At 37.6% G+C, this 71,918-nt stretch overlaps 3 protein-coding genes across 5 annotated transcripts in view; 2 read left to right on the top strand and 1 right to left on the bottom strand.

The window, feature by feature from the left end:
* The window catches only part of IAPP (islet amyloid polypeptide), a 3,592-nt gene extending 901 nt beyond the window's left edge, over positions 1–2,691 (bottom strand). Inside the window, exons 1-3 of the mRNA XM_069849845.1 lie at positions 2,594–2,691; positions 2,098–2,194; positions 1,817–1,951 (exon numbers count right to left, since the gene is read on the bottom strand). Coding sequence (XP_069705946.1) covers positions 1,817–1,951; positions 2,098–2,177 — 215 coding nt within the window. The 5' untranslated portion in view covers positions 2,178–2,194; positions 2,594–2,691. The remainder of the gene's footprint in view (positions 1–1,816; positions 1,952–2,097; positions 2,195–2,593) is intronic.
* Positions 2,692–17,267: 14,576 nt separating this feature from the next.
* LOC138723270 (solute carrier organic anion transporter family member 1A2-like) lies at positions 17,268–37,632 on the top strand. Its single transcript, XM_069862212.1, has 15 exons — positions 17,268–17,321; positions 20,921–21,019; positions 22,137–22,278; positions 24,629–24,761; positions 25,408–25,514; positions 27,226–27,372; positions 27,707–27,805; positions 28,292–28,525; positions 30,712–30,876; positions 32,284–32,479; positions 33,256–33,421; positions 34,488–34,672; positions 35,228–35,292; positions 35,850–35,967; positions 36,859–37,632. The coding sequence occupies exons 1-15, from the start codon at positions 17,283–17,285 to the stop codon at positions 37,010–37,012; spliced, it is 2,049 nt and encodes a 682-aa protein (XP_069718313.1). The 5' UTR covers positions 17,268–17,282; the 3' UTR covers positions 37,013–37,632.
* Positions 37,633–47,396: 9,764 nt separating this feature from the next.
* On the top strand, positions 47,397–70,193 carry LOC138723251 (solute carrier organic anion transporter family member 1C1-like). Of its 3 annotated transcripts, none has more exons than XM_069862190.1 (15): positions 47,397–47,657; positions 52,568–52,713; positions 53,342–53,483; positions 53,592–53,724; positions 55,167–55,297; positions 55,516–55,662; positions 58,907–59,005; positions 59,817–60,053; positions 61,216–61,380; positions 62,758–62,953; positions 64,428–64,593; positions 66,151–66,332; positions 67,721–67,785; positions 68,939–69,056; positions 69,848–70,193. In XM_069862190.1, exons 2-15 carry the CDS (start codon positions 52,603–52,605, stop codon positions 70,068–70,070), a joined length of 2,115 nt encoding a protein of 704 aa, XP_069718291.1. In that variant the 5' UTR covers positions 47,397–47,657; positions 52,568–52,602; the 3' UTR covers positions 70,071–70,193. The 3 variants fall into 3 exon arrangements, with proteins under 3 accessions (XP_069718291.1, XP_069718285.1, XP_069718300.1); XM_069862184.1 differs by lacking the exon at positions 47,397–47,657 and adding an exon at positions 50,072–50,213; XM_069862199.1 differs by lacking the exon at positions 47,397–47,657 and having other exon boundaries at positions 52,588–52,713; positions 53,382–53,483.
* Positions 70,194–71,918: the final 1,725 nt, after the last annotated feature.

Genomic DNA, 71,918 nt, shown 5'->3' with positions numbered 1-71,918 from the left:
TCAATGGAAGAATACATATCTAAAAAGAAAATTTTACAATCTGAAACAACAACTCTGTGTGGAACTTATATAGCATTATTTATTTAGTTTTCAATAACATTAGAACAGTTAGCTTGAGAGAACTTGGGTTTTCAAACATGTTTCTTAGACCATTGTGTTGTTCCATCAGACAGAAATACTTGCTTGCTGAGATTGCCTCTTGACTTATTGCTAATTTTCTCCAGTTTCTTCATGTATGTGGCATGAGGCAGACAACAGTTCACAGCAAAAATTTACTGTGAAGAGTGACAATTTCCCAGTTTCAAAGTCTGAGCAGTTAATATTGACTACATTTTTCTATTCATTGACTAAATCTGTTATCTAAAATATTTCCTGTTGTTTTGGAGTAACTTGCATTAATCTAAGAATTCAAATGGAATGCCAACTGTCATAAAAGTGTCTGTATTATACTGGTTCTTCATCAGCAAATTGGTAGCAATTTCTAAGCAATATTTTAAATATGTAATTGTATTTAAAGAAAATGGGTAGATGGGTCTTGATATAGCTTCTTTTATGTTTCTGTAGGTATTTCTATTGATTTAAAAAGAATCTAATCAAGCCCTTAATATATAAGGTTCAAACAGCAACAGGTTCTCATGGAAATCATAATTTGTTTGTGGAGACAGAATTCTCTTTTTTTGTTAAAGGTACAAAATCAAGCCCAGACACTCTAAATTTAAAAATCCAGTCCTTATGGGAGGCTGGTAGATTTCCAGCTGATGTCTAGCCTGATTGAACCCACTATACCTGTTAGCTCTCTGATCTGTAGCTTCTAATTGAATATGTGCTTCAATGAGAGAGTTCACCCAGTAAGAAATTACAAACCAATGCCCCAGAAAAGGAGATAAAGCATTCCACACTCATAAAGATGATACTCTGTACTTGAGTATTACAATTATTATTTTATATTTTTATAAAAGTAGTAGCTGTAAAAGTGAGGGTACCTAGTCTCTAACATATTTTGGAAGATAACCAAATTTTCATATGATTATTTTTTTTTAAATAAATTCAGAAAGGAACAGATGACTATACAGACACATGTATTTACTGAATCTATTTACAAATATATTTTATACATATCTAACAGAATTGTCATTGAAAGAAATTCATTCAAAAGCCTGATGAACAGTTAGAATGTATCAGTGCTTTTAATCTTTTACCACATATTGCAAATAATTCTATGAAATGCTTTTTTATTCATTAAAAAGTTACTTAAAATTGGATTTATGGCTTTATAAACATGAATGCTTTTCAGACTAGTTAAATTCTATCAGAACCAGTTGCTACTTTTTCTTCCTCCTTTGATTAAATTGCTATTTAACTCTGTAATGAAATATTACTTACTTACAAGAAATAGTTTGTGATAATATAGTATAATTCCATTCTGGCAAAACATTAGCGTTATTAAGAAGGGTATGCATTTTTTTTTTCCCTTTAGGCTTGGCAATGTGACAAACTTACATAAGAAAGACCTTTCAAAGAAACCCCACCTTTCTTCTCAAGGTAGTGCAGTATTTGTAGCCTTTATCAGTTATGAAATCATTATAATTGTGAAGTGGTTAAATGATCTGCAAGTTTTGTCTGTATATTTCATTTTCTACCCTGAATGCTTTGATCTTTATGGTTAAAGAATGGCTCTATTTGTAAGAAGGTTATTTTAAGCCCTTTTTGAGAATAAACAACAGGCTCAAAGAATCCCAAGTAACAGAAAATCACTGACACAAAGTTTATTTCATAATTTAATCCTAATTGATATGACAAAAAAAAAAATCAATACCTTTTTGTCTTTGCTGCTGGTTGTTCTGATATTTCTTCACCAAGTCCTGAGAGTGTATTCTGTGACATTACCGGCAATATCCACCCTTGTCTCTTGGAAGCACCATCAGGGAGATCATCGGCCATAGACAGTAATCTTTAAACAATAATCAAATACCCTGTGAAATGGGATTGCTCTATTTTTGTTCATACTATTTGTTATATGAAAGCAAAACCAATACATGCAATAATCTGAACACTTTTTCCCCTAAAAAGAAATAAATATGATTATTTATTACTCACTTCTCAATAGGTGTAGCTTTCAAACAGCTCAGGGTGACAGAAAGTGCAATGAAGAGAACCGACAGCTTTAGGTTGCACATCTTTGCTTCCAAATATTCTGAAAAGAATGATTCAAAACTGAAAGCAAACCCAAATACTCTTCGGAATATCCTATTACTGATGCCTGATCTGTCCTAAATCAATAGTAGCTAGTCTTTTCACAGGTGAGAGTGAAAAAAGTGATCCCCCTAAGTTAGCGACACAATGCAGTTTCAGACAGATAGCTCTCAACAGTAAACGTTCATTTTCCATCTAGTAGTTTCAATCTTTTCCCTTATCTCTAGTTTACATTTCCTGACATGTCCCAGTGTCAAATTCTGGTTCCAGATGCAATTTATCTTGAAGTTATCTTCTTTTTTTCCTGAAAAATTCTATTGATTAATAATGAGAAACATTGTCCTTCCTGAGCAACATCTGTTGCTCTGCCTCTTAAGTAAAAAAACCAGAAATTGTTTACCTTTTACTGCTCAGGGATCTAACAGAAGAAGCACGCCTGTGTCAGCAAGAAGGGTGCATGTAACAATTCCACGCTTGCATCTAGCTCTGGAGTATCCCTTTTCCCCTTCCTTGCTGACAAGTAATACAGCTCTTATATATCCTTCACACCTTTCTCAGCTCTGACATCAGGCAGCACAGAAAGACTGTCATTAATCCCCATCCCTACAGATAGAAAGTACCCCAGAGAGAGTCAGAGGCAGATAGGTCATTATTACATTAGCACATCAGTAAATATTAACCTGGTATATGCAGGATGCCCTCGTGAAGATGCTGTAATAACATATTGCACATCAGACTGTAGCCTCAATTTTACCGTTCTGATAAGACGCTGAGGTAATATTCCCTGTGGGTGTATTCAAGGGCTAAATAAGGTAACAAAAGTTATAAAGAAAGCCAGAGTAGAGGAAATGCCAGATCATCAACTGAAATATAAGAAAATATAAGAAAACAGGTACTTTAGAAAAGATAGAATAGTTAGAGTCGTGGAGGTTTGTTATAGATGTAAATAATGATCAAAACAGAAAAAATGTTCGAAGGAATAAAAGCTGTAGGAGGAATAAGAAGAGAGTGTAAATAATTAAATTGCTAGGGTGATCAATCAAGATAACAAGGTAGAAATCATATGCACTTTTCAGTGAAGTATAAATAAGAATGAAAATTCTATCACTATTAATGTAAAATCTTATGTTTTCTAACATTGGTAGAATATTTATGCCATGTATGAAAATTGTGCCAATTAACATTCTTAGAGAAGGCAAAGAGTAGTATTAAAAAGCTAGGAAGTGCCAAAATAAAGGCTATCTGTGCACATTTACTTCTCTAGTGTGCACAGAGTGGGGTTCAGGGGAAAATATACAGCTTTTAAATGACTAAATCCAGTGTCAGTGAATTACCTCACTGCAGATTTCCAAGAATACAGGTTAGAACAATTTTTTTCCTGATTTCAGTGGGAATTAGGCAAAGTAGGTTTTTTGAGTTTTTTTTTCCTGTCTCATTAGTTTCCTTTAGTTACCCAAATACCTTTGGAAAACAGATCTTTCAGTTATTTATGGAAGTTAACATGCTGATACAAAAGCTTAGGCAAAGTTTTCTGAGATAAGAAGTTATCAGTCATATTCATCTTCCATATCCCCACAGAACATTTATTGATTCATAACTGCTTCAAAAAGTAGTACACCCAACCACATTGAAGTACATTGCCTTAACTGAAAGCCTCCTTCTTTGCCAGTTTAATCTATAACACCAGATTTTCACTTAAATAGATAAAATGCCAGTGCTGGCTCTCTTCAGACATCTGTGTTATTTGATTTGAAAACAGAAGAAATATTTAGCTGGGATACTAGCCTCTGATACAACAGCTAGTCTGTCAGTAGAATTCTAGCAAATGACAAAGTCTGTGAGTTTTTTCTGTTTTGTTTTTTTTTCTTGTTTGATTTGGTCTTGGGTTTTTTTTGTTGTTGAATTTTGGGGTTATTTTGGGTTTTGGGTTTTTTTGTGCTTTTTTTTTCTTTTTAAATGGGATTCTGCTTCTTTTGCAATCTGTATTTAATGATATGATTATATATTTCATTTCCCCTGGTTCCAGTCATGCTTCCCTGGACGGATAGTCCCAGTGTGAGATAAGTAAGTATAGTGTTATTTATATTTACCACGATGATATGTTCTGTGCAACACCTGTAACAAGTTCATCTTTTCAAAGAATCTTGTTATTTTCAATGTACTATTTAAGTATAATGAAAAAACCCTCACGTGTTATTTTCCCTGCAGCAATTTCAGTCCCCGCAAATGGAGGCATGATTAGATCATTTTACAGAGATAGAATTGTGCTAAAAAACAATTATGCAAATAATATGGATGGTGATTGACACCAGCTAATATTCACAGCTTGGATATTGAACTTCAATGCCTTGGTGCACTTCTTCCAGGGTGGGAAGAGATCCAGATCATGCTGACACTTAGTAGAGATCTGTGTGCTCAGCTCTTGTGAAAAGGCAAGCTCCATGCAGGTAGAATTATTCAATGAAACAGTTAGAAACTTTTTTTAGCACTGACAAAGTTCCTTGACCTTGGTCTTAGAAAAATTCCCTTAGTAGTTTTGCATAACAAGTTTTATCAGTCTGAGAAAGAAATGAAGTATTCTCTGTGAAGAAACCCATGACTGATTCTATCCTGAGCAGTTACATGGCAATTTTACTTGTTTCAACTGATTTTTAAGTCCGTATGAAAAGATTTGTCTAAAGTATTGTGCCTATAGGAGGGTTAGGGGACATCAGAGCTAGAGGTTTACAATGAACCCAGAAGATATGATATGCAAGTACACCAGTTCCTTCTGGAAACCACCTGTGTAAATGTCTTGACTTGCCAGATGATGAACTTGCTCTGTACTGGCAGCAGAGGAACAGGGAACCAGTCTTATCTCAAGTGTCTGCTGCTGTTGTGTACTCGGGGGGACTTAATGTGAGATGAATACAGAGACCATTCTAGTCTATGTAGAATATAGAATTCTAAAATAGCTCAGATGATTTGGATTTGTGCTTCTTTCCCCCTTTTGACTATAAAAACAGTCTTTGGTGATTCACTTAGATACAAATATTTACACGACAGGAGTCTAAATGCATGTGAAGTGGATTCTATCAGGGGTGCCTTAACTCTTTTATGTGCTCAATTCTTAACATTTAAGGTTGTCTCCCTCTCTTTCCCATAGGATCACAGAATAGTTTGGATTGGAAGGGACCTTAAAGATCATCTAGTTTCATATTTACGTTAATCTCAGGGTATTCTTGACACCTGCTGGACCCACTTTTAATAGCTGCTTTTCACTTTCTGATTTTCACATTTGCTTAATAACATTAATGACACACATTAAGACTTTTGGTAATGGATGTCTCTTTCCCATTTGTGAAAGTGACAAAAAGTCACGTTACTTCTTGAATGCTTTTCAACAGATGCTATTCTGCTGTGTAAGGTAGATGTCTCCAGTAAATTACACTGTTGCTCAGTTACCAGGAACTGTAAGTGCATGACTAATTCATGGTTCATTTTTTTTGTTGTATCAAAACAGAAAAGGAAAAGCATCCAGCAGTAGCCTGAAATGAGCTTGTTTCAATTTCTTTAGTATACCAGAGATCATAACAGCAGCATTAATATGTGTTTGTGTAAATATTACCGGTAGTGAAACAGAATGGTGCATATGTCACTACTTGTAGTTGTTAGGTGAGTTAACTACAATGTTTCATGAGATCTGACAAAATTGTTGCATTTTTATAACAATTTTATCAGCTTTTGATTCCTTATAAATAAGTTCGAATCAAGGTTTGAAACCAAAAGTTATTAAAAACAGGTTTCTTCAATAGTGTCAGCACCTCTGAAAGTCTAAGGGAAATGTGTTCAAATGGCCAAATCTGAAATTGGAGGAGTAAATCAGGTGTCTAAACATAGTTTTCTGCTATCATTTTCGATGTCCTAGGATGCTCAGGACTGATGTCCATGAACCTAGCTAGTCGGACACTGTAGCAGTAACTGCAGACTAGATGGAACATCACAGGGTGTCTAAAATTACACTAAACACCTATGATTAGGTACCTAGGTTGTTTCCTAAATTTGATAGTTAACAATATCTCAAATCTAACTTCTATGATGTATTCTGCTACTCAGCTTGTACAATTGACAGAACAATGATGTAGCCTCAAAGAGCAATTGATAATGATTGCTCTGAGAATGCTCTCAGCAGAGTTTGTACTGAATCAGTTCCTTTAGCTGGGAATCTCCCAAGCAAGAGGAATAAACCACTTGTTTAGATCAGAAAAGTCAGAATTGACAATACAGTGATTAATGAGTTACAGTTCCTAATACAACTCTTACTTGCAGTTTATAGTATTTTATTTGCATAGCTGGCTTGCATCCAGGAATTTACCTTTGAATACAACAGAACGTTTAAAATCTTGATTTTCTTTTCACATGTCTCTTCTGCAACCTGCTTCCAGAAGTATAAGCAAAAGCAGACCTCTCCTTTATTATCAATGTCACTATTCTTGTTTGAGCTAAAGCAGAATCAGTTTTCTAACTTTTCATCTAAGCCTCGTTCAAGTAACTTCATTTTCTGAAAGCTGGCTGCGTGTTTTTCAGGCAGCGTTTGTAGAAGTGATAACACAGGATATTGGTATGCAGAAAAGTCATTGCTTATACTTATTCCTACAGAAACCAAGGCCATCCTTGAGCTGGTGGAATGCCTGTAAGTGAAAGGGGTGAAAAATTGTTGCACCTGCAGTGAGGGATGGACAGGACAGATGATCCAAAATTGACCAACAGAGTGTTCCATTCCATTCCATTCCATTCCATTCCATTCCATTCCATTCCATTCCATCCTATATATGTCATACCCAGTTTAAAACTGAGAGATTACAATAGTCAAGCTCTCTCCTTCGATGGCCAGCATCCAGTACAGAGCTTATCTCTCTTTTTGCTCTGATCCCGGGTGCATGTGTTCCTGAATCCAGTTCCTGAGTCCAGCTCCCTCCTGCCACTGAGTCCAGCCTAGGACCTTTTCCCGTGCATACTCTGTAGCATCTGTGGTGATAATGTCATTGGGGGGGGCTTTTTATATTTGTACATAGATTATTATTTTCTTATGAATAATATTTTCCTTATTATTTTTGTTTCATTAAAGCTGTTTTAATTTTCAATCAATAAGTCTTTTTTATCTCATTTCCCTTTCCTAGTTTCCTGGGGTGGGTGGAAAGGAATTCGGATCACAACTGCTCACATTAATCTTCCAGTCAAGCCAGGCTGGGTCTATACTATGACAGTGACCTACAAGAGATTTAGATAGTGCTAATGTATATAAGTAATATGAAATAGTACTACTAGTCTTCCCTTCTGTTAACCTCAGCTATCCATTACTTTCTCCTATGATAATTCTCTAAAGTCACTGACTGTAAGAATTAATCTATAAAAACATATTCAGCTCTCAAATGTATTTCTGTAATGTATGCATAACACTACTACATTAATATATACAGTCCTATAAAATGTGGATGCAGGTGTACTTCAAAACAGAAAACAAAATTTTGATGAAAGGTAGGCTGTGATTCTTACTTGGAGTATCTCCTTGCGTCCTGGCTCACTGTGTGGGTCTCTGCTTACTGAAGAGTCTAAAGTGACCATATTGCCTCTGAATGTGCAGAATGAGGTCTCTCTGAATGCTCCTGTAAGGGCAAAGAGAGATAAAGGAATTAGGTATTTGTAGAAGTGCTGTTTCTGATTTACTAAGTGTAACTGTGAGAACTTGCCACCCCCTCATCCCCATCCCAGCATCTTATGAAGAGCATAGGCATCTGTAGAAGATACAGTGAAACTGGGAACCACCCTCCATGCTCCCCAGACTGATTTCAGTGGAGGTGAATTGCTAGTAAGTACAGAGCAAGTGGAACCATTCAGCAACAAAAGAAACTGCTGCTTTTCAAAACAAATATGCACAAAATTGTGTCAGCCTTCCTACCTGATCCAGTGCATAAGTTTTAACTAAGTTTTCTTTTAAACTATCTCACTTTCAATAATCAGACTTTTTCTTTCCCTCTGCAAACTGCAGCAAGAGAATGCCAATCTGACTTTGTCTTGAAACACTCTTAGTCTTTCAGATGATGCTGTCTTGACAGCTCTGCTATTAATAGTGGAATTTTCTCTGCTGTTTAAAAAGCAGTGTGCTGAACCAAGAATCAGTCATGTTAGTAATATTTTTTCACTAAGGGCAAATGCAGTGTACTAGCTTATGTAGGAGGATTTACGGTGACAATACCATGAAACATAAATTAATTTGTTTATGGTCTGTCAGCACATGTGGCTACAAAAAATAAGACAGCCCTTCTTCAAAGGAAAGTGCAGTAAGGCTGCATTTATTGTATGCTTGGATTATTCTATATGTGAGCACAAGACCTGACCTTTTCATTCTACTTGAAGATGAAAAAAGATTTGGATAAGCACAGGGAATGTGAATCAGTACATGAAATTGTCTCTCTACTGTAAGAAGTCATTAAAAATTCATTAGGAGTTCAGCATATATATCTGGAAACCTTGGTGGATTTTTGTTCTGTTATGGTACCAGTGGAAAATTGAAGGCACCGTATTATTGCTAGATGAAAAACTTCACGCTCTGGAAAGATTCTGTCATTAACATTTTAAAATATTTTCATATTAACACATATTGTGCCAATTAGTGCTACAGTTTTAATGGAACGAGGCTGAAAAAGCTTCTTATCATAGCAGGTGTTTCAGGAAAAAACCTTGTGGAGAGCAGCAGAGAAGCACATATTACAGGACAAATGTCTTTAAAATCTTTGGGTGTTGAGCATGTACTAAATGTTTATTTAGAATCTTAAGCTCTGCTTTTGGATTCAGAGTCTTTTCTATTGCATAAACTATCACCTAGATTGATGGTCTTTTGTTTCCTTGATTTACCGGATTCCTACACATTCGCAAGCGGAAGGGTAGACCTCTGGCTAGTGACTATGATTCTAGTAACTCTTGGCTTTATTTTGTTACTCTTCACACAAGCGCTATACCCCTTCCTGATACACTCCCATTGCCTGTAAATGGCTAGTTTCATTTTAGAGAACTGCCAAAATGCCACACTCTTTATACTTATCGGCATCGTGCTTAAAAATGAAGAATGTGGACAATGTCATGTATAATTTTACATCAACATATATTTCTTATGATTTCACATCAAAGAAGGGTTAATACATTTTTAATTATTTTATAAACAGTTGTCATAGGCTGTCATAATCTTCTCCATGGTGTTATAGATCATAACAGCCCACTGCTCTAGGTCATATATCATCCTGTTGCCTTTATACTTGTAATAGTCTTATACTTGTACATAGTATACTTGTAATAGTCTGTAGCAGATGAATAAACAACTATTCAAAGAACCATAAAAAATTCGCCATAGAGGTAAGGTATTTTTCATTAAAAAGTCTTAAAGGTACACTGTTATTTCAATTCAGTATTTAATTTCTGTTTTCAAAAGAGGATGGATATTTCACACAACTTAAACATTTCTGAGCAAGAATACCTGTTTTGAGGGATACTATGAAAATTTCCTATATTTTAATGAAGTGTTTATAGCTAGAAAGCTGTGCTGGCAGATAGACGTCTAGCTACGTGCCTGATTCCCTGAAGTTTGCCCATGTTCCCAGAGCTTGCAATCTGAGATTTCACACCCTCTAGGACTGAGCTGTCTTAGAAGGGGTGCGTATGTAAAGTGTACCTAGAAAGGCCAGGAGAATAACCTTTAAGCATTTTCTAGTAACCAGTATCTAGCCTGATGATACCTCTGCACATGAAATGTATTATTGCACATCAAAAAACTTGAGGAATTGATGGATAGTGAAAGTGAAATGCTATCAGGTTACATAAACCACTGATCAATGATTCATAGTTAATGTCATTTTTTTTAGAGGAAAAGACTCTAGAGAGACTTTGAAGCCTTCGAACTGCCAGTCAACCTACAGTGCACTTGTTCCTTTGACTTTTCCTAAAGTATGTTCATGAGACAATATGCCTTGTTAGTGGAAAGCTGGTGACTTGAACACACAACAAATCCCATTGTACTTTAAAAAGGAGGTACTGCCCAAAAGTACATAATTAGGTTTTCAACTTTTTTTTTTTTTGCATACGTAATTTATTCTCAATAGATCTTTTGACAATTGGAACATATAGGTTTTCTAACATTTAAAATAGAAATTTGTGTAAGAGAATGTCTTTCAGCCTTGTGGCGAATAAAGAATTTTATGTCTTCATAAAGTTTGTCACAAGGATGAAAGACAAGAACATGTTTTGCTAAAACAAAAGTAAAATCCTCAAATCCATACCAGTGGAAATAACTGCTTTCTTAAGAGGGAAACTTTCGTGACAGCCTCACTAGTTTAAATAAATAAATAGTTATGAAAACAGACAACATTTAATGTTTTGCACATAGACAGAATGATTTCCAGTGTATGGATCTGAATTCCTGCTACACAAGTCTATTTACTGTTCTTGTGTTGCAGGTGAAAAAATTGAGACGATGCTGAGTTAGGGGGGATGCACAGAGTTGATGGCAAGATTGAGAGTGGAAGTCAGATCTGAATCTTTGTCTAGTCAGTAGTTGACATGCACCCTGTTGAGGTGAGAGGAAAGGAAGTTTTACTGGATAGTCAAACTAAATTTGAATTCAGGCTCAAAATGGGCTGAAGGTCTTGTGCCTCTCTGTGTTGCTGCATGTACAGGGATAAACATCATCCCTCGTTCTTTGTTAAATGCAGGTGGGTGCTTCTCTGCTTGACCTAAGTAGATAAAGCTCTTACCTATCAGTCTCTTCACTGGCCAGTACAAACAGACTTTGTAACTCTCCGCAATTTATCTCAGTCTAGTATAAGCACTGCCAGAATAAATACATTTTTGATTACATTATATTTTCACTATTTTGCATCCTTCCTCTCTGTCTTCTGAGAGAGTAGGTTCTTAAAATGGTTGTTTTTCAGAGAATCATAGAATCACTTGGTTGGAAAAGACCTTTGAGATCATCAAGCCCAATCGTACCTGTCCACTACTAAACCGTATCGCTGAGCACCTTGTCTACCCATTTTTTAAATACCTCCAGGGATGGTGACTCAACCATCTCCCTGGGCAGTCTGTTCCAGTACCTGATAACCTTTTTGGTGAAGACATTTTTCTTGATGTCTAATCTGAACCTCCCATAGTGCAACTTGAGGCCATTTCCTCTCATCCTATCACCTGACACTTGGGAGGAGAGACCAACACCCACCCCTCTATGACATCCTTTCAGGTAGTTGTAAACAGTGATAAGGTCTCTCCTAGGCTTCCTGTTCTCTAACCTAACCAACCCCAGTTCCCTCAGCTGCAACTTGTAAGGAGAGAAAGTGTTGTGAAAGAACCTCTCCTGTGACGTTTCCAGACTCAGTTTTGCTGGTTTATTGAAAGGTTTAACTTTGCAGTGAAGCTTTTGGAGTGTATGTGCAGTCTAGGGCACAATGCTGAGAAGAAAATTCTGTGTTTTCCTCGCTAGAAATTCTCTCTGTTAACCTTCATTTTACTGAAAACTGCACGGTTATTCAACTGTCACAGCTTTGCACAGCCAGTGTCCTTATCAGTACTAGTGAGGGGCAAAATTTTAAGCTCCCTTGTGTCTCCTGATAAGCCTCCAGTAGGGAAGAAGACCTCAGAAGATACAACTGAGAAAAAAAAAATGGCTTAGAATATTGTTTGGATTGTGATCCAGCTCTGAACTGATAGGGGAAAGGACAGTGAACCTAATCTGTGTCATGATATCGTTGCCTGGGTTACCATACTATGTCCTATGGGATGTGCAACCCGTGAATGCTGTAGTGCTCGCTTCTGTGGAGACATGGGCCCTATTTGCAGCTTTTCCTGCATAAGTTACATTCATGGTTGTATAGAATGGCAGTGCTGGGAAAGAGCCACTTAGTCCTCAATGTTTCCCAAACCACGTATAGTGTTTGGAGTGCAGCAAGAAGTGATTTCTGTATTTTTTGTAGGTAGGTCATCAATACGCATAACACTTAAACTAGGAACAATAATTGTATGTCAACTCTGCATTTTCTTTTACTGAGATCTTTTACTGATTTCCGTAAGAACACCTTTTACCCATTTGAATTTCCCATGAGCCTGCATAAGCACTTGTAAAGGTGTCCTGACCTTAGACTGGGAGCTGCTGGCTCACAGGCTTTTTAGTTCCTGGGCCAAGATGAGTAGATTTAGAATGATATAAGGAGAGGTAACGAGGGCAGGTGTCATCTGCCTTGATTTTTATCTGTCTAAAAGTTGGTTATCTAGACTAAACTAGATCTCTAGACTTTCAAATCAAAGGGAAGAAAGAAGCACCTCCAGAGACTGTTTCCTCCCACTTATTTTAAATAGCTGTTTGAAGATTGGATGAATTACTGTCTGGAAACATCTGACTCTGCCTAATACTTGTTGTGAGACTCTAGATAGGGACTCTCATTAGAATGAACAGAACACCCTTCAAAAAAAAAAAAAAAGTAATTCTATCCAGACAGAAAAAGCACACATAGTGCCAGTTTCCCAAGCAGTGACAATGCAGAAAGCTGTGAACTTGGTGCAAAACATGGCCTCTAGGAGAAATCCCACGAAGAAGACAGGAATTTGATATGCTAAGGCATCATGACTCTCTAGAATGCTTTATTATATGTGAATTATTCATAACAGAGAAATATACTGTGTTCCATGCAGAACTTTACACAAATTTACTGAGTATTAATCTGTGCATTTGTGAACATATGTTAATTTGATATATCTACTCCTATTTTTTGGGGAGATATTTAATTTGCGTGTGTTGCTGAACACTGGCAAATGGCTGGGAGTGACTCCTTTCTTCAGTACCTCAGTGCCACTGGTGGAGGTGGTGTGCTGAAAGAGAAGTAGGTTATAAAGGTCAAGATCAGCACAGTAGGTGCTTCCCAGCATCACCAAAACACATCCAAACACTGAAAAGTCACAGAAGTCACTAAAGTGCTCAGGTATAGGCCTTACAGGTGTATTCCTTTAGACACTTCTTTATGCACACAGACCACAAAAGTAGCCTACAATTACCTACTTTAAGACTGAGAACACACACTTAGTCTATAAATATTCCTCCAACATCTTTCAGCTTCCAATAAGCCTGAAAATACAGAAAAGTTCACCAGTGCTCTCAAGCATCTAAAAATTGAAATAAACCTGTTTTCAGACTAACATTTTTTTTTCTAGGAGAATATTATTTTCATATAAATAATTTTATTCATTATCCCTATACAAAACCATTTTCCTTCTTCCAGAACTGCAGAGCCAAATGTTCATTCGTAAGCAGAAGCTTCTAAGACACTTTATCCATGAAGCAAAGATTGATGTAATTCCAATGAAACTTCCTTTCTCATGGCATTACATAAGAATAGAATATCAGAGAGGTTTCAGTGCAGTCAATCCTTGGGAAAACTCTTGTTAGTGTGAGTGTGTTTTCTGCGCTTGCATGCAGGTATGCAAAGGAACATGCCCTTGAAACATCTATTTCTTCATTTTGCCTTTAAAGATAAGCTCAGTTCATACTTAGGCACAGCAGTAGGTGAAATTCTTTTGACTTCTGTGTTCAGCACACAGGTTCCTACTTTAAGCACTTTGCAAATATGCTAATGTGAATTGGCCGAAATGGAGTGTTAAATGTAAGAGTAAATCTTTTATACTGGGCAAAGTGAATCTTTGGAAAAAGGCATTCAAACCTCAGAAGTCAGTTGAGATAAGCCAATGCAGTAATTAAAGCCATCACTCTGAAGAAGTACTTCAATTTTTATACAGATAATATATTTTTTTCTTCTTCTTTCCCCTTTATTATCTTCTCTCTTCAAGAGGAAAGAGGGTGCTTCCTTGTCTTCAGTTTCAAAAGTTGACACTATTTACGATGAATTCTAAGAAATTATGAAAATACAGTTCTCTAAAGCAGTGATAGAATGTTGTATGATAGCAGGCACAAACTTATAAATCCATTAAACTGCCACCTGGGTTGTTTTTTTCTGAAAGAGATAAGAATTTAAAGCAAATTTTTAAGTGAATTCTATGTATAAGCAGGTGTTTATTTGACTGGAAATTTTGGGTTCCTTCTTTTGTAATTCCTTTGCTGGATCTGAATCCTCAACCTTACTCACCCTGAGTAGAAGTTATTTTTGAACATAGTAATCCTACTGAAAATGTAGAATTGCATCCTGCATGTGATGGTACTATGACTTTCTACCTCATAAAAGATTATATAATGGTTATTTATTCAATAGTTAATTAAAAGCCCAGACAATGGCTTTTATTTCACTGGTTTTCTTATTTCCTGTAGATGCTGAAAATATTTGCAGGCATATCAGAAGCTCACTTTTAAATAATGATGATGAGTAGGGAGATTTGAAAACAGAGATCACTGTAAACAAAATCATGGTGTTTCCTCCCTCCAAACAGGGATGGATTAAAATATGAAATACATATATATAATACATTCTACAAACAATTAGGGGATGAAATATTAAAAAAATAGATGAACTGAGAGAGAAATAAGAAAGGACTGCTAATCCTTGTAATAGCTAAAGGCAGAGTAAAACCCAACTAACCCGAGATCTACTAAACTGAGAATGGTTGGACTCGATGATCCAGTGGGTCCTTTCCAACCTAGTGATTCTATGATTCTATGATCTTTCTAGTTCCTAATCAATTAAGACAAATATCATGTATCAAATTCCCTTTGTGTTCTCCTAGCCAAGTCTCTTTATTAGGTGCTTGCAGTCAGATTTCTATAGCTAACTATCACAACTAGAATACTGACATTAAGATATTTTTAATGCAAAAGCAAGAGTAATGCTCTAATAACAATGAGACCTCTCTCCTACACAGAACAAGGCTTAGTCATAGACAAAGTGCTCTTGCAAATTGTACTGGTACAGAAGAGAAGTCACTTTACATCTGAATGAATATTACATTGCTGCTGACATACACGGTTAAACAATTGCCACTTTGGTGGGCAGTATCCTCTTCCCTCACCACCTTTAGCTCTTTTTATTTAAGGAAAGCAAGGATGCCACATGGAGTTAAGGCAGTTTTATACTCAGCCATTTTCTGCCTCTGTTCACTATTGCTTTTTCATTTTACTGTCTTCCGTGGGCACAAAGCAGTATGTAGCAGAACTTTGATCACCGTCTTTACACTTTCCTCTTGCATTGTCAGAGGATTTTTTAATTTTTCAAAGGCAGCAATGGGTAAATGGAGAAAATATAAAATGAAAGAAAACTTTCAAAATATCTTATTGGGAAATAAGACTTCACATTCAATTTTAGCTAAAATAAATCAAAGATGGAGACAGAATTTCTATTTCTACTTAAACTGGTTGAGCAAAATCCCAGTACAGACAGCCATCAGGTGTGACTTAGAGACCATCATGAAGGAAGAATATAAAGTAGCACTCTAGCTCTTATGAAATGCATATTTTCTGAGGGAGAATGAAGCTTTTCACATATTGGAAGCACATTAATAGATTTTTACTTGAGAAATTTTTTAGTATGCAAGAACTGAGAAAATATGCTCTCATAAATTTGCAATTGTGAAGTTTTACTCTGTGAAATAACAGGAGAAAATGCCTTAGCTTATACTTACATACAGCACTGAGCAGGCTGGAACCCTCAGCCACCAGTGGTCTGTAAGGCATCAGCAAACATCCTAGAAAATGTTTTTCAGTACAGTAGCATATTTGTACAATTTGAGACAAAATCACAGTGTAACTAAAATGCCAAATCTCTTGCAGGTGTGTTATTTCTCCCTCCTAGCAGCAAAACCACACAGAGTAAGTGGTAGTCCAGGGAGATTCTTCAGGATGACTGAGTGCTCCCTCAGTAAACTGAGAAAGACTGCCCTGGAGGCCATGCTCAGAGCCAGGCTTTCATTAACCCCAGATTGCACTCTCACCACACTTTTTAGACCTAGCATTTAGGTGTTTTGTGTGCCTTGTGAGTTATTTCTGTGATGGAGATGAACACAAGTGTTATCAAAAGACTTGAGGTCACAGATGAAACCTGCTTCAGCATCAGTACTTGAAGGTACATCTACAGATTCCTAGATCCAATGTCTACCCAATTTGATCAAAGTCACATAATCTCTTCTTATCACATCAGATGGAACTATTTACTCATGGTCAAAGTATTCTGATTTCATAATGTCCAGTAATCAGTAACTAGCAGTATCCAGTCCGTAGTGCAACTACAGAGATTTTGTGACTATGGGTGTCTTTATCTTTCATTTTTGCATGGTGAACTGTCATAGTTCAATGAAGGTCCCAAAGGAAAGGGTGCTCCTAGTGAATGTTACATTAGGATCTTTGCACTCTTATAGAATTAATTACCTACAGGTTATATAGTAGGTAGATGAACTTGGATGCTTTGACAAGAAATCCATAAAGGCTGTTAATCTGAGAAGAAATACCACAGATCAGCAGCTGAGGATGTTGAAAAGAGCAGTATTATGCTGATGGACTTCAGGGGTTGAGGTAATTTTCTCCACTTTAAGTTCAGACCCACTTCTGCTTTACATCTGAGCCTCCAAGTGCTTTATATCAACTAGGAAGGGCTACATTTTCTTCCAAATCATTCCAAGACAGCAAAAAGAGGCCAATGAGCAGCACATTCCTTTGTTGCTTTCCATCCACAAACGCAAGGCTTAAACACTGTGTTAAAACATGAGAAACACAAACTCATTCCCCTCTTCTAGCCTGACCTTGTCTCACCCTTTCTAGGACACTGTCTAGTCTGTAAATCTACACAGTTCTGTGAATTCATAAAGTTCCTTTCTTGCTTGTGAACACTCTCTAGTTGTCTTCAGTAGGCAGGAGTGTCAGAACTTCATCCTCAGAAACCTGACACAGCTGTAGCTCTTGCCCTGTTTGGGGTAGACTGGCTTAACTTTTATGTAAGGAAGAGCTCATCCCTTGTCTTTCACATCTAAGTGAAGTCTAAAATGCACAGATGAAACCACTTGGCAAAAATACAAATTCTGCAGGGAGTAAACTTTGGTTAATTTTCAACAATTTAGGATCAAAGTGGAAGTTTAAGCATATGATATCAGTCACTTCTCCTGAAAAGCTTTCCAAAACTGTAAGTACACAATTGTTTTGCCGTAAGAATATTTTCGTTTGTGTCAGTGTAACACTAATACAATTGCAATTGAGTAGCAGTTTGAACTTTGCCTAGTAAAACAAGATTTCAGAATGCTTTTTTTGCAACCATAATAATAAATTAGTTTAAAAATGGCCCCTTAGTTGGTTACCTCATGATTTTTAATTTTGTAAACAAAACAAGGACTTATCATTTTATCCATATGACTAAACTGAGTCCAAATGGAAGAAAAGTTTTACATTGGAAACAAGACATCCCCTTAGTACTCAGGCAAGGAGACTTGCAAAATATTGCTTTCTAGACATTCAGGTCAAGATGTTTATATGATTTTCTTCTCCTTTGTGTTGTTTAACTAAAGTGAAGTGTGCTTTAAAACTAGAAGAGGTATTTACAGGTTTGTGCAGGACAAATGTGTCCAAACCCATGTCTCTCAATGCTAGCCTGCCTGCTCTTGTCAGCTACGCTGAATAAGCCTGCTTTGACCCACACAGGGTGCATCTGCTTTGTTCTAAGGTCAGCCTTGTTCTGCCCATGTTACATAAGATTACTTCGAGCATCTGCTTTATAACTGTAGCCTGTACTGAAACTGTCCATACTGTGCACTCTAGTTCTTTGTGCGTTATGTGAAGTGGGTGTCTTCTGGAGACAAGTCTTCTGATTACTTGCCTGTTTTTCTGTTAGCCTGTGGAAATTTAGTCCAGTAGTGGAGATAACTGGACAAGGCAGTTGCAGTGTTACCACTAACCAGTTTCATGGCCTGCCATAAATATGTTCCAAACTCAGTGCAGAAGTGGAATGAGTAAGATCCTGTGAAGGGGGATTATACTGACCTCTTCCCTGATATTTCAGTAGACGTTGTAGGCTTATGAGTAGGACTTAAGTGTAGGTGTTTACATGATAGCTGGTAGGTCAGTCAGAACCCAAGGGCAAACTTACATAAATACGTAGACCGACCTGGCCTGCACAAATTCCTGAAGTGCTTTGTTTAAATCCTAGCCGCATAAGCTACTCTTCCTTTTACTGATGTTCACTGAAGGAGTTAATCCACCTACAGCTGTGCTGGTCCTAGGAGGCCAGCTGTGTTCAGGGCTGGCCAGCTTAGGTTAAGGCTCGAGAGTGTGGTTGCACAAATATTTGAGGGGATATAACACATCACTGATGGGCAGGATTCACTCTCAATCATTTTGTGCTCTGCTTTCACCCCCACTTCCTCCTCTCTTCTTGTGTTCTTGGCTCCACTTTGCTGCTCTTTTGCTTATGTGGATCTGACACTTGTTGAACCATTCTGTGGGCCAGATCAGCTCACTGCCTGCAAAGCGATCTTTTTCCTGCGCTAAATTTTTGCTTGTTTAATGAGTTAAAGAGGTTTGCAGAAGAGTTGGGAGAGCCCAAGAGTGGAAGCAAGGTGAACAACAGGAACATACTGTGTAGAGCAGGGAGATGGAAGAAGGCAGTGGGAACACTATTGGTTCACCGTTAGGCACAGAAATAGTTGTCTGAATTCTGACTTGGATTTAAAGTGTGGAGCATATGCACTTGAGCTGAGAGAGTCATGCACCTACATCTCGCTGATAATCTGGGCTGTTAGTCTGTGTTGGCTTCAGTTTCATCTAACCAAATCTGATCACAAAAATATCTTTAGCTGGGGGAAGCAAACTCAGGAACATAGCTGGAAATAATAATTCTGTCTCTTTTGTTATTAAATTAATAATCTCAATAACCTTCACAGTAAAAAGTAGGTTGAAATGCATTTTTTTTCTACCATAATTTATACTTTGAGGGAAGATAATAATAAGCAAAGGCAAACATTGCCTTTTTGTCAGCTGTAATTGTGTGAGGGACAGTGCAGTGTTTCTGATGCTCCAAGAGAAACTTGGGCAGAGGTTACTGGCTGGTTTCCTTTAGCATGAGAAGAGAAATCCTGTAATTAGCCAGGTGATGTTCCCTGTGTATATTAGTGAAACTCAGGGATTGGTCAAGTAAGGGACAGAATCCTCTTTGCTAGCTCCCAGGAGCAGAGAAGGACAGTCTTAGGGGAGTGCTATTTTTGTTCTACTGGTCACCTCTTGATATCACAGGTGGGCTACAGTCTGAGTAAAACAGAATGTTTATAAACCATAGTTAGTTGTCTTGTCTTACTCATCACATACACTTAATTGTAAAGCAAGTATTTCCAGGAATGCTATTATAATGCATTACACTTTTAGAGACTGAAAATGAGGATGTAGCCATAGAAAGAGTTAACACTCATGAATTTGCTTGGAATCAAGTCAGTTAAGAAACACATTTGAGAGGATTAACATTGTTGTAGAAATTAGTGGTTGAAGAGATTGACATGAGGGGGTGCAGAGTTGAAGAATGTGAAAGGCAATTCAGTCTGATTGGTGGGCTTGTCTAGGACAGCTTGCTTCCCAGCTGTGGCTCCATGAAGTGGGAAACAGATAAGGGCAGGTGCTGCAAGACTGTACATGGAAATTGTATTTGAGACGAAAAAGAGGAAATTAACCTATATCCATCCTAACTCTAAGGTAGGGCTCTAGCTTGCCCTGGTTTTCTTCAGCTTACCTGATCAGGCAGCAGGGAACTGTATTGAATAACTTGATTTAATTAAGCTTTTGTCGCAGTCCTTAGAAAAAAATTTTCTTTAAACTGGTGTTCTCCCTGTTTAACTCACTGTGTTAACCCTCAGATATGTAGGGGCTTTTACAGGCAAGTATATTATAAGTCCCTGTAATTAATTACTCTTTCTTTCAACACATTTTTTTTAAATATGTAAAATGTGTAAGAAAGCAGGTAGCTTAGTGCTACCAGAAGCTCTAAGCATCAAGTCAAGATGGAAGCAACTTAAAGACAAATAAAGAGAGATGTTTTTGCAAATCTTGGGAGAGGTAGAAGAATGGAGTCTGATTTGTTTCTGTTTAGAACAGAAACTGCTCTGGTGGTTTTAATTTTATATTGTTTTTTCTCCTTCTAATTTTAATGCCAAGAGATTAATCTCCAGCAGAGTTTCTATTAAAATTAACAGAGCTACATGGATGCCAGTGGAAGAGGGGGTGACTGAACAGAAGAGGCAGAGCAGAACTCTCTGTCCTTTTTATGCTAGCAAGAACAGGCATATTAAATAAAGACCATAGAGACAGGTATATATCAGTCTAACACGTAGATCATCATAGTTCTGTTTCCCACAGTGGTCAGTAGCAAATACCTGTGAAGGGGACTATATTACAGACAAACTATATTGCAAGGCTGTATTACAGACAAACTAGCTTGCCCTCGGTACATCTGTTTCCTCTGTTCTTTGTTTACTGGTTGTATGCTTATGACAGCATTCAGTATCTGACAAGAAATAGCTAGCTGTTACATTATTGACATTAGAATAAAGTGTTTAGGCTTGTAGCTTTTGTTGGAATCTAGTTTTGTTGGAATTTAGTTTTGTTCAAATTCAGTTTGCAATTATTTAATGAAGATGTTCAAACATCAAATATCTTAGAAGGAACCTGATTTTTTTTCAAGCATGGGATAAAAGTATTTCTTTTTCCTTTTGTCTCTTTCAATGCTGTAATGGGATCATTGGATAGACTCAGAAACAAACATCAGGTTCAATTAAAAAAGGCAACATGAAAGAAGCTGGGAAGGCACGCACAAAGGACAAATTCTGCTGCATTGCCAAGCTGAAGGTACAGAAATATTTTAACAATTACACACAACTGTAATTGCTTGTACTTACAGTTGTTTCATGGAAGTTACGGTCAAGACTAAATGACTGAACAAGCTCTGTTTCTTTCCTTATCCTTAATGCCTTGATCAATGTAAAGCAAGTTGGTAAGAAATCCTGTGTTTCTATTTATGTCCATGACGTGTGGAAGGTACTACTTTACACCCTATGACGTGTGGAAGGTACTGTTGGTCGACCCTTTGAAGGTCCACCTCTGAGTTTGTGCAATCTCCCGAGTCTTATATGTTTATCATTCCTTCTTAAACCCATGACATTGGCTGTTGATGTACCCTAGATTATCCAAGTTGTCAAGAAGCTCTATAAAAGGTTGAAAAATTGCTATTTTTATTGGTAATTCAAAGTCCAAATATGTAACTTATGCTTTTTTAGCATTTTCAGCATATGTATTTAAAGGTACTATTGATTTTATTGCATAAACTGTTTATTAAGAACACCAGAGTTAAAAGGTTTTTAATATTACTGCATATATGTATATTTTTTTTTCACTGTTAATTGCCACTAGATTCTTGTAAAAAGCACACATTATTTACTCCTCCTGTTTGAAATGACTTGTTCTGGGCTCATGACCTCTGCTGAGATGGGAGAACAAGCATTCAAGCAAAGGAAACTATCTTAGTTCTGCAAGTAATTTATCACTCAGATGAGAAAGGCTGTGAAGGTCTTTGCACCCTGCTCTGGCTGCAGACGTTTTGCAGTCCTGCAGATGGCAATCTTGCAGCAGACACACGGTGGGACAGGCTGTGCTGCACCTCCCTTGGCTGGGGAAGTGGGGCTTCAGGTTTCTGAAGACATTCTTGACGGGATCAGTTGAAGAACAAACTCTTTCCTTTTTTTCTCTATTCTTTTTTTTCCTCTTTTCTTTTTTGGTTTAGTGAAGCCATAACCCTGTGGGAAAGCATAGATGATGGGATTTGAACTTGTATTTTTACACACATCAGTGGAACAAAATTATCCACTTTTTTTATACAGAAGCACATCTTTGGTGGGGAAAATAACCATGGAATATTCCTAAATATCTAATTTTGAATTCTTTATGCATTCTCCTCTTTCCTTCTTAGGTATTCCTGATGGCACTATCACTTGCATATATTGGTAAAACAATGTCTGGTGCTTACATGAACAGCATGTACACACAGATAGAGAAACAATTTAATATTCCAGCGTCTTTAGCGGGGATCATTAATGGAAGCTTTGAACTTGGTAATCACTCATTTTAATATTTCTTATTCTTTGAAAATATAATATGTTGACTGATTGTGTATTAGTGACTCTTACGTCCATTAGTGACTCTTATGTCCATAGCAGTCTGTTGATTACTTCATTCGGCAATTGTGACCAACTCTATCCTACCATTTCAGCTGGTACATATATATTTAGTGTCTTGGTATCTAACAAGAGAACTTGCATAAGGAAGTTAAGGATTAAATGCTGGTTCAGCTAGTTTCTGCTCTACTGTAAGATATACCAGAACAACTAATAAAAGAGAACTACTTTGAGCTTCATATTGAATTTTTCTGAACAATCCAGAAAGATTTTATAAACTCCATTTGAATTTAAGCTCATATTTAGCATTTTACAGTTATTTTAATCAGTGACCTTGAAATTGTTTGGAGTGAATTGTCTCCTTATTCAAACTCTACTTCAAGATTTAATATCAAAGGAAGTTTCCAGTTCTACTTTTAGTGACCCTTACTTTGCCTATCAGTGAGTTTTATTGCTCAGTGACTGGCTTATGTCTTGTGATTGCCACAAAAGCCAAACAAAAGGCCTGATAGTTTCAAAGCCATCTAAAGGATGATCAGAGGGCTGGAGCACCTCCCATACAAGAACAGGCTGAGAGAGTTGGGTTTGTTCAGCTTAGAGAAGAGAAGGCTCTGGGGAGATCTTACAGTGACCTTCCAGTACCTGAAGGGGGCTACAAGAAAGCTGGGGAGGGACTTTTTACAAAGGCATTTAGTGATAGGACTAGGTGAAATGGATATAAACTGGAGAGGGGTAGATTTAGACTAGACATAATGAAGAATTTCTTCATGATGAGAGTGGGAGATGGGACACGGGAACAGGTTGCCCAGGGGAGTTGTGGCTGCCCCATCCCTGGAAGTGTTCAAGGCCGGGTTGGATGGGGCCTTGGGCAGCCTGATCTAGTGGAAGGTGTCCCTGCCTATGGCAGGGGGGTTGGAACTAGATGATCTTTAAGATCCCTTCCAACCCAAACTATTCTATGATTCTAAATAGAGTTCTTCAGAGGATGTGTTTTATACCCTTAGAGTCACAATATGGATCTTTATTATCTTTGGATCAGCTGAGGAAGTTGTCTGCACAGGTTCTTATACACTGGTGGGGATAAGACGCAAGACTCCTTCCCCTGCTTTTTCTGGTCTCCTATATCTGCACATGCAAGAAGAAACTGTTGATAACACCACGCTGCTGCCTGCAAAGCAGCCTGATGGAGCAGCTCAAAGTTATAATAGAGAAAGAATACCCAAAATATTCTTGCTTTTGATAAGGAGAAGTCTTTAAAGAACACTAAATGAATGAAGTGTTGTGTAAAAGTCTTATTACTTTAAATAAATTAAACTTTCTTATGCACTTTCCTATAACAAGTTGTGGTATTCTTATCTCCAAGGATGTAAAATAACTGTAAATAATCATATTAATATTTGAAATGATTCAGTGTATGTGGCAGACATAGGTAACTTATTAAGGACTGTGTAAGTGTACAACTATTAAGTGTCACTGATTTAATACATTCTGTCTAGCCATCATATATAAAAAAATGTTATCTTCTTTCAGAGCATGATGTTCATCACTCACTGACATGGTTTTGTTCTTTTGACAAAAAGATCACAAAATTACTATGTATATGATTACTGAATTGATATTTTTATGGGGCCTGATTAATAACATGAGATTCGACTATTTTTGTAGTTGCATAGAGATAAATGAAGAGTAGAGAAATGAACTGGTTCTGAAATGAAAGTGGTAGAGAAGACAAAGAAGATTTTTAGTATGTTTATATTTTTAAATGGTACTAGTTGCAAAATTTTTTTTCCTCTCAAAATATCAATGAAATTAATATTAAATTTTAATTCATCTTTCTCCATATGTCATTGTGCATTTATTATTTTTAGTACAAAACCACTTGCATATTTACTTCTGTATTTTCCCACACTTTGCAAAATAAAGTATAGAAGAATAACTTCCTAAAACAGCTATTATTCTGCAGCCCCTGGTCTAGTCTTTATGTAAAGTAGTGGGATTTTTTTTCTTTACATAGATACAGTCAAAAATATCTTTTACCATGGTCTCTCTTCTGTTCTGCCTTCTCTTCTCATGTTCTTTCCATGGGGTATAACTCTCCCAGATAAAAGATCACAGATAGGAGGGAATTACTGCATCACTTAGGCAGTTCCCTTTCCAGTTACAGTTTTTTATAAGACAAGCGAAATACCAGATGTCAAGCTAACAATATATATTGAAATTTGTGTTGTGCTTTATATCTTTTAAAGGATGTCTTGCTTAGTAAATAATAACCAGGTTCTTTCTGCAGGCAACTTGCTGCTGATAGCATTTGTGAGTTACTTTGGAGCAAAGCTTCACAGACCCAGAATAATTGCTTTGGGCTGCACAGTTCAGGCATTTGGATGTCTTTTAATATCACTTCCTCATTTCCTATTTGGAAGGTGAGTATTGTGCTTCGGTCACAGAAGCTTCTCTGTTACTTACCTGCTTTAATCCCCAGAAATTGGATTGCTTGTTGAGAGAGACATCACTAAACATGAGTATGGTATAATAAGTGTAGAGCCACTTAATTTTGTTTTGTTTCTGAGATGGTTTCAAAAGTCAGTCATCATCACTTCCTGAAAAGTCACTCCTCTGCTGGGAACCTTGCCTTGCCTTGCCTTCCTCCTTGTGCTGCCTCTTACATGGTCCCTCTAAAGAAACAGTGGCCTATAATACTGTTACATGACACTCCTAGCTCTTATCTGCTTGGACGGGCAATACAAGATTAGTTTTAAAGATGTCTTTGGTGTGGAGCCTGCATGACAGATAATACTTGATAGTTGTGTCGGCAAGGTCTTATAGAGACTATAACGATTCTTTAACCACTTTTTCACTGTTTTTGCTTGGCTTAACAAAATAATCATTTAGGCTTGTCTACATTTTAATCAGTGAGATATATCTTGAGAAAAGAAGATACTGTGATGTTGGTTTCCTTCCTGCATCTACATTTTCTTATAGGTAGCCTCATTACTGAAGTACAGATTTATGAGGTGGTTCTGCTGTATTTCTTCTTAACCTATACATGCTTTCCTTTGATTCAAACAGATATCATATTGAAAGCAGTATTTCACCACAAGAGAATTTTTCGGTCATGCCTCTGTGCCTTGTTAATCAAAGCTTATTCTCTCTACCTACAGATGAACCATCAACAGGTATGATTCTTCCTGTATCTGCTAATACTTTTTCCTCAGTTTTTATACTTTTAAGTAAATAGGATTTTAATTTTTTTTAGCAATTATTTCAGGGTCTTGCTTTTAATCAGTCCTTTTTACAGGCTTAGAAACTAGAGGTCAGGAAGTTTCCTTCTTGTTGTAGTCTGTGTCTCCGTAGCTGTAGCTTTTTTTCATACAGTTTTCATAGAATTTGAACAGCTTCATTAACATCCCTATCACTCCACTTTGGGGAATTATAACACTGACTGTTCTCACAACTGTTCCTCTTTTTGACTTGATGTTATGATACTGTGAGGAGATGGGAAACTGATTTGGACAACCAGTAAATGGCTTCAGGATGCTTTTTCATTGCACTACACAAGAAATAAGAGCATGATAAGTAGAGGCAGAGCAAAGAAGTAGACCTCACTTCATTTTAGAGGAGAGAGAAAATAGTTTAAATTATCTGAAGAAAGAGATTTTTGACTGAAATTTATCTGGAAGACTGAAATGTGTATGTGCACTAGCAATATGCATATAAAGTAACTACTATGAAGTCAAAAGGTTCAGATAGAACTGAGCATGAGGGAAAACTTCTTTAATTTGAGGGTGACAAAGAACTGGAACAGGCTGCCCAGAGGTGCTGTGGAGTCTCATTCACTGGACATATTCAAAACCTGCCTGGACTTGTTCCTGTGCAACCTGCTGTACGTGAACCTGTATGAAAACGCTATGATCTCCAGAATTCCCTCCCAATCCCAACCATCCTGTGATTCGGTAATTAAGTGGTTGCACATAAAATCTTCACATTGAGGATAGGATTAATTTCCTGGGTCTTCAACTACCTTAAAGTGAGGCCTTTAGTCTGAACCATCTTTTTATACTCCCTTGATAGCTGGTCAAAGAAGAATGCAGAAGTCTTGCAAAGTGTCTCCTTTGCTGTAAGGACATTCATGATGTTTATGTTAGGATGGGTCAGATTACCTCCTGGAGATTCAGGCTTGATCTCTGAACAGTAATGCCTTCATTTAGAAAGTCATCAGTTGTTGCTGACAAAACTGGTTTCTATTTGTTAACGAATTGACACTGAGAAGCTTCAGCATGACAAAGTGGACCATACAGTGGAACAGTGGAATCTGAAGCAGCCTGTATAGGATGACAAAGTGAGAGTTGAGGGGGAGAAAGTAAGTACTAAATGTCATATAGTTGCTGATATAAATGTCCTACTGTGGGGCAAACAGGATTCTGCTGCAGCATGGTATTCTTCTGCTGAGTTATGTAGGAAGACACACGAATAAATGAGTGTTAGATCCCCAGACAGATTCAACAGACTGGCCAGATTGTTTCTTATTGATCTTGATTTTGATTAAGGGTTGAATACTCAAATAAATATATCAGGACAGATTACATTTCTGGAGAGGGAGGTCATTGATATGTAGTGCAAAACAGAGCTTTGAGGTCAGGGTCTAGGCTGTGGTTTCAGGATTGAGAGACATGTATGACATGGAGAGGGAAGGGATTTAAACCCTACACACGGAAATGCAAGAGCTTTTTCTCAAGTTCTGGAGCCTTTCAAGTATTGTGACTACTTATTTCCCTGTTTTACAGGACAGAACTACCCATCAAAGTTTAAGCTGTTAGTCAATTTTTGGTCTCTGGAATTAATTGTTAGAAATAAAACATTAATTCTGGCTTCTTATTTTATTTACAGAATGTGAAAGAAAGCCTAGATCCTTGCTGTGGATATTTGTGATGATTGGAAACATAGTACGAGGAATGGGTGAAACTCCCATCATGCCTTTAGGTGTTTCATATTTGGAGGATTTTGCCAAACCAGAGAATTCACCTTTCTACCTAGGTATATATACCCTATCGTGATAACTCCTGTCTTCCAAATACACACACACACATATAAACAAAAGCAAAAGAGAGGGTTATTATGACTCCTTTCCATCCAATAAAGGAAGAGAGAAGACAGACATTTCTGTTTTATCAAAATAATAATAATATAGAACTTGCAATTTAACTTGTAATTTAACTAGAGATGAACTTGTTGAAATAAGGCCAGGTGCAAATAGGCTAGGTACAAATATCTATTCAGTAGAGCTCTCTTATACCTATGTAACAATTCAAAGAAAATAATTATGCACAGGTTCTAAATTAGTATGTTTTCTCTTTTTTTCATACTTTAGGATGTTTACATACAGCAACTATAATGGGACCCTTCCTTGGTTTCTTGTTGGCATCGCACTGTGCAAAACTGTTTGTTGATGTGGGATCAGTGGATGCAGGTAATGGATGAAAACATAAAATCTTAAATCTAAATCACTATGCACGGTGGTGTATTTATTAGCACGATGGTGTATTTATTAGCACTAAGAGACTTTTTGTTGCTAATGGGAGGTGTCTTTATTTTATCTGAGTCTCCTGGTACATCTTTTAGAATGGAAGATCTGTGTGTAATATTCAATTCAATAAGAAGTCTGAATTCACACATACACAAACAAATTTGCATATAAATTATTTGATGAATAATTGTGTCATCTGGCTTAACATAGGAAAGGACTAGAATTAATGAGTACAAAACACTGAAGTTTGTCAGAAAATTGGCAACTTATAAAACTAGAGAATATCTTATTCCATCAGCCTCATTTTAAGAAACTTTAAAATGCCAGAGGTGACTAGGAAAACACAGAGTGACAGCAAAGAATGTTTCTGAACTAATAGAAGATGTGTGGGTTGGATTTTTATTTTTATTTTTATTTTTTTTTCAATAGAGGACATAACTATAACAGCTACTGATTCCCGCTGGGTTGGAGCATGGTGGCTGGGCATTTTGATTTGTGCATCACTGAATCTTCTTGTGGGAATACCTTTTTGCTTCTTGCCCAAGTCACTTGTGAAGGAAGGAGAAACCAAAGATCCTGAGGAGACGAGTAAAAACAGTGTAGAACTATTGCATGAAAAAGATAAAAACGAAGGCAAACAGACCATGCGCGAAATGGCTAAAGGCAAGTTATACTGTGTTTTATTTCCTTTTTAATTTATTCCTTAAGGTGTGAACTCTATGTGTGTTTTTGTAGGTAAAGATGGGTCTAAGGTATGAGATGCATACTCCATTTTTTCATCTCTCTGTAGTACAAAGGATATGCACAGGGATTTATACTGTATCGTCACAGAGGAAGAATGATAATTTAATAGATCCAGGATACAAAATCACTCCTTTCTCCCTCCTGCATTTCAGGTGTATGTATATTTGGGTCTTTTCTTCCTGGTAGAGGATTAATGAACTGAAGTCTGGTTAAGAATATCACAACTCAGTGAGCTGTGGACAAGTTATGGACATTGGTTGCTTGTACCCCATATTCACTGTGCAGAGAAGCAGAAAACCAGCACAGGTCTTTTGCATTTTTTGAGTCCAAGTTAAAGACATAAAAGTGACAGGTGCTTAAGTGTCTCATAAATGCTTCATGGCCACTGAACCAAGGTCTATTTGACTTAGATTTATTCATGTTACTGTTGACAGCTTTCACATCTGTGGTCTTTCAGGTCTATATATCTGTAGGAAGTTATTTTTTTCTTCCAGTTTTTGTGGTATTTGGAAATGTAAGTGAATATAATACATAAAGGACTTGGAAATGTAAGTGAATATAATAGGCCACTATCTTCAAAGTAGTCTCATGATTTTATATACTCAGCTTAGGGCCCCCTGACAGGATCTTAATTTTCAGAAACTAAGTGCCAAGTGCCAGCTACCTCTCCATGGTCTTTTAAGCTGAGTCCCGAAAATTCACCATTCTCGGAGTACTCAGATCTTGGCTAATATTGCAATTTCATTTTGATAAACATGACATCTTTCTCTGCAGTCATATAGCCTTAAATGAATCCACAAATAAAGTACTACTCTGATTAAGAAGGGTTTCTAACTTAGACTGTGGATCTTAGTACTGCAAAGGCCCTTCAGAGCTTATGTTTTCTTCATCATTCCTTCCCTGCCTTGGTGTGACTGTCCTTGAATATCCTGAATTAAGAATCTTTTCACTTCACAGAAAGGTTAAAGTTGGAAGTGACCTCTGGAGGCCACCTGGTCCAAGCCCCTGCTCAATCAGGGCCACTTATAGACAGATTAGACCTGTTCAGACAGCTATTTAATTGCCTGGGATTTCAAGTTGAAAATAGACATATTTATAAAGTTAACATCTTCCTCAGAAAGCTCTGTTTATGTATATGTAAATAATATATATAATATATAAAAATAATACAGTCTGGTTTGGATATTTTTGAGTCATTTTTGCATGATTTGCATACAGATCCTCTCGTAATAGCTTACCTCTGAAAGATATCTCTCTCTCTCTCTATATATATATATATATTTATCTATATGTATCTGCCCTATATAGTGCCCAGTTTCAATGAATCATGGTCATTGTTTTAGAGATGCTTTTCTGCAGTTTCTTGGCAGTAGCTGAGCACAATAATAGGGAATGTTAGACAAAGAGGAATTCTGGGTTTTTTACTGGTTCAGATCCTGACTTACTAGGCATTATACAGAAAGAAGACCTGTGTAAATTAGTTTCTTAGATGGTTACTTCACTGAAGACTGGCGGATCCAGATTTTGTGAGTACGATGGGAATAACTGCACTCATGTGCCTCTTCTGCCCCATCACTTGGGAGCAGCAATAACCAATTAATCGTAGCAATAACCAAGATCATTGACTAGGTGTCTGGGGACAGGTTGTCACAGCTATCTATCAAGGGTGTTTCCACGCCTTTGCCCTTGTATTCCGTTTTCATGCCAGCTACAGGAAAGGGGTTTTGGTGAATGCTCTGAAGTCATGGAATGAGAAAAAAAGGATTAGGAATGGTGGAGGAGTAGCTTCTGCTGAAAATCTGTGGGTGCAAAGTCGAGTCACTGCACATCTAAAAAGTTTCAGGCAACTTTTACAATAAGGTTATTAATGTGGTTGTTTTATAAGCAGCAGCATGCATTAGTGTGTGTGTGAGGCTATCTTTGTGTAGAGGAGACATGTTGAGGTAGCCTAGGCTAAGCAAGTAATCTTTGGCATGTGATGTCTGAATTAGCCTGATCCAGTTAAGAACCATTTCTGTTTCCCCCTTTCGCCCTCAGCCACACTGAGCAATGGGTGATTCGTTTCATAAAACATCACACTGACTTGTTACATTATTTCATTCCAGATTTCATCCCATACCTCAAGGCTCTGTTTCGCAATCCAGTTTATATGTTATTTATATTAATAACTGTGTTACAATTCAGCGCCTTCAATGGCTTAATGACCTTCATGCCCAAATATCTGGAACAGCAGTTTGGAAAATCTGCATCAGATGCCATCTTTTTAATTGGTATGTTTGCATTTTGCTTTATTCTGTTCTACTACTATTTGTCTTTATACAAATTCTCTCTATTTATACACACATGCGTTCATATGTTAATGTATACATATACATACCGGGGTCAAATGCTTCTACAGATGAGAGATTCCACACCACAAAACATTTCTAAATAATCATACATTTTCTGCTAAATATCTCCTAATTTTCTGTGCAGAATTTTATAATCTAGTTCCCACCTTTTGAATTGGCCCAGAAAGCTTGATTTATATGAAACTTGCACTACTGATCTCAAAGATGTTATGCTAATTTACATCAAGAGGGCATGGGTCCAATGTTTCTATTATCTCGATTGAAAAGTAAACTATAAAGTAAAGGGTAGATTTCATATGCATGAAAAAGACATCACTAGCAATCTAAAGACAAATGGCTTGAACGTATGCACAGCTAAAAATGCCAGTGATCTGCCACACCTTCCATCATCTCCATTCATAAAATTTTTGTCTTGGGTCTTCTGAAAGCCTCAGATGCTTTTGCATATGCAGAAATCTATGAAAGGAAAACACTGACCAACTTGTTGCCTTTTTTATAACTCTCCTTTATTAGTTATTTTTTAAATCCTGAAACTACAGGAGCCTTTCTATGGTTTCATTTTATCATGTTTTAGATTCTCAGGTCCCTTGTTTATGTGAAGAATTAAGATGTTTCTTCATTGTAGTAGAAACATCTTAAAATACATCTAGCCACATTTCTGTCCCTCATTGCTCCTTTTTCACAATACCTGTACCATTTTCTTTAAAACCTGTCATGCAGAACATCCCAGACATTATGAGTATTATGGATGCCCTCTGTTGCCAGTGTTTTGAAGCTGTGCATCCAAAGGCATGTAACTATAATACGTCTTGTGTTGCATTGACATCGCGCTGCTGGGTTATTTTTCAGACAGCTACTTCTAAATGTCTTTCAGTTATTCTTTGCTTCATTGATGCACCAAACAGCAAAAAGGATTGATTTCATATCAGACCCAAAAGTCTGTTCCTCCTTTCTGTGATGTTCAGTGTGCAACAAGATGTGTTCCACAAGGTGATCTTCCTGTTGAGTTTCTCTCTCAGCTAGGGAGGCTATATTTTTTTTTTTCTCTGTGTGTTGGAAGTAGATCGCAACTCTAAATTGCAATTTTCCAATGAATCATTTCTGTCTTAGCCTCTAGTTCAGTCTCCGAGGATTTCCCAGCTGCTGTTGACTTCAGGAGATGTTTTTGTTGTGCAAGAGAGCCTGTAGAAACCTATTTTTGACTGTAGTGAAATTATTCAGTCACAGACACTATATGAGTCTTCACCAAACACAGCCTTCCCCTTGCGAGTAACTTTGATGGTCTCTTTCTTTATATTAACATGGAATTCTCACTTGTTTAAACAGGTGTTTACAACTTACCAGTAGTATGTGTTGGCTATTTTTTTGGAGGCTTCTTCATGAAGAAATTCAAGATAAATATCTATCAAGCTGCAAACGTAGCATTTTGGCTCTCTTTTCTGGTATACCTTTTCTACTTCAGTACCTATTGGACAATCTGTGATACTCCCCCAGTTGCTGGCCTAACAGTTTCCTATGAAGGGTATGTTCTTTAAGACACAAGATGGCTTAAATCTTAAGGCACTGGAATGATTTTTCTTGTCAAGAATAATTCAGAGACTTCATAATTTTGCAACATTTTAATTTGATGATCTAAATACTCAAGGCTTTTTACTTGCATGAGACAGTAAGTCTCTGCTCTGTTATCTCTGTTTTAAATGATAAAGTGTATTAAAAAGAGAACTACATTAAGACTCATTTGCACGAAATTGCATGTTCATATTAATTCTTTTACTAACATAATTATACATTCAAGTCATGCAATTGCAGGTAAAAATAAGAAATTGTTGATAAAATTAGGCATATAAGAATGTAATTTCAGAATTAGAGAGGAACAAAATCCTTTCTTTACTTATGCTGGTTTACTGGAATTTGATTGCTACTGAGTTCTTAGAGAATATTTTATCTGCAGTTTCTTGATTTAAAGCCTGTCGTTAGTCATTGTGAGGGGTTGTGTATCTGTAAAATGCACATGTAGGTACAAGTAACACAGACAATCAAGAACATATATGCCATACATTAGAAAAATGCTATGGAGTATGCATATCTAGTTGTGAACTGATAATATTAATGTAATGTATTGTAATACAATAAAATATGACATCCTGTATTAAAAAATAGGCAAGACTCCAAGATAGGAACACATAGAATACTGCCCTAGATCAACATTTAAGCTAGAATAGAATCTTAACCAGTATAAAGTGTTACTGTGGGTGTTTAATTACTGAAATATTTATTCGTCTTCTAAATGTATTTCAGAATAAAGCAAGTGTCATATGCAGAAAATACTCTGCTTGCTGCCTGCAACAACGATTGTGATTGTCCACTTAAAATATGGGACCCTGTTTGTGGGGACAATGGAATCACGTATGTGTCACCTTGCCTAGCTGGTTGTAAAGCCTCGAGAGGAACTGGGAAAAGTACGGTAAAGCATAACTTTTATTGGGCTGGAACTATGAAACACTGTAGGTGAGAAATATCCATACTAATAGAGGGTGAGAAATATATATACATAAGCCTTTAATTGGATGTATGAAATGATAAATAGAGCTGAACAAATTAATTAAGTGGCAACTGAAATTCCAAACGGAATATGAAAATCAGTTTAAATTCAAATTAGAAAATACAATGAAAGAGTCTAATTTTCTCCTAATAATTGAGGGACTCTTAAATGCACAAAAATGGAGTGAGAAATTCTTCTCAAGGTATTGCCAGCTGGAAATTTAAGTACACAAGAACATTTCAGCCAAAATGAAATTCTGTGCATGGACTCAATAATCTCTTCTACTCTGTAGATTTCAATTAATAACCAGGTATTAAAAAACTTCGATTATCTTAGTTAATAACATGCTTCCAATTATGAAAAAAAAGTTCTTTATAGACTGAAAAAAAATTAATGAGTTCAATAAAAACCTTAATCATACAGATTTTAGAAAGCCACTGTACCTTATAAATAGTGTAGAGAATTATTAGGTGATAGTAAGGACCAGACATTGGTGCCCTTGCTCACCTTGGCTAACAGTCAGGGCCCTTATTCTGGCAATAGCCTCAATGATTTCACTAGAAACAAGTGTTTTAGTGAGAATATTGCAGCCCAGTCTCAGTCAAACATTTCTGGTTTCTTTTCTGGCATATAAAAGGTCACACACTAAGTTATGAAAAAAAGAGGGTCAGATCTATCAGCAGTGGAACAACCACATAACTAGGCTGTGCTGGAAAATTTTAGAGGTCTCTTGATGATGGCCTTCTTGAAGAAGCGTGGCCTTAGCTGCATAAGAGCTGCATAGCTCCCTCCCGCTCTCTGACCCCATCCATCACATATGGATAATGGTTGGACCTGTGCCTTGCAGACCTGGACGGAGGGCACAGTGCAGAGCTGCACATGTATAACATAAATGCAGGAGAGAGTGAACTAGGTACCAATTGCACAAGTTTCGCAGTTGATATGTGAATTTTGACAAGTCTATGTGATTAAAATACTCTTTCGGCAGGTATTTGAAAACTGCACCTGTGTTGCAGACTCAGGGTTTTCATCTCAAAATGTCTCTGCAATTCTGGGCCAATGTGATGGAGGAGAAAACTGCGAGAAGATGCTTCATTATTATTTAGTAATTTCATTAGTCGGCAGCTTCATTTTTTCCTTAGCAGCCATGCCTGGGTACATGGTCTTAATAAGGTACAGTGAAATGTCCTTAAGAAACCTATTAGACTTTTTATTCCAAGGTCAAATACCCTCAGGAATTAGAAGTGTGTTAGTTTGTGTATGGAAGGAGGGAGAATAAAAAGACCTTTTGTCATTTCTGTGCCGTATTAAGGTTTAGTTCATGCCAGCTTTATAACCTGTTGTTATTTCTAGCTGTCAGCCGTATCCTGAATTAATGTAGAAACACTGAGTTAGTGCACTGAGATGTTGAGATGTATGTGATAACCATGTGTTTATTGATCACATCAACATGATATTGATTAAGGCACAATTGTCTCGCACTTTGCGCTGGCCTCAATCTAGTCGGATGATACTAGAACAATAGCTTTTCCTTTTTTTATTTGGCAGTCCTAGTTAAGGAGCTTCGGTAAACATCACCAAATGAGGATAATAAACTCTTTCAACCAGTGCTCTAATTAGAATGGTTTGGGCCTAATGTGATGAAGAAGTTGAGTGAAAATAACAGAGGTAAATATTTCTTATTAATCTCAGCTCTAATAACTAGTGTACAATATCATTATCATACAGGTCTCTAAAGCCTGAAGAAAAGTCATTTGGAGTGGGTATCCATGGACTAGCTTCAAGAGTATTTGGTAAGAAAAGTTCTAACACACTTCAAATGCACAATAAAGTCTGATCTAGAGTTATGTAAGGAGCACATTAGGGCTACGGGTGTGGCACAGGAGTCAACTTCTATGGAGTGCTGTTGATCAAGAAGAATTTGAGGTATTTTTACAGATCTAGGCAGCACAAAAAATGAGAACAATTTCAGTTTTCATTCATTTATACTGGGTAATAGACTGATAATATCTATTGCCCATCCAAAAATCCTTTTACATTCCTTCACTCTTGTTATATATTTATGGAAAATAAGACGCTCACTGATGAGAGGAAATTATGAGTTTTGAATAGGACTCACTGTCCCTATTGTAGCACGTATACATTGTTAAACAGGCAACAGGAAATAAAACCTTTGGTTGAGGGTAGTTGGATATGGAAGAAGAGAGAACACAAGAAATACAGAGAACATGGTTCATGCTGCAAGAGGACAGGACATATGGAGTATGTGAGAAACAGCATAGGTCCTATCTGTATCTACTAATCAGGAGAAATATGTTATTCACAAAAACATTATTATTGTTATTTTTAGCTGGAATTCCATCTCCTATATATTTTGGAGCTTTGATAGATAGCACTTGCTTGAAGTGGGGTACTACGACTTGTGGTGGAGAAGGAGCATGTAGGATGTACGATGTTGTGAAATACAGGTATATTTTCTACTTTATTTTAAGTTCTGATTCTTAATGAATTATTGCATGCATAGAGATATAATTTTATGCTCTTTATCATTTCCTAGTAGACAGACTGCTCCTGTGTAAGAGATGTTGCACAAAACTTTTCTTTGGCATTGGATTTATTTGTCAAGTGCAACCTTTGCTACAGATATTGGAACACTCTTTGAACAGAAAAGTTCTGGTGCCATAATTACATTCACTAATGACCTTTCATGAGAACAGATCTTAAAAAATTGAATTCTGATAAAAATTCTGAAAGCAGTAAGCCCTTGTGGGAAAACTGTCAGATGTTTAATGGCTGGGTATGCAATATATTTGAACAGAAAATTGTTGAAATAGGACTTGAAATAAAATAGAGGAGAAATGTATAGAGAGGATATGGTTACTCAAGTTGGAAATTGGCCCAGAATACTATGGTGCATGTTTTCATAGACCTTTGAGAGGCACTGAGAGAATTTTGAAAAAAAGTCTTGGGCTAATGGCCAATAAATTCCTTATATTACTGTGTTGAGGCTGATTGGGAAGAAGAATGCCAGCTCATGAGTACCCAGTAGTTTTTTCAGGTTGTTGGAGTTGCAGTTTTCAGAACTCACTCTTTTCCCTTTGGAGAAAGCCATAAGAGTACCAGGTGGCTAACTTCTCTGGGTAAATCAGTTGCCTGAAGGCTGGGTGATGTAAATAGCCATTTCACTGACACTGACAAATTCTCTGTTCTCATATTGATTTATATTCTTTGCTATCCAAAAGGATCAGCACACAAGTTTTAAAGCAACTGGGCAATTGTTGCAAAATAATGTTTGCTGAATAGTTTTGCTATTCTTTTCACAAATGCATGTATTTAATGCAGATCATCCCTTATTTCAGGTGGATCTATCTTGGCTTGCCAGCAGCATTACGTGGAGTGTCCTACATCCCATGTGCTATAATTGTCCTTATTTTAAGGAAGAAAATTAAATCTGAAAGCCAAGTCATATTAAATGCACCAGTAGAAATGCAGGATAAAGCACAAGAACCATGAAGCATTGGAACTGCAAAAAAACCCACTTGGTCTAAATTTTGGATTATATCTTTGTGAAAGATTTACTTTAACTAGGCAATACTTAGAAAAGTTTAATAATATTACACATAGCTGTTTCCTAATTGTATTATAAAAGTATCAGTTCATAAAAAGAATTTAGAGGAAAAATGTTTTTGGTGCAAAAGAACAAGGAACAGGAATAAGAAAACTTATGAAATGCAAGGTTTGAGTTGTATGAGAAAAGGGCTATGAAGCAGAAACCTGTGTTTTCAGTTCTAATTTCACTGAAGATAATTAGGATTTTTGCAACTGACTCCAGTGATACAAGATTTCATCCTGAGATTCACCAGTGGCTTCTGCCACAGCCTCTGTCATTGACTGTAGGTAGGATTTGTAGCTTCTTTGGGCCCAAGATTTCCATAAATTTATTTAATTATGCTGTTAGTCCTTTCAGGCAGGAATTGTTTGGTGTTCTGCATAGTGTAGGTGGTCAATATATTGGGAACTTGGTTTCTGGCATGGCCTACATTCTTCAATAATAATAACAAATAAAGAAAAAGATGTTTTTTAAAAAAAATTATTGTTATGGTGGTGTTTTAAGATTTGCATAGGGGATGGACTAGGAAAAGTTCTCAAGATTTATTTTTTCAGTTATGTTCATTCTAGAGAAGATTAACTTGTACATTAATCATAGAATCATAGAATCATAGGATCACCAGGTTGGAAGAGACCTACTGGATCACCAAGTCCAACCATTCCTATCAATCACTAAACCATGCCCCTCAGCACCTAATCCACCCGTGCCTTAAACACCTCCAGGGAAGGTGAATGATAATTGTGAGCATTTTGTCCATCATATTGCTGTCTTCTAAATCCTCTACCTTCTCATGTCTTGCCAAATTATTCTTTGAATAGTGCATAACCACAGTCATCCATGCGCTCTTCCTGGTCTTAGTCCAATTTTTATTTCTCTTGGATGCAGTGCTGTAATGAATATATTATCCATTTTGGGTTCACTGAGAGTGAGCTCTTGCCCTGTATGTTCTTAAATATCTCAGGAAAAGACCATGAATGTCTCAGGAAGCAAAACATAGAGAAAACCTTACCGATACGGTGTATGTCATACTAGGTCTGTCTTTGGCCGAGTATAGTGCATCCATGTTTAGCTTCTAGATTGGCCGCATATTTGTCTCCAGTGCAGAAGACCCTTAGGTCTCTCTGCAGATGGCCATATAATAACTTCTCAAGCCCTTTCATTACAGATGTTGGAAATATAAAATTTTTTTCTGATTATTATTCCCTACTGCAAAAAGTATGGATGGAGCTTCTGGAACTTCACCATAGACCAATGTGCTAACACTTGCCCATGTTTCCTACCTATTTAATCTATATGACACCAACTTACTCCCGTTTTATCTATCTGGGACCTTCTACAGACAAAGGATAATGGGAAGGATATTTCTCCAAAGTATTTACGTTACTTAAGTTGCATTCTGTTTTACTTTAAGGTGTCTTCTTAACACCATATGTGTGAGTGCTTAGAATTTCGTCCTGCTCTTGTGTAATTAATGACAAAAGATTAATTTCTTCCCACAGAGTAGGAAATCAGCTCTAGAACTTAAAGTTTCTTCAAGTACAGGAGATTCTTAAAAGTAATTATTTTGAAAAGATATGTCACAGCCCCTTACACCCTTTGCATGAAATGTTAGAGCTGAATATGTATAACGTGAGGAAGCAGGATAGAAGGAAAGACGCAGTCTGTAACAAAGTGCAGCAGAAAGTCCAGTTCTCTAGTAAGCCAGAGATATTCTAGAAACATTGTGAAGATTTGAAGCACAGCCAATTTTCAGCATTTTTCTTGCTACTGCAGGGCACTTACCAAAAGCCATCATTCTTCCTTGGGGATATTATATTCCTCCAAAGCTAGAGTTAAAAAATCTTTCACTGAAATGTAGTCACAGTTTGGGGCCAAGGTAACCTGGGAAAAGTGAAAAGTTACAGTGCACCGTAATTTCTCAGCTGTAGAAAACAAAAGGGCTTTGTTAGGTAGGCAAATCTGTGCCACTTTAATGGACAACTGCCAAAGAATCAGGCGTAGTTAACTCACTCTGTTTTGAAATGGAAGAAAGCAGATAGAAAAGTTTCCAGCTTTAAATTTAACATTTTACTGGATACATTAACTGTCTTTTTCATTGTTCCATTTCATCTGCTTGAGAATGTAGTGAAACAGGCCACCTTCACCAGACGCTTTGAAGTCATTAGCTACTCAGTCTATTTATCAGCTTTGTCCTGGCTGAATAGCTGATTGGGTGATGGCACAGTAAAGAGGCTTCTTGGCAGAAGCCTACAGGAGGAACACTACTTCCCCAGAGCAAACCCAGGAAATAGAGTGTGCAAGTCACTCCAAAATAACTGTCATAAAACCTTTATGATACATGGATACATATATGGTATAACAGACAATCCTAGGATTAGGTTGGGAGGCTAGAAATATACTCTTGGAACTATTCCTTCAAATCTAAAGCCAAACTTTAGACTTGATCATTTCAAATTTTGAGTGTGCTGACCTTGATTCAGTAGAGCATTTAAGCACGTGCTTAACTTGAAAATGAGTGGCTTTATTGATGTTTACTGTTCAAGAAGCTGATGTTGGACATTTCAAGACTGAGTGGGTTACAGCAAGTAGCCTCATTATCTACGTACTTAGATGATATTCACCATGCTTGAAAGTTTGGGCTGACCCTGGTCTGGTGTATCAAGCACCAGGACTTGCATCAGCGCTGTGGCTAGCACAAGCCATGAATACAAATAATGCCAATAAAAGTAACAATAGGTGTAAAAAGCAGAGGCATATGAATATTCAAGTTTATTAAGTCCAATATGAAATCAATAAAAATGGTAGGTTTATTTTTTGAGTGCCTGAGAGCTAAGCAGATGGCTTTCACAGCAGAATCAGCATTGGAACAGGTCGCTCAGAGAAGCCATGGATGTCTCATCCCTGGAAATTTTCAAGGCTAGGTTGGATGGGATAAGGCTTTGAGCAACCTGGTCTAATGGAAGGCGTCCCTGACAGTGGCAGGGGGTTTGGAACAGAATGGTCTTTAAGGTTCCTTACAACCCAAACTGTTCTATGATTCTTGATTATTGTTCTTACACTATAATTTGGCTGAAGGCATGACTGTCTGATTTATGATATGCATACTCTATTTGTGTTTGTGATACAAACATACTATGCTAAGATGTATAGCTGCTGAATACATGAGCATTACAGTTCTGGGCAAGTAGTATTGTCAGTTCAAATTCACTTTATTTTTCAGTCATTTCAATTACAGTGAACAGTAGGCTGTTTCTGTATTCTTTCTGTCTCAAGCTGAATTTTAGCAGATAACACCTCCATACAGACTCTTCTCGTCTAAGCCTCATAGTACCACAGCTAATTCAACCTGTGGATGCAGAGGGTGGAACACACTGGGCATATCTGGGATGGGCTTTGGCATGCAAAAAACCCCAAACCACTTATTAGTTTATGTAAGTTTGATCATGCAATAAAAGCTGGCTATATCCAGCAAGAAGTTCTTGGCTACTACTGCTTATTTTACAGAATTGTTGTTAGTCTTTTCCTTCTTAATAAGGCATAAAGTGTTCCCAGTTATGCAGGTTGGGATTTTGAACTTTCATTGTTTAGGACTTTCTCTGAGAATGTGGAAAATTACTAGGTAATTGCCCCTCTCTTGCTTTGTTTGGGGAGTGAAAGCCATAGATTTCTTAAATCACAGGAGACTTAAATCACAGGACAAAAAGTAGCAGATACCTTTAGAGGTAAAATCTTAGATATCACAATGCTTAACATTCCTTTAAGAAGAGACTATTCAGTAGCTCTTTGCCCGAAGCCTGATATATGCCTGTTAAATTCCAACAGAGAATACAAACAGCATTTGTTCAGGGCAGACACAGGTGACTGTAGGTGGCAGCTTGCCGGAGGATCCTTATAGCATGAGGAGTGTTTGAGGAAGGTCGTACCTAAGGGGCAGAAAGCTCTTTACAAGTGGGAAGAGTGATGTGAAATAAAAAGTTCATTACAAAGGTTTTGCTTCTTAAAAGTCCTTGATCCCCTGTTTTGTTTAAAGGCTGCCTAGCTTTCTAATGTTATCATTTAAGTGGTTCCAAAACAGGCTTTGTTAAAACCAAACATCTCATTCAAAGTTAATGAACACAAAGTCGTCCAGTTCATACTGTACCTGTGCTGTTACTATTGTTTCAAGGCAGCTCTCTGGAAGGCTGAAGTACAGGCAACTGCAGGCTGTCTGGCACACGAGGATTTTTTTTCTTCTGTAGGTAGTAAACCAATCTCAGGAAAAATTTCTGGTATAAAAACAGAATCATATATAAGACAAGCTTATGTTTCTACAGAAATTTTCAGAATTTAAAAAAAAATTCAGAAGCCATGAGCCTTTCTTTATTTTTCTTCCCCCCCCGAGTTTTCTACCTCATACTTCATTTTAACTCAGAAGGTTCTTCCTGGTGAATCTGAATAATAGGATGCCAGGTGTTGCAACATCACTGCCATGGCTTTGTGACTTACTTCTACTTATTACCAGGAACCTACAAAAGGTGTGTATGTATATATATATATGTATACATATATATATATATGTATGCAAGCGCACGGACACAGAGACATACAACTTGTATTGTTTATAAACTCATTTTTCAGGCATCACAATATAACAGACAGAGTCGACTAAGGGACTTCTCTTTTCATTTTAATTCTTTTTTGTGTAGGATTCAGGCTTCTGAAATCCTGTCCTAGGTGCTAGAGTAGTTACTTCTAAGCTCAAATATGCTAAACACAAAACCATTCACTCTTTTCATCTTTCTCTGTTAATTTATCTTGCTATGCTTTCTGGTCAAACGAGGCCTGAGCAATAGAGGTGGTATATAATTACGAACTTAACTCATGATCAGAGATGTTTAGGTCCAGGTTGGTTTTATCCTCTATTAATTAGCAAAAGCGGTAGTATGTAGAGAAAAGCTTAGATTTCTCCAAATCTTATTTCTGTATGAACACTGTTAACATGCTAGTACACCCCTCCATGGCAGCAGACAGCGAATTATAACTTAAGTAAATGCCTGGAGAGATGAAGAGTGTGGTAGGTGTCAGGGAGCTGTTTTGCTTCAGTACTAGAGGGCTCATAAATCCAGGAGAAATCCATATCACACAGAAACCCGTCCGCTATGTATTTAGGTGGCTTTAATATTGAAGGTGTGCTACTGCAGTCATTCAGTGGAGCTGGTATAGTCAGTATATTTTTTCCCCATCCTTTTCTGATATATGTGTTTTCACAGTATGTGTAATACCAAGTAAAGAGGAGTCTACAACAGACTGCATTTTAGTCAGTGTTCCAGATGCAGAGATGGCTAATAGAGAAATACTCTGAGAATTTCAAAGGCCCAGATGCCCCAAAATGACAGCTGAGCATTAAATGCTCATTTGCATGTTTCTTGCCACAAATTCATTAAACATTATCATATTTAAAGAAAGTGACAGGAAGGGAGAGCACCAAGATTAAGGTTAGTCTGGATATACCTTTAGTTTCCAAAATGAAAAAGGGAGGAGAAGAGGTACCAAGAGGCTTTATTTGGCCTGTATTTGTATAGAAATGGATCCAGATAACTTCAGGATTCACAGTGATGCTTACTCAGTGTTTATATTCTATAGGATGACAGGCAGAAGTCAGGGCTTCCTGTGGCAATCAGACTTTAGGCAATAAGGCAATAGACAAGGATTAATACCTCTGCATAACATTTAGCAAGTGCAATGTATGCTGGAATAATCTTGTAATCCAGATAACTCTAGGAAAAGAAATGCTGTATCAGCCTAGAATATCAAGTAAGTTGTGATAATGTGCTTGGCAAACTTTTAACTTTAAGCTTTTGATTTTGTAACCAAGTACATACCTCTGACCCTCACTAGAGGCATTGCCAGATGACAATGTGTTCATCAGCGTGATGAACTGGTCTCGGTCTCCTTGTTTTTACAGCTCCAGTATGACCTGGGCTTTGCTTGAGAAAAAGTCCTAGTTTTGAAGGGGATTTGGCCTGATAGGTAACTCTCTGAGGTAAAGGAGTGTTGCTTGTGGCAACTAGAAAGAGAGGGCAATAAGCAGAGGGTGCTGTGGCTGATATTGCTGTCATTGCCACCGTGGCAGGGGTAAGAGCATCTGGTGTATCTGGCTCAGGCATAACAATTGTACCACAAGCTGCAAATAGGAGCCTAAGTCTATCAGAAGGGATTTAAACTACTGCCTGTTTATAAAGTGTTCATGCTGGAGAACATACGCAATGATGCTAATGAACAGATAGGAAAAATTTAATGACTTAGACCTCTAATTCTATTCCTAATGGAGTTGGTTTAGCTCTTCAGAGTTTATAAATTAAGTACAGTAAATAAATTACATTCTCTACCATAAATAGAGTATTATTTATTGTTACGTATTTATTAATGTTTGTCAGCTGTCATTTTGGAGGATAGATGGCATGGCTTCCATTATTATTTGGAGTTGTTTTATACTTTGTTAATTTTATTGTCTTTGATTTTTTCCCAATATGGCAGATACCATGGCAAATGTTGTGTTCATTTTTTCCTTAAAGACGGAGTTTCTCATCCCTATTAATGTTATTTTTTTTCCCATTGATGTTTTCACATTCTTCAGATATTTTTGTTAAGTTCCCTAAAGTAAACCCGTATCTTTCCTGTATACTGAGCATCTTATAATTTGTCCAAAGAATGTGTGAAATTCATGTGACGCTCATCTAATGAACATCCTTTTGTTCTGGAAATTGGTTCTTGATTGGCACATTGCTTTGTTGCCTTGAAAGACGTCTTCCAGTGTTGCTTTTACTAAAGTGTTTCTACATTTTTATATTATATTGTGAGATTTTTTTACCTTTGAGATTTTTCAAGAATTTCTACCAATAAAATAAAAAGCAGAGAACAATTTTTTTAAACTGTGTTGTCATTGGCCCTGGGTAATGAATGCCAGAAACTAGTTTCAGGAACATTTTTTTTTTCTTTTCAGAACCTCCAAAGCCAACAGAAACAACAAAAGAGGCATGGAACACCAAACTAATGAGCATACTGTCCTTTTAATGTTTACAATTATGTCACTGATGCTCCCTCTGACTTGTCTTACAGATTATAGAGGAATATATCTTTACATTTCTTAACTGAAGAAAGAAATCTCATTGGATGTTTACTTGAGATTATGCTGCACAGTCATTTTAGTGATTGTTCACAATATATCTGCTTCTGATACACGTTATGTAAACATCCGACTCCCTCAAAACCAGTTATTGTAATTAATGCTTAAAAAAACTTAATAATAATTTCACTAAAAAGCAAAATTCTACATAAAATATTGTTTCAAAAAGTAGCTGTAAGAAAAGCAACCTTCCTTGGAACTGCAATGAGAAATATTGTTCTGGAGAGAAATTAGGAAATATTATCCTTGAAGCTTCCCACATCTAGCACTTTTTATAGTGAAAGCAGAAAGTTCTTAAGTTTTCTTTAATGGCTTCTAAAAGATCATTTATTAGCCCCTACCTGCAGTTTGCATAATTATAGTCTTTTATATAAAAGTACTTTAAAGTTTCTTCATATTTTAAAAGCAGGAATTAAGTTTATAACTTAATTAAGTTGTGTAACCTAATGCACAAACAAATCAGTACTTAGATTCTTCCTACATTTCCCACCAAAGACAGTGTGAAAAATATTTAAGAATTAATTAGCAATACTCTAAGTTATTATTGTACTTTTGAATGCAAGAGTTAGCTAGCACTTAACACACCAAATACTTTGGCAGGTAAAATTTATGCAGGTACATCATAATGCTCAGAAGAGTTCTCCCTATGTGTTTGGTGAAATTTAGTGGAATCCAGGGTATTTGCACTAGTTTTGCCAGTGGAGAATTTCTCCCCTGCTTATCGGTTACCTACCACAGGGAGAGAAGATTGAAAATCTCAGGCGCAGGCATGATACTGAAAGTGCCCCGAGTTAACTGTTTACAAGTGGAGGGTTTCTCTCCGAGTTGGCTGACTCATTACTCATGAAGGCATGACTGCACTTCCTGGCCCTACTCCCAGGTGCATGGAGGCTTTCTCCTCCTTACCCTTTCTGTCCAGCACATTTTGCACACCAACAAAGGTGGTACAGGCAGTGGGTCGCACTCACTCTTAGCTGGAGCTTAGAGGGGACAGCAGAGATCTTGGTCTGAGAAATACATCAGTACCCACTTATTAGAAGATGACTTCTTTTGTGTTGTATTCCACTATAGAGATGTTTCTTTGCTTTCTTTTAATACAAACTTTTTGCCAAAAAAAGAGACTGTGATATTTAGAAGCTAGATTTCCACTTCAGTTTATTAGGTTTATTTTTAATACAACTTTCACACAAAATACTTGTAAAAGGTGATTTCCAATGGCATACTTTGAAAATGGGGACCCCTCATCTGGTGGTTGTTACTGCTAACTGGACTTCTACATTGCAGCTTTGAGAGCATCCCACATATGTTAGTTTGGGCTACCTTTAACATCCCATGATGTTTCATTTGTGAGGCAGAGTATATCTAAACAACTATTCTTTTGTTTGGGTTAAAGCATTGATCCAGCATGTGCTGGAGATTGAGGCTGGAAGGCATGCGTTAACACTGACAAAAACCTGGGTTGTTTTTTTTTTTTTTGAGATTTCCTTTTCTTTTTAAGAAGATCAATTAATTCAAGCACAAATTATATCTAAATTCAAAGGCAAATGCAGCCCATCTTACTAAGAATTTATGACTTGAAATAATTCTTAATGTCTTTTCCCCCAAGGTTAATAGTATGGTTTCCCATATGTGCACACACATAATATCTGTCTTGCAGTTTAAACAGATCAGTAACACTCCTCCTCTACTACCATTAGTATTTGAAGTTTTACATATGAATGCTCAGTGGGGCCCCATCCTTGGAGAGAAAATTCCCTTTCTGAAAAGTTGGATTGCACCAATTTTGCAGGAGATGTCTGAACAGTTACCAGATTAAGTTTTACAGAAGAAAATTCTCATAGAAGAGCACTCTGAAACGATTCTACCACTTGTATCTTTGTCTTTGATTAATGCTCTCTGGGACATAAAGAAGCTGGAATTAATAAAATAAGATCATACAATTACTTAGCATAGTGACCCCAAATCCTCTGTGACCTTTTCTGGAGATGAAAAATTGGTGTCAAGAAAAAACCTGAACACCTTATGTACAAAACATACTTCTAAAAGCATTTTTTTTGTTTTGAAGCAGAGTATTAACATTTTTTCTCCCCTTCTTTCACATTTTATCCTTCCATGTTTCAGCAGCCTATCAGAATTTGCATTCCTCCTCACTCTGCTACTACTTAATCCTGAGGAAACCCATGGTGTGATTTGCAGACTCCCTGACCCTTGGTCTTGCAGCCATGTCAGCTCTGACATGGCAACACCACGTGGTCCTTTGGTTGCTGGCTTGGCACTTGGGATCGTGTGGCTGGGGCTCTGTTCGGCAGTGAAACTCCATCAGTGCAGCCGAGTGCAACTGAAGTGATAACAAGTGCGTTTCCCTTGCACAACGCTTTCTCCTCTGATGAATGAGTTGCAGCTCCCAAGGGGTAATCTCCTGAGAGGGAGCTGCGACCTGGTTTACCTCTGCATGGCAGGAGACCAAGCCTATAACTTCTGCAGTTTCTGAAGTGGCTGCCGCACAAAAACAACCTCCTGGGGAAACGAGACGGCCGAGCACAGTAACGTACATCCGCACGCTCTGAATGTCCTTACTTGTCCTCAGCTGGAGAGTATCTTGCACCCGTTTGATGTGGTTTATAAAACACTGAGGGGATTGATGTGCAGCCAGCCAGGCACGTCACTTCAGGGACACTGCGTCCTGCTTTAGGAACGTGGCTGGTGGTGCTACGCAGAGCCTAGCCAGCCAGGCTCAGGAGGAAGCTCTGTCTGCTAGAGCTGTTCCCAGGATTGTTTGCAGGGCTCTTGCCCCCACCTCTGCTAGTCTTCCACTAGCAGTCTCCTGTAGGCAGGCAGCATTGGGTGACACAGAAAGAAGCAACACCCTCATCAGCAACAACAACCATTTCCTTGTTGGTGACCTGCTCTCGTGTTTTTAAAATTCCATGCTCCCACAGGCCTTGCAGAACAGGTTCCCAGCGGGAAAGATCAGAGTGCAGCCAGTTGTCAGGCTGGTGGCTGACACAGCAGCCCACGCCGTGGATAATGGAAAGGTACCGAGGTACTGCTGATGCTGCTCTCTGCCAGCATGTGCTAGTGGGCTGGCCAGGATCCAGCAGCTGCAGGTTGCCTCCCCAGAACTGCCCTTCCTTAACGAGGGCCCTTTTCCTCATCTGTTAAAAGCAACCATATCACAATTGAGTTGCATGAACAGGGATGACAGCGAAAGCTGTCACAAGTACTGGAGCTCAGTTTGCAAAAGCGACAGAAGGCTATTTGAGAGCGCTGAAGTCTCTTATGGTGGTATTCATCTCTCCTGACTTTCCATTGACAAAAGCTGATCTTGCTGTCTAACCTTCTTTCACATCCATATCTGGAGTTTGTTTCATCTCCTACCTAAAGTAAGTACCTGAAATAGACCAGACAACTCACACCTCTGGAAATGCTTCTTTTCCCTGCTCTGACTATAAAGAGAAACTGATTGAGTGGCTCATCGGAAGAGTCTGCACTGAATCCATTCAGTGCTGCCTTGTAAGTGCATCCCACCACCTGTGTGACAATCACAAGAAGCGTCATGCCCTTTATAGATAAACCTCTTTGTACTCAATTGTAAAGTACATTTATCGAAGAACTGATGGGATTTTTTCTGGGTGTTTCATTTTGAGAATAGTACCTCCTCTCCTGATAGAAAATGGGCTTGCAGCTACCTTTCCAATAGACAGCAATGGTAAATAGGGGACATGTTGCTAATGTTCATACATGTTTTTCCTCAAACTTTGCAATATCATCATAGTTAAAAGTAGTCCCAATGCAGGTTGTAATATATGTAAATTTAAGAATACTAGATTAAGCAAATTCTAATTTATTCTAGTGATATTTTGATGAATGAATCTAAGCATTTTAAAGATTTTTTTAAAATAAAAATTAAGGTGTTAAGAACTAGGTAAAGATAACTCTTCTTCACCTAAATAAAAGAAGTAGAATGGATCAGTTTATCTGAATAGTAGGTTTGATAGGATCTCCTATATTCTGAGTTCTTTTAAGACAAAGAAAGTTTCAATACATACATTCTTCTCTTCGGTTAACACTAATTAAACAAGAAGCTAGCATTTAAAGAGTAATGCAGGAAAACTGCAATTAAAACTATTATAAAAAATAACACTTTCATACGTTGCTTCTATTTGTACTAAATGGTAGAAATTAACTGTGTTTTCATTATCTGGTTTATCTGGTGACAGCACTGAGTCCTGCTGGCAAAATAGAAAAATTGAAACATTTAAACAAGATCCATAATAAATCCACAAATATATAACCATCACAGTAAAATTTGCAAAATACTATCAAGCAAAATCCAATAGCAAGTGTGAGTATGGCAGATAAAACTATTGTCTGCAGTTAACTGACAGGCTTTAGGGGAAAATTAGAGCTTGCATATTTATGGACTTAGCAGGTTTATTGTTTCTTTTAGCTTTCATGACTAAATAATACATTTCCATGTATTTCACTGAGTTAATTTAATCTTTAGCAAATCTCTTCATGTATTTTTATATGGAAAAAGCTAAGCAAGTCTTTTCATACAAACTTTTTCAAGTTTCTATTTCAGGAATTCACCTTTTGCTGGAAAGAAAGAGAATGGTGGGACATTCTTTTTCCTTCCAGGGTTCCTAAAGTTATTTGGGTCATAAAACTCTTTTTTTTTTTAATATTTAGAAATCACTAAACAGGCTGCCCAGGGAGGTGGTTGAGTCACCTTCCCTGGAGGTGTTTAAGGCACGGGTGGAGGAGGTGCTAAGGGGCATGGTTTAGTGTTCAATAGGAATGGTTGGACTTGATGATCCAGGGGGTCTCTTCCAACCTGGTGATTCTATGATTCTATGATTCACTAGAATGATCCTTTAATTAGTTTTGAATCTGTTTTTATAATTCAAGTTTCTGCAAAAGTGAGCACTGTGCTATTGCATGCAATCAGATGACTGAAACCCATTTCTTGAGACTCTGTTGATAATGCCTGGAATGACTTCTGGATCAGAATCTTCCCTTGTGCTGGAGAATTCTGCTCTAAAAAAGACACAGATTAGGTAGTTTGCACCCTGTATGTGCCCTGATAGACATGAGAGTTTATTTTCTATGTATGGTTGGTTAGGACCTGACAGCTGGGCTAGCTGTAGATAATACACTCTTTTTATTTGATTAGTCTGTAGTCAGCTTGAAGGGATAGCTGTGTTATCTCATATCTCTGGTGTCTGCAGGAACTGCTTGTGATTTTGTTAAACAATCCTGATTTGTAATAGGCAGGGGGTCTGACGGAGGATGTGATTTCCTGAGGATATATGCTTCTCTTTAGATCTCCAAACAGGTAGTTCTCTTGCACATCTGCACTGGGATTGTGACACAGGCCCCACACAAAAAATGTGCAGATGTCAATAAGCAGTTCATGCCCTTTGAGGAGCTAAGTCAGTCATTAGTATCTTTGCTGACCCTTATCCAGGAGGTGCAAGTTATTGAGGCTGCAGGTGAGATGCTTGAAAAAAAGGAGCATGCTTTCTCAGGGCTTTTGTACATAAGCGGAACCTCTCCATGGCTGTTGGGTGGATGGTAGAAAGACCTGTTTAGAGAGATGTTTAAAGCAGCTTTAACGTTTAGACTTTAGGAAAAAAATAAAAAGGGTGAAGAAAACAAGTTGTTCCTCCCAGGAGAGGCTGGCACCACTGGCATGCTGGCAGGTAGGCTGCCAAAGTAATGACAACAACCAGACTTCTTTTGCAAAGCTTTTGTATCAGTGATTGTGGGAAAGTTTTGCAATCAGCATAAGAAGGAAATCCAAGGTTTAAAAAAAATGTGATGGAGTGCCCCACTTCTTCGAGTAGGCAGTGCTTTTGCTGTGACATAGCACTGGCTTCAAGCCTGAAAGCCCTAGGGCACGGGAAAGAAACAGCCTGACACGGCACTGACACAAAGTAAGTTCTCTCTGTGCCTCTCACTGTCTCTCCCCACCTTCCCTTCCTGCTAATTTTCTTTTTTTTTTCTTGTTTGTTTAATTGTTAGGTGCTAGTGGAGGACAGATGCAAGGCTTTTTGTACATCTCAGTGTCACTAAACTTGAAAGAGATTATGTAAAGTACAAAGGTACAATTCTGCAAATGAGGGTTTTTTTAAAGGGATAAACACTGTGGACAGTGGGATATTTCATTTCTCTGTACAAATACTACTCATGACCACTAATTAATTAAAAAAAAATTGTCATAATTTAAATCTTGTATTATTTTTCTTGCTTTGTTTACTTTAAAATAACACTGGTGTCAATGATTCACTGGTTTGTCAAAGTTCAGATTTTTATAGCGTGGTTATGGAAAATGTTACTGTTTCATTAGGTATAAGAGAAATGTTTAAACAGTTTAACATTTTCTATAAATTTAAGGTAGATTATTAGGCTGGTAAGCACAACATTAAACACTGTAAAAAGAAAAACATGTCACTGATTTTAACACTTTATTTAACAACGATTTCACAAAGTTAATCATCAGCAAAATACAAATCAATAAGGAATGTATTTGCTTTAGCAAACTCTCTTTCAGCTTCCATCCTGTAAAGATTGGGGTAAATATGGACTCACCATATTTTAATTGTCTATAACTTCTGTTTTATTTTTTTTTTTCATTTGTGAGTTACTAAAAATGGTCTAAGGAAGGTCAGATCCCTTTAAAAGTTTCATATGTGGATCACTGAAATATAAAAGTGTTTGCTTTTCACAATCACTTTTGGTGGATCCTACTGAAGTAGGATTTGGAAGAAAATTACAGAATTCAAGTTAGAGTGCTTATAAGGCTTTATATATTTTTATTAGATGTTAGGAATAAACCCTTTGGGGCTATTGGGTTGCTAAGAGAATCTTCCCTTTTCTGGGAATGGATGGATATTTCCTGGGGAGTCCAGGTTGCTCTTGGACATCTTGCTTAGGAGAATCGAGTTCTTCAGAGGAACAGAGTGACCTTTGCAGGTTAACCTGGTACCCTCCCATAGCCCTACCACCCCCTGTGTCAAAAATCCCTCATGACACTTAAATGGCTTTTGCTCATGGGTCAGATGGCCTCTGGAGCCAGCAGAAGGGGTACACTGAGAAGTTCCCAGAGGAATACTTGTTGCTAGGAGGAACTATGGGAGATTTAAATGGGAATAAATCAAAGGCAGCACTCAGTTGGTAAGGCACGCAGCAGTATGTCACAGGGCAGAAGAACAAGTTGAGAGCTTATGGTTAAGAATTAAAAGGCAGGCTAATAAGCGTGACACCACCATGGGTGTTTACTACACCCACCTGATCAGGATGAGGGAGTTGATGAAATCTTCTACTGGCAGCTGGAAGTAGCCTCACAATCGCAGACTCTGGTTCTCATGGAGGTACCTCAACCACTCTGATATTTGCTGGAAAGACAACACGGCCAGGCACACACAGTCCAGGAGCTTCCTGCAGAGCATCGGGCTTTTTGGTGAAGATGGAAGAGGAGCCAATGAGAAGAGGTGTGCTACTAGACCTTGTACTAACGAACAAAGAAGGACTGGTTAGGCATGTGAAGGGTGGCAGCAGCCTTGGCTGCAGTGACCATGAGAAGGTTTTGTTTGGGTTCTTACATGGAAGAAGCAGGATAATAAATAGGATTGCAAACCTGGACTTCATATGAGCTAACTTCAGTTTTTTCAAAGGCCTACTTGGAAGAATCCCATGGATTATAGCTCTAGAAGGTAGGGGAGTTTAAGAGAGCTGGTCAACATTCAAGCACTTCTTCCTCCAGGCTCAAGATCAATGCATCCCTAAGAGTAAGAAATCAAGCAAAAGAGACAGGTGATGTGTGGATGAGCAAGGAGCTTCTGGAGAAATTAAAATGGAAGAAGGAAGTTTACAGAATGTTGACAAAGGGACTGGCCACTTGGGAGGAATATAGGAATGCTATAGAGTATGCAGGGATGCAAAGTGGAAGACTAAGGCCCACTTGGAATTAAATCTGTCGAGGGCTGTCAAGTACAACAAGAAGGTCTTCATCAGTAAAAAAAAGTAGACTAGGTAAAACACTGCTGAATGAGGTGGGTGCCCTGGAGATGGAGGATAGAAAGAGGGTGGAGTTACTGAATGTCATCTTTTGCTTCAGTCTTTACTGCTAAGGCTGGCCATTTTGGACATTCTTTAACATCCCTCCTGAGAAAAGGTGTCAATTTGTAGACATCTCAAGTAGTGTCTCACCATCTATCATGTCCAAGAAACAGCAGAACCTTTATTCTTATGCATGTAATGGTTAATCACACTGATGTTTTCCAAACAGGAGGACCTACATATCAGATCTGGAAGAGGAAAACCATGGACAGGCCAATCACTGCTAGCCAACTTAAAGACAAGTCACTCTTCATGGACAGTAAAGGCAGCACAGTTCCTCCCAAAAGCATGTGCCATAATTGTTCAAAGCTAAAGGTATGAGGAGGAGCCTTCACCACATATTTTCTGTAGAATTCTGAAAATAACAACTTGAATTTCTATCAAAATTCAGTTAGTTCTGCATGACGCTTCATATGTTCAAAATAACACTGTAACTTGTGATTCTTGGAACACAGAAGTCAGTAAATGTCTTCAACAGTTAAAAAATGAGGACATATTTTACTAAAAAATCACTTAGAGGTGTGCTATAGTTATAGTAGTAGATGCAGCTGTATCTTTTCATCCACATCTTTTTTTTTTTTTTTAAGAAAAGGAGAAGTAGGAGTAACAGAACGTACAGTAATAATAGTACCAGTAACGAATAACTTCGTGCTGCAGGTTTTCTCTAAGGAAGAAAGCATCTAAAACTGTACATAGTAGAAAGATAGAAGGTGCCCACAGTTAATGTCAACTTTCTTTTTCTTTGCAGTAGAAGGGGCTTTGGAGGCCATCCTGAAAGAGAAAGTAAAATCTTTCATTTTAATTAAATCAATAGGAAGAATCTCTTCACAGACAAGTAGAAAGCAAAGTGTTTGATTTTTGTGTTTCTTGAGCAGGATGACCAGCCACCCAGCCATGAAGAAAAACTTGTTTCTTTGCAAACTTAACTATTTTCTCTCTTCAGATATTTCTTGGAGCTCTAGCTTTTTCCTTTTTTGCCAAAGGATTTTCTGGAAGTTACATGAAGAGCATGTCCAGTCAAATTGAAAGGAGATTTGAAATCTCATCATCGATTGTTGGCATTATTGATGGCAGCTTTGAGATAGGTATGTGTAGTTTCTTTGAAAGTAGATAAACGCCATTTCTTAATACATTTGTTTCTTTAAAAAAGTCTCTTCTTGTACTCTTACTGGTTGTCTCTCCTGTTGATGCAGGTAACTTAATGGTAATGGTGTTGGTGAGCTACCTTGGACCAAGAGTTCATCGACCAAAAGTAATTGCTGTTGGATGTATCATCATGTCCTTAGGAGCATTTTTGTCAGTGATGCCTCAGTTCCTAATGGGACGGTAAATATGGACAGTTTTCACATTCTGCAATTATTGAACTTGACCATATGAAGTGTTTCTTTTATCACACACACAGGTTAAAAGCTTGACAATAGTAGTTTCTTTCAGATAACATGAATGTTTTAATAGATGGATTTTTAGTACGGACTTTCTGATTTATTCTCTGAAGGCTTATCCCTTTCTACAGGTAAGTAAGAGAGAAACCCAAGACTTATACAGAACTCATACATAATTAGGTTTTAATGAATTAGGTTTGAATTTTTCTCTGATGGACATATATAGATGCACATATTTTAAGCCACTGTCCCTATTTTTATATATCTAAATGAACTTTAATGGTATCTTGATAGAAGAGGTTTCTTTCTCCATGGTGGCTAATCATGCAAAGCTCCTTAAAATTATCAGTGTGTCTATCTATCTCCACTGGACTCAGAGAGAGTTAAGTATCTAAATAACCCTTCACATATAAGCTTTAGTGCTTACATAGCTGTCAGAAGCACTTCATACCTCTCTAATACTTCAGCACCCTTACTGAATATCAGATGAAAATCACCCTCTTTCTGTGCCTCAAAATATAAGATTTCTTTGTGCATCTTCTTTAGTTCTAAAACTGATACTTTTACTAAACAAAGTATGGAAAGAATTATAACTGGGGACCATGATACAGAAAAAGGCCCCAGTCACTACTCTGCTTATGAAATAGCAGAGGACAGCCCAAGCCAGAAGCAGAGCTATGGAAATCTCTGATTTAACCCAAACTCACAGCCACATTCTGAAGATTGCCCATTCTCTACAACACTGTGCAAAACCTAGTGGCCATATGGACCTCACCATCATCCGTCACAATTTTAAAGGTTACCATTGATTGCACAGTCAGAGGGAATATCTGCTCTCCATTTATCCCAATGAACTCAAGTTGGCTAGAATTTACTTAGCAGATTTGCTCTAATAATTGGCTGCCTAAATACAGACAAACTGAGACATGTTTTGCAGCCTATGTTAGTCTTTTTATAGACATGCATAGGTTCCTTCTAGAATCTTAGGCAGATAATTTTAAATAAACACAGAAACTTCTATGTTATATGTCTGTCACCTAGGTAAGAAACTGGTGCCAGTACAGAAAAACATCAGCATTTTTGTATGCAGACAGATCTGGATGGACTATTCCTCTGTCCTTCAGTCAAAAGAATGATTTCTCAAGTCCTGAGGCAGCTTTTTTTACTCTTTAGCTTAAGAAGATATGGGGGTTGAATGGTCAGAGTATTTTGAAAAATGTATGAAGATATTTATCTATTCTTAAGCAAAAGCACTGGAAATGGGTTCCTCCTTCAGTTTGCCTTCATGTAGGAGGAATAAACATCTATGAACAGAAGACTCATACACACTTCCTGCAAAGTAGAGTCTTTCATGTGTCAGTTGTATTTTACATAGTTGTTTTCCAGTTATAATTATGAAAGGATAACTGTTACTGTGGACAACTCTTCTACAAGTGTATCAGCTTGCTCCCCAGCACTGTCTGTGGGCCATCCAGTCACAGACGCTACAGAAACACCCAGCGCAATGAAAAATTTTGGTAAGCAAAAGCTCTGATGCTGGGTTCCCTTCTTCTGCTTGTATCCATCTTAAACACTCTCATTTACTGGAAAGCAGTAAGGCCCCTGTTAGAAACCTTGATATATACAAACCCACCCTATAATGATTTTAATAAAACATCTTTAATGTTATTTTTCTCTTGCCGTAAATTATTGTCAGAATTGTGTTCACACAAATGTAAATGTTTATGGCCCGCAGGATGTGAGAAAACAACAAATTCCTATCTGTGGCTCTTTGTGCTGGTGGGGAACCTTTTACGTGGAATTGGGGAAGCACCAGTTATGCCACTGGGGGTTTCATATATTGATGATTTTTCTAAAGAAGAAAACTCAGCATTTTATATAGGTAATATGCAAATTAGTGATTTTTATGCTAAATGTTCTCTTCTTTAACGTTTCTATAGCCAAGCATACTCACCAAAAAAATCCATCTGCTATATTTAGGAGAATTTTGAGTTGTACAGGCATGAAAAGCCAATGCAAAACAGATCTCACTTATTTTCAAAGGATATTTCCCAGATGCTCATTTTGATTTCCCGAAGTGGCTTCTGCTACATGTGCCAGTTTTATTTGTGACAAAGAGAAGTGTAATTGAATACATGTTTCTCCTAAGTGAGAAGTTAGATTGGTCTTACCTGATGTATCATCTTCAGCACCACAGCTTTAGAGAATAAATTCTTGATCATTGTTCCACAAATGAAAGAATTACCTTTAGTCACTGTAATGTAAACATGTTGCAGAAGCTTTCACCTGGCTTTTTAAATTATACACGCAGCCCACTTCCTGATGAAAGCTTTTTAAAGTCACTAGCTGCCAAAGGAAAAACCAAAGCCTTGCCAGGGTGTTGTAACAAACAAATCCCTTCTAATTAAGATTTTGTTGTTTTTGTTTTGACGGAAGATAGCCTATTGCCCAAGACAGAAAGACTTGCTAATTTATTTATTGCCAAACTGATTTAATAACATGGAGTGTTTGTATGGTTGAGGGAGCTCAAAACTGCTGCCTGGAGTAAACTTGGTGATGTTGAACTGGTCATAGAGGTAGTGAGACACAGTTTCAGGAAGAGCTTTGTGGGTGATGTTACAGAGTAAGCTCATTGCAAATGTCTTCATTTTGAGATGAAGAAATCTGCAGGCTGAAGAAAATGGAAGTATTGTGAAGGGAGTTGACAGAAACAAAAGTCCACTTAGGAGTTATCTAAAATATTTGTAATCTCCTCTGAGATTCTGATTAAATGTATTTTTAAAAGTTCAGCTGAATTTTTGTTTTTCTTCTCAGAATCTTATCAGGGAGAGATTGCAACAGGCTGGGCGCTATTAGAGAAGGGGCATTAAAAATATGAAGATAGAAGAGAATAATATGGATTCGAGCAAAATAAAAATCAGCCTTTTTTTTAAGAATTTAACACAGAATTTACATCTTACAGATTTTAATAAAGGATGGTAGATTTGCTGTAGTGGCTGATTTTTTAGAAGCTTTTAATGAATGAAATTTTCTCACTGAGTTAGCACTAACATGTAATCTTGTAACTATTAAAACCATGTCTTCCACAGAAACATATCTGAGGCCAATGTATGTTGTAAATTTTAATACCTGTTACATGCTGGATTACTCATCAATAACAGGGTTTGCTGAGCTATGTCAATATGCAGCAGCTGATTAACTGATAAGTCCGCATGATTCACTGCTTGCCATGGTTTGCTTATTAATTACAAACAGATGTTACAAAGGGAAACATGATAAGAAAATATCCCAGTGAATTTATTTTGTTTTATCATAATACAAGCATATGATCTTAGTGCAGTTATTCTTGAATTTAAAGAGTATGCAAGTATGAAATTTGAAAAAACACATATGCAAAATCATTGCACATATGCTTCTTAGTTTATCTGATAGAAATTTGCCACTGAGTACATGAACTTTGGAGAGTTGCTTGCATAGTTCTGAGTAGTAAGTTCTGCTTTAGGCTCACTGATAAACATAAAGAGCTAATTCCCTGCTTCTACTGTCAAAATGCTGACTTTGCAGAAATTAATCACTTTGGAAGCATCAGAATTTCATCTAAAAAGTCAGATCTTCCACTGAAGTAAAATGAGAGAACTACAAGAAAGCAATTTGATTGAAACAATGAAGCAAAACCCCAAAAGCATATGATTAAATTATGCTCTAAGGATTTATTATAGAATTTTATGACCATAAACTGAGCAGTTGCTGTGTTCAGAAGAAAGTCTGCAAAACCAACAGGAGAAAGCATATCTGCAGTAGACAACACAGTAGAATTTGCAGAGCTCAGGGGTGGATGAATATGGGCATTTATTCAAGAATTCTTTTTTTTTTTTTCCTCAATAAAGCCTTTGCAACTCCCACCAGTTCCCAGGTGGTAGTTCCATACTAGAATTTAGAAATCTGTATCACTGAACTTTTTTTGAAACTTTCACTCCCTGTAACTAAATCTCAACAGACCAACATAAGTGACAAGGGAGAGTGAGGAACTATGCTCAAATTCTTTTCAGGATATTTTTATTTTATGTTGATTGCCAGCAGTATTCACCAAAATAAAATTGCACTGTATTTACATAGCCAGTTAGCAAAATGACATCCTAGCCTCCTAGTTTTCTGTTAACCTTCACAACTTATTAATTTTCTTCTAAGGGCATCCTACTTTCTTCTGATAATATGTGATCTCCTTTACTAAGCAGAGATGGAGTAGAAAATGGAAGCCTTTAAGGGGCCAGTAGAAAATCTGAAATCTGATTTTAAAGAGGTTATTATTTGATCATTAGATTTCTTAATGTGTTCTTTTACAACCACCTGAGTTCATATTAACACACATTAACAGTTACCTGATTTGCTCATTCTGGGTCTGAATGATTCTCTCTAATGAACTTTGATCCCACCCAGGCACACTTATATCTCCTTGTTGCCTACTGAAATTATTCTCAGGGTCCTGTATTTCATTCCATGTCCACACACTTGTAGTTTCCATGTCATCCTAATATGACTCCAGATTGCAAAGATGTGCCTTCTTATATGCACATAATCAGATCATCTACTGCTACTTAAAATTAAACTAGGGACCTGAAGACAGAGTAAGGAAAAGTCCTGATTTTTACAATAACAGAATATCATGCATACTGTAAATAGAGATGCAGGTAGATTTATGATATCTCCAACAGACATAAAGTTGCAATGTTCTTTAGTTGACCGCTACAAGCTCAGCAGTGAAACTACAAAAAATAGGGAAGAAGAGTGGTAAAAAGTCATTGCAATGTTATTCTCTGTCTTCCTATTCCCTGCAAGACAAAAACCTTGCCATTGAAATACGTGCAGGGATCCATGCGAGACTGTGCTTGCCTTGGCAAAGCCCTGTGCAGGTGACGAAGTCTGCTTCCACATCACAGCTAGCAGCGTTGGCAGCTTACAACTTGTATTCTTGGTTCTCAGAAGCTTTTCACTAGATATCCCCTAACAGTCTGTGTCCCTCTTCTGTATCCTTCTTCCTCTCTCCTTTCCTTGCCCTGAGAGGAGCAGCTGTGCCTGTCTGCACAGCACTTTTCTCACTCTCCCCTGCTGCCTCCCTTCTCTTACAGGCCTGGTGAGATCCTCAGGCATGTTTGGGCCAACCTTGGGCTTCCTGCTCGGATCTTTCTGTGCCAGCGTCTGGGTTGATATTGGCGTTGTGGATATTGGTAAGAGACAGTGGAATTGTCCATTGACTGAGAGGTCAGCAGGAACCTGCATGCTAAGAAGCACCTTCCCAGTTTACTCCTCCAAAGAAGGGATCTCTCTATAGAGTTTTTCCTACTCAGAAGATGGCGTTATTCACATTTTAATATCTTCAGCACCGTAGTGTGAGTAGAATAGCTCTTGATGCAAGAGTCTTACCCCTATGGCAGAAATATTTTATACTCCCTTTTATGCTTGTACAGGCACTTGTTACACCCTTGTACAGCTGAGAACAAATGAGCAAATGAAATGCCATCCCTATGTTAAGGGAACGGTGAAAGGCCTTTGCTCATAGACGCATTCAACATGTGGCCAAAATTATATTCTCCTATGCAGAAAGCAGCACAGATCCATACAAAAACCCATTTCATTGTTAAAATTGCTTTCAAGTCTTTAATCACAGGAAAAATTTGAGGAAATTCAAGGAAAAACTGTTGAGTTTTATGATGGCAGAATAAGGGGGTAGTGGGAAACTGAGAAAGAGATGTTCATTTTTGGTGGTAAGGGGCCCTCTTACAGTCACTCATTCCCACAGGAAGTGGTGGAAGATTGTGGTAAGGAAATGGCACCAAGAGTCTGAATGGAGACTGCAAGGGACTGAGTTGATAATAGCTGTATTTCAATTCTGTATGCGAAACATAAATCACCGCTATTCTGGTCTTTAAATAATATATATAGAGGTATTTGTAGTATCCTCAGTTACATATAAAAATAAATAGTTTAATTGTTCTCCATGATACTTAATCAATTTTACTGTCATTCTGTATTTCATAGATGCCATCAGCATAAATCCTAAGGATACCCGATGGGTTGGTGCATGGTGGCTTGGGTTGCTCATCTGTGGAGCAGTCAACTTCATTGCTTCACTGCCTTTCTGGTTTCTGCCTTGCTCTTTACCAAAAGAAGAAGAGAATGAAAAGCCGAAGATCAGTCATTTGCCTGTTCAAGGAGATCACTATAAACGAGACCCCCCAGTTCAGCCACAGTTAAAGTTCTCAGAGGCAGTAAAAGGTGAAAGACTGTTACCAAATGTTTGCATGTGAATACTTGCTCATGGGTTTACTCTGAAGTGAGCATGGATTTGCACAACCCTCAGTAAAATGCACATTTCTGAAGTGCAAGCGATGGACAAAAATAGGCTTGCAGCATTTTAATAACATGCTAAGAGTGTGATTTAGTCCTCCATGTCAGACAGCTGAAAAAAAAGCTCATGCTGTTGCTTTGAGAACTAGAGATTCCTAATTCATTATGGTAGTTGTGATATGATGTGCTACTGCCATAATCGAATGATTATGAAGGTGGAGGGGGAAAACATTCCAATCCTCTAATAACCTGCACTGCTGGCAGGTTACTGCTTTGCTGAGGCCAACACTTGGGCAAAAAACTTGGGGCTGAGTACTACAAAAGCTGTTGCAGGGGTTTCACTGAATTCATGGTTCCTATCTGTGAGCTCAGTAATGCTAAATTAAGATCAAATAGGCAATATCAGACCCAACTACCGATTGCTGGACTCAGGACACAAAAGGTTTTATTCGTATGTATGTATGTGTGTGCTATCCTTAGTGTCTAGTATACTCCCCAGAGGAGAGTTTTGAGCTCTTATCTTTCAGGTAAGTGTGCTAACAACCAGACTACAGGCTAACTGCAGCGTTTTGTCTTCACTTTAAATTTACGAGCTTAGATACATTAATCAAGGGTCTCAGGAAATGTTTCAGACTTTTGCTGGATCAGGTGCCCAGCATTTCTCTGAATATCCTCATGCAGAGCATTGTGTTGTTTGTGAAGGCTCCTGTTTTAGGCACCAAACTTTTCTTATGGTACATTATAGAAAGTCTTAATGTTCCCCTAGGGGCCCTCTCCTGTACAGGAATCAGTGTTGCAAGCCTTGGTGCCTTTGATGAATAGTCCTGTGTTGCATGTAAGAAAATAATAAAAGGATTTCCAATTCCTAATCCAGCATCCACTGTACCATTCAGCCTTCCTGCTTCTGTAAGTTATGTATTGGCAACGAGGAAAACAGTCATGTGGACAAGCATATATTTTGATAGGCAAAGAATTGTAGATTGCAATACAGCCAGCAGTTAAATCAAAGTTAATTTTATTATCTAAAGGATGTCAAAACAAATTTTCTCTGTGTTTAGCAGGATGTACAGCATATACCTCTCCATTGCAGATTTTTTCCCAGCTCTGAAGAAGTTGTTTGGAAATCCAGTTTTCCTGGTGTACATCTTCCTCACTATTCTGCAGTACAATTCTCTTGTTGGGATAATAACCTATGAGACAAAGTTTATGGAGCAGCAATTCAATGTATCAGTGGCAAGAGCCATCTTTCTGATTGGTAGGTACTTGTCTTTCTTTTAAATTCCAATGTCAAAAAGGAAGTTTTCTTTGTTATTTTACCTTCCTTTTTAGGAGGAAATTCTGTGAAGTTTATACGTAAAACCAATGTAATGGTTTATTAATTTTCCTACCTTATTTTGAAAATGGATATTAATTTTAATGTTAATTTTCCTGATATTCGCAATCTACTCAGCTAGAGGAGTTTTGGAAATGGGTGTTCGGGTTTTTTTTTGGCTGAAGTTTTCTAAAAATGGAGATATTTGGGTTATGGATGTGTTTGTTTTTGTGAACAAAAAGCATACACACATTGCAACTAAGTAACAACTAACAGAAAAAATACCTAATTCAGAACATTTCTAATGAAAGTTGTGATTTTCCTTTTAAGAATAACATCTCAGTATACATGTTCTTCAGATTTTATTACAAATAGAAATTTTATAAGCAATAGGAAAACAAAATGTAAAATTTTGAGTAACAGCATTCAGCTGAAAGCTCTCTTTCTGTTTTCCTATACTCTCAAAAATAAATGCTTTGTGAAGTTCTACCAAAAAAAAAAAAGAAATAAAAAAGAATGCTGAAGCTATATGAATCCTACAGTGATTAATATGGTCTCATAACCTGGCAAGAAAACTAGGCCTTTGAAGATATTGCAGAACTGATATTCCATTGCTTTAACCTAAAGGCAGCCTGCTTTGCTGTTGGTCAAGTACAAATGTAGGAAGAACTTTCTTTTTCCTATAGTTTTTTGGATGCAGGGAAAGTTTTACAGAAGTAGCATGCCTAAAAAACCTACATGGACAAAAAGACACAAAGAGAAAGGCAAACCTCTTGTAATAACACCTTGTAAAAGCTCTGTATTTAGTGCATAAATGTTAGGGATAGCATTTGTAAAATTCTGAATAGATTTAAGTATAAATGCAAATCTTTCAATGATTCATACTCAGAGGAAAATGGAATCCAATGCAGTACCGGACACTCCTTCCTCCCATGTTCCATTTCAGAGATATATTTTTTTCAGCTTTCAGAAAATGGAATAATTTTACTTTAGATGAAGAAGTGTCCATCAGCTGATTTATCTTATTCACTCCAGTTTCCAACAGGCACCTGTATAGGTTTTGTTACATCAGCATGCATACAAACAACAGTATAGTAAAAAGATAGGGAATGTCAAGAAACTAAGGTTTTTTAAGTCATAACATGAGTTGAAAGAAGAAGAAGTAAGCAAAATTACTTGCAGGTCATGAAAATTCCTAGAATTTCAGTCCAAAGAGAGGTCAGTGTCTGAAATTTTGGGAACTACTAGAACAAGATATTTATGCTATAAAGGGTCAAGGAAAGTGACAGTAGTTAATATTTTGTTACTTTCTATTTGCAGGTGTAATACTTTTACCCATCACAATCCTGGGGATGTTTCTAGGAGGCTTTCTGATCAAGAAATTCAAACTTGACATAACTGAAATGACAAAGTTCGCATGCATTACCTTTATAACAGCATATTTGTTAAATCTCTTGTACTTTACGTGCAGTTGTGAAGTGCTCCAGGTGGCTGGTTTGACAGCGCCCTACTCTGGGTTTGTATCCCCTTGGATTTGTGTTAGTTGCATCATTTGTCATGGTTTCTTCCTGCCCCATGCAGAACATGGTGCACACACTTAAATTCCTCTACTCCCAATCCAATCTGGGTTTGTTATACCATCTGTACTGCAAACCCTCTACTTTAGGAAACATCTTGATTTTTATTTCAATGAGTTCCAAGATGTGACTTCTCTGTTGTTATACTGTAGCATATCACTATCTCCTTTTGCATTAGAAAATAATCTACATGTCTCTGTTGAAAGAAAATTGTTGAAACTGGTGTGTATTAAGACATCTGCTACTGTTAATCAGTGCAATTTCAGTTACGGCAGAACTACTATGATTCTATAATTCTGTTCCTCTGTTGACTGTGATACATATAAGAGATCCCTAGATTTTGAGACAAACTTGTCAGGCTGAAGTGATACCCAGTGCTGGGGATGGGCAGAATATCCCAGTTTTGGTTTTCCAATTTTGTTTAAACTTTTTTTTTTTCTGAATTGTTTGTTGCTGGATATTGACAATATAACATTATATTCTGGCAAATCAACAATTAATATAAAATTTATCACAGACAATTTAAATTTTTGTATTGCATTTCAAAGGTTTAATTTAAAACTATTCTTCTGCTACAATGTAGGGATTGGGAAGTAAAAAATGTGTTAGAAGAGATTTCCCCATTGACCCCCAGTAGCTTTGCATCTAGAAGGGGCAATCTCCTAGATTGATATCTATCAGCCTGCACTGAAAATTACCAGCCTGCCTTGGTTGTTGGAGCTGCCCAGGTCTCAGCTCTGAGATAGAAAGTGGTCACATCAGGAGCATGCTGTCTGAACAGATGTTCCCCTTCTCTTACCAGGACCATGGTTGTGAGAATATTTTCTTGACCCCAGCAGAATTCCACAATTGCTTACTCCTTAAATTTATCTCAGTCTGGTGCATCAAATTTGAAGGGATTTTTAAGGATTAAACTGAATCCAACAGGAGTTGCTAGATTTTCAATTCTATGAGAAACTCAGTGCTGTGTTTTTTTGAAACTGAGCCTATATTCAGGGAAATATCTAAATTGCCTCCGTAAACCTGACACCCAGGTTTTGAGGTTAGTTACGTAAAAGATGCTAGAGGTTTCTGCAGCAGAGAGAACTCAGGTTGAGTCCAATACCTGATACTGGAGAGTGAATTAAAAATATTCCCTCCTAGCCAAGAACATCTAATTTGTGAGTTCCATGCCTTTTCAGTAACAATCCATAAAAATGTTAATGCTTGATGAACAATCTCAAGAGAGATTTGGTTTAGCTGAAATTAGCTTAGACCCCATATAACAACTTCACAGTCCATTGGATGGTAGCTGGCACCTGTCCATGTTGATTGTTTCACTTTTTTCACAATTTTCCTGGCTGCTCCCTGGTATTTTATTTGACTGTATTATTCAAATAAATAATTATTTTATTTCTTTCTGTTTTCTTTCAGGTTAAAGCATCTTTCCTTTCCCCAAAACACCTTCACGGCCAGCTGCAATGCTGACTGCAGCTGTAAGGTTGATCAGTGGGACCCTGTGTGTGGGGATAATGGGATCACTTACATGACGGCCTGCTTTGCTGGATGTAAATCATCAGTTGGGACAGGAAAGAACATGGTAAATGCATGAGTGATTAGATGATTATTTAGTAAGGCCTGTTGGAATGAGAAAAGGGGTAATGGCTCTAAACTAAAAGAAAGTAGATTTTGACTCAATATAAGGAAGACTTTCTACACTAAGGGTGGTGAAACACCGGAAAAGGTTGCCCAGAGAGGTGGTAGATGCCCCATCCCTGAAAACAATCAAGGTCAGGTTGGACAGGGCTCTGAGCAAGCTGAAGATGTCCCTGTTCACAAAAGGGGGCATGGACTAGGTGACCTTTAAAGGTCCCTTCCAACTCAAACTATTAAATAATTCTATGATTATAGACATTGCTCTCTTTCCCCATCTATTAATTTTTGGACTTTGTGATTAAGAAATCCTGTAGACAAAAATGTTCATTCTCTGTGGTTTAACCTTGTAGAAGCTAAGTGAGTTCAACGTTACAGGGAGGTTTTTTAAGAAGGTAAGGTGAGCAAATTATTCAGGAAAGACACAAAACCTTCAGACTGTTAACTTACATTTCTTGAATGCTTTTATTCAGATTTTTTAAAAATTATTTTCATCTCACCAAGATGACCATCAATTTGATTTTCAGCTTCTCAGTAGATCTCTTATTGTGTAGATACAACATAGCTAAGAGGGGTTTGCTTCAGAAAACCTTTACTAGTCTGGTTTTTATACTAGCAAAATCCCGTGGTGCATTCATGTGCAGCAGACCTTTATAAAATTGCGAGTACTGATTTCACAAACTGTTAGAGATCATAGTGGAATTGCCTGTTTTCCTGAGTTGCCATGGCTCAAGAAGGAAGGCACAACACTAAATGGTACCGGCAAGTGGTCATGTAAATATACATCTGGCCATTTTGTTCAGTGTATCAGCAGCAAACCCATTTCCTGGACTTCAAACAGTCACACCTGGGCAAGGACAGAGGTGTGGTCAGATGGTAATTGTAGAAGTGTGTGCAAATGGTCATGTGTTCTGTCAGAAGCAGAATTGACATCATGTAACAATACTGGAAAAGACAAGCAAAGTTTTCAGTCATGTATCCATGTATCCCAGCGATTTTCTTTTGCTTTGCTTCAGGGAAATTTTCTTTCAAACTCACCTCTGCTAACTTCAATGGCTATGAAAGGACCCACGTTAAATCCAGTGCCAAATGCTGTATTAGATACGTAAGGAATGATACGCATGATTACATTTTTGAGCCACATCTATATATTTCAATTTTTACTAATTTACTTCACAAGATTCCTGAACAGAATTGCTGGATAAGAGTTCATGTCTGAATTTTATATCTTTGACCCATTTTAAGTGTACACAGAGCACCTTCTGTCCTAGCAATGGCATGGCTGAAACTAGAGTCACAGTTGTTTTGTGTTTCTGGAGCAGCTCAGAGTGGCTGGAGCATACCAATGAACTTGGCCATCAGTCTGCAAAGCTGATAAAGGAGGTTCTTTCAGTGTAAACAACAGCTTGCCTGTTATGGGGACTGAAAAAATCTAGCTACTAAAATAGATTTGTGTCATTGAATTCTGATTAAATAAATTCTTCTTCTCATCTTCTCCTTTCAGGTGTTTCACAACTGCAGCTGTGTGGAAGGACAAGGGCGCGGGCTTGGCAATTCCTCTGCAGTTTTGGGACAGTGCCAAAGAGGAAGCTGTACCAAAGCATTTCCCTATTTTTTAGCACTACAGACTGCATGTGCATTTATTTTAGCCTTAGGAGGCACTCCTACATACATGATTATGTTTAGGTAAAATACTTTACCTTACCTTGACCATACAGCTTGGGGAAAGAGAAACAGAATATGGTATTTTCTATTTCATTTCTGTTGTGAGGAATGGCATGTGGATCAAATTGAGACCCTGAGGCTTTGCCTGTACTCTGAAATCCAGCTCTTTTCAGAGGCTGGATTGTAAAATGCCTCTCCACTACTTTAATTCCAATTTAAAGTTAGGTAGATGCTTTGGTGATTAAACGGGTGGGCCTTACACTGATCCTGAGCAGTAGTTTTCACTTCCAATGACAGGGATGTTTTTTAATAGAGCAATGAACTTGAAATACGATGTGGCACTAAGCCATGTCCAAAGTGACTATGCTGTTCACATTACTCAGGAGAAAAACATTCACCTTTGTTAAGCCTTGTTGCCTCATAATATTTTCTGTGTTGTGAGAAGTATAATACTCCCATTTTCTTTGTCAAGCTGGTAAGAAACAGAACTATGTCAGCAGCAATAATTTTAAAATTTTTATTCATTCACTTGTAAAGCAGTACTACTATTTTATAGACAATAGAAAAGATAATGTTCTATGCTTTTCACATGGAAATATCTTCTACTCACACACATGGGTAAACTGCAATCTTCAGTAGTCAGTGCACATTACTAGATAGCTCTCAGCTGAGCTGCTGATCCTTCTGCGGCAATTCTAAGGGCAGCCATTCTTACTGCATGCCTGGATTATGGACAAGTCTTTCATGTTAATGCTGAAAAGACAACATAGGAATGTATAAACTGCAGTTCAGAAAACAAGCTGGCAATAGCAAGTCTCCCTCCTGCCCCTATGCCAGCTCAGTACCCCTCTCTGCTTTTTGTCAATTCTTCCAATTCATCTGATGAACACATGCTATTTCTCCACTGGTGGGAATAAGATGTAGCCAGGTGACTCACTTCTGCTGTCTCTCTGCAACATGCTAGAGGCAAAGGTGGATCTTCCTGCATGTAGCTAAATAGGACTGTACACCCTTGTTCCCTCCATTCACTGCTGCACCATACAGCCACTTTAAACCAAGGCAACTTCTTGGAGCTGAACTTATGCATATGAACTGTCTACTTTTAGCTGGTTCACTTCAATTTTCCCATCCGTTCTCTCCCAAAAGTGTTCACAATCTGTTCTCCTTGGGTTCAAGATCAATTTCTGTAGATTCTCCCCTTTATTTCAATGAGAGCTCATTCACTGAAGTCAATGGATGGAGGCTCTACCTCTGAACTTTCACTTAGATGAATGTTTTCAGTTAAGCTATGCCAGGTAAGCCACAGTACTCTCGCAATGGCTCACCAGCAGATATTCACTATAGCATAACTATAGCTACAGTATACTCTTGTTCCCCATAAAAATGTACTATTTTTGTTTCCTTTTCAGATCTGTTTCACCAGAACTGAAATCCTTTGCTGTTGGGATTGAAACTTTAGGTGGTAGAATACTAGGTAAAGCTTCATTTTTTTGCTGGATTCAAACAGGTCGTTAAAGAGATAAACCAAAGTGCAGTACCCTTGCTCCAGATGAGGATAAAAGAATTTTTCCAAATGTTTTCTTTGTAAGCAGACTATGCAATTCAAAATGTTTGGAGGAACTTGCTACATTTCCTGTTATATAATTACATATTATGATTATCTCTTCAGGTTGTTTGTTATGCAGCAAAGGAATCAGGCAAAGGAAGGAAATTCTACTCTGGGATTTTTCTTTGATTTGCAGACACAACTACCCGAGCTTGATCAGTCTGAATATCCTTAACATCTATGCTTCCTTTTGCTGACATATTTTCACTTACAGCTACTGTGTACTCTGCTTACTATTTTCTTTCTTGTGTTTATCTGCAATAAATAATTGTTCAAGTCTTTGAACATATAGTCTGCCCTGCCTATTGCAATCCTGACCTTATCTTCACTTGTCTGCTGATTTTTTAAAATCTTCTCTATGCATACAAGCCCAAGTAGTCATTTAGATCTCTCTCCTGATCTCCATATTTTAGCTGAATGCTGCAGATCTTGTGCTTTTGTCAACAGTTTTCTTCACAAAACTGCACATTATCCCTGAAACAGCTTACTGATTATATTAAAGCATTATGACTGTCTAAAAGGAGTTCATTCAGTACTACATAATACACTTATCACCTAGCTAGTTTTGAACAAGTGCTTAATTTCAGCCCTTTGCACTCAGCTAACCATTTTTAATGGCAGGCTGTTTGTGCAATATCTGAATAGATAAATAGTATACATAAATATTAATATATGACGGCATGTAATTAAATAACAGGGACTGGGAAAGAAATGTTGGTTACATTATTTCTTTAAACAATAGATGTTACGATTCTAATAAAAATGCCATTAAAGTAGAGTTAATTTCATTTCCCTCACTGAACATGATAATGCTATAATCTTCCATCCTTTCAACTCCCTTTTGGTACTTGCTTAATTTTTTTCATAAATCTTGGAATCTCAAAGCTGGAGCTGAATATTTAGTCCTAGTTTATGCAGCCACAATTCAGAACCCTGAGATTCATTTTCTTACTTCTTTACCATGACATTAAATGCTGAGATCATTACACCTGAGATGAGGTAATAAATATTTTCTTTGCAGGAGGCCTCCCAGCCCCTATTTATTTTGGTGCCTTGATAGATGAGACCTGCTTGAAATGGGGGACAAAAAGCTGTGGGGGATCTGGATCTTGTCGGGTATACGACACAAATGCATTCAGGTAAAATGAAATCTTTGTTAAGGTGTTGGGAATTTGGGTTTTGAGGCAGCTTTGGGCACCAAGGACCAAAGTAGCCTTTGCCCATGTCAATTGTCAACAGACTGATTAGGACACTAAAATCACCAAAACTGTTTATTTTGACCAGGCCTTAGTAGATCAAATAAGCCAAACAATTTGTTTCAGTCTGACACAACATTGCAATACACTGCTTTACATGGCCAGAATTTATTCCTTTATTGAACCTTTAGTGCACTGGATAACTCTGATCCTTCGGCTTTGTGGGAGACTGAAAGCCTGTGAAGTAAGTGCAGCACCGAAGATGCTTTTCGTCATCCCTCATTTCTCTGCTTCTTAAAGCATAAGATCCCTCAAAAAATGATTTGAAGAGATGACCCAGACAATTGCTGGTGCATGGAGGTCTGCAGCCAGGAGCACGTACTGCAGCCAGGAGCACATACTGCTGCCAGTGGGGCTCGGGGAAGACTAGAAAAACAGGCAAAAAGCCCCAGCTGGTGCACCTCCTCATGCCCCAGCCCACAAACAATCTTCTGAATGGGAGCATTCTTCAGACAGGAGGCATTTCTACTAGGAATATAGGACCTTGTTGGAACCTGCCTGGGTCTAAATATCACAAAATAAATTGCCTTCTGTCTGTTATTTCTTAAAATGCAGAGAAACAGCTGGTTGAGAATAGATGGTTTTGCCAAAATGCATTTGAAATCTTACTTGGTTCCACTTAGAATTAGCAAGCTTTATTAATATAAACATATTTTGTCACCTTTTTTTCCTAGAAATGTCTATCTTGGCCTCGTTGCAGGACTGCGGGCAGGATGCTGTCTCTTGTACATAGTGCTCTCTATTTTAATAATGAAACGCTTCAAGCCAGGTGGCAAGGAGATGACAGATATTAAAAATATAGAAGGATCAATGAAAAAAGAACCAGCTACTGCCAACAAAAAAGAAATTCTTCCTGGTGCAAGAACCTCAGAGGAGAGTGAGGAAACTTGGATGTAAAAAAAGAAACAAGGCTTTTTCATATTTTTGCCTATGCTTCAGTTTTTCTAAGAACAATGGGAGTCTAATTACTTCAACAGCTAGTTTGTATTTTGAATGTTCAAAAAAATATCTTTGAAAAATTGAATTCTCTTCCTTTCCTCATCTGAAAAATAAGGGGGGAAAGGTTTTCAAAGTCTTGTGGAATTCTCCAGTCCTCAAACTCTCAGTCCCTTTCTAGACCAGCACTGGGAATAACCAAAATATTTAAAGTGTCATAAAACTGATTATGATTGAAAAATTAAAAAGAAGATATCTGTGGTAAGCTTTTTCATTTTTCACTGACTTTATTTCAAGTCCTCTTGTTCTCTATTCAGTCCTACAGCTCAAACTGGGCAATCAAGTTACACTTTCCCAGATTTTCTGATGGCCTTTGCTGAATGATTCATGACCAGACTGGGTCGCATGGCCCATGCTCCTTTGAGAACCCTGGGGGTATCACTGAGCACCCCCTGAACAAGAACTGCACAATGACTCGGAGCTTTGGCCACATTAAACAATCAAAATGAAATGCAAACAAAAGAAAGTGCATTAATTTTGCAGCACTTATCAGTATTGGGTTTGAATAAAATTACTCCAAACTAATCCAATAAAGTGATAGGTGCTTAAATTTCCTTGGGGATTTTTGTGCGTGTGTAGATGGCATTTCCTAGTGATCACTGCATTTATATCACACGTGTACAGATTTCCTTCCTTGTTTAAGGAAGTAAGCCTTGAAATACAACACTGCAAATTTGCAAACTCACAGATTTCCTTGTCCAGAGAGAAATTTTAATAAAGGATGTTTCCAAAAGTCATTACTAGCAAAAACAGTCTCTAAAAATTCTTGAAGTGTGATATTTCATTGAGAGCCCTTATGATGCACCTTTGCAATGGGAGCAAACATGCCTAACATCACCACGGGTTTTGTTTTCATCACCACATCTGTTTTGCTTTCTTTTCTGAAGGTCATCTCTGCTCCCTGCAATCCTGTGCACAAGCATAAAACTAAGAAACAAATTTTCTTTCCCAAGCATGAACTTCCTTGGGACATGGAAAAGAGCACTGAACTAGTTTAAAGAAAATCTACCACGCTTCATCTGAGAAAGAAGCAGGGCTGAAGGGGGAAGCTCTTTATGTTAAATTATCTTATATCTTTTATTCTACGTTCTGCCCCATGTAAGAACAAGAACAGGAATGGGAAAGGGGTTAATGTGGTACTCACTGATAGGAAGTTCTTCATATCCTGACCTTTGGGATGGAGTTCTTTGCATGTTATTGCTTAAAGACAATGACCAACACATTTGGACGCTGTCTTTTATAATTACTGCTCTGATTATAAACTGCCAGTAGATACGGGGAAGCAGTGCTTGTTATAAAGGAATAAAAGCTTCTCTGATATAGATGATCCTAATATTACATCTAGAATTATAGAATCATTGAATGGCTTGGGTTGGAGGGGACTTAAAGATCATCTATTTTCAAACCCCTGACATGGGCAGGGACACCTTCCATTAGCTCAGGTTGCTCATAGCCTCATCCAACCTGGTCTTGAACACCTCCGAGGACGGGACATCCATTACTTCTCTGGGCAACTTGTTCTAGTGCCTCAACCCACTCACAGTAAAAAATGTCTTCGTAATATCTCATCTAAGTCTCCCTTCCTTCAGCTTAAAACCATTATCCTTTGTCTTATTACTACACTTCCTGATAAAGAGCCCCTCTCCATCTTTCTTGTGCATCCCCTTTAAGTACTGAAAGGCTCTCCTCAGAGCCTTCTTTTCTCTAGGCTGAAGCCCAACTCTCTCAGCCTGTCCTCATATGGGAGGT

This window comes from Phaenicophaeus curvirostris, chromosome 1 (assembly GCF_032191515.1).
Source record: "Phaenicophaeus curvirostris isolate KB17595 chromosome 1, BPBGC_Pcur_1.0, whole genome shotgun sequence".
Lineage (NCBI taxonomy): Eukaryota > Metazoa > Chordata > Aves > Cuculiformes > Cuculidae > Phaenicophaeus > Phaenicophaeus curvirostris.
This window is presented reverse-complemented; position numbering and strand designations above follow the sequence as displayed.

Bases quoted from the DNA above. Each gene is read 5' to 3' on its own strand.
- LOC138723251 (XM_069862190.1), top strand. From the start codon at position 52,603: ATGGACAGGCCAATCACTGCTAGCCAACTTAAAGACAAGTCACTCTTC. The intron at 64,594-66,150 runs GTAAATGCATGA...TTCTCCTTTCAG, and splicing joins TTGGGACAGGAAAGAACATG to GTGTTTCACAACTGCAGCTG. The intron at 67,786-68,938 runs GTAAAGCTTCAT...TTTTCTTTGCAG, and splicing joins TTTAGGTGGTAGAATACTAG to GAGGCCTCCCAGCCCCTATT.
- LOC138723270 (XM_069862212.1), top strand. From the start codon at position 17,283: ATGATATCAGTCACTTCTCCTGAAAAGCTTTCCAAAACT. The intron at 17,322-20,920 runs GTAAGTACACAA...ATCATTGGATAG, and splicing joins CTGAAAAGCTTTCCAAAACT to ACTCAGAAACAAACATCAGG. The intron at 32,480-33,255 runs GTATGTTCTTTA...AATGTATTTCAG, and splicing joins CTAACAGTTTCCTATGAAGG to AATAAAGCAAGTGTCATATG.